General features: G+C 51.9%; 2 protein-coding genes and 1 non-coding gene across 5 annotated transcripts; all 3 read right to left on the reverse strand.

The window, feature by feature from the left end:
* Positions 1–11743: 11743 nt before the first annotated feature.
* Rpl13 (ribosomal protein L13) lies at positions 11744–13992 on the reverse strand. The gene is made up of 6 exons (XM_069987839.1): positions 13915–13992; positions 13618–13727; positions 13388–13529; positions 13017–13190; positions 12367–12423; positions 11744–11945 (listed from the first exon to the last, which is right to left on the reverse strand). Exons 2-6 carry the CDS (start codon positions 13719–13721, stop codon positions 11787–11789), a joined length of 636 nt encoding a protein of 211 aa, XP_069843940.1. The 5' UTR covers positions 13722–13727; positions 13915–13992; the 3' UTR covers positions 11744–11786.
* LOC138803791 (small nucleolar RNA MBII-202) lies at positions 13244–13325 on the reverse strand. Its single transcript, XR_011365043.1, has one exon. It is a non-coding gene; the product is annotated as a small nucleolar RNA MBII-202 (small nucleolar RNA).
* A 3546-nt stretch (positions 13993–17538) lies between the features above and the next one.
* Positions 17539–55464, reverse strand: Spg7 (SPG7 matrix AAA peptidase subunit, paraplegin). Of its 3 annotated transcripts, XM_069987840.1 has the most exons (17): positions 55278–55464; positions 52561–52663; positions 48871–48960; positions 46329–46570; positions 44483–44622; positions 41907–42009; positions 39076–39201; positions 38573–38735; positions 38104–38277; positions 32234–32358; positions 30412–30514; positions 28151–28261; positions 25856–25971; positions 23528–23684; positions 21772–21938; positions 20774–20851; positions 17539–17859 (listed from the first exon to the last, which is right to left on the reverse strand). In XM_069987840.1, the coding sequence occupies exons 1-17, from the start codon at positions 55437–55439 to the stop codon at positions 17680–17682; spliced, it is 2340 nt and encodes a 779-aa protein (XP_069843941.1). In that variant the 5' UTR covers positions 55440–55464; the 3' UTR covers positions 17539–17679. The 3 variants fall into 3 exon arrangements, with proteins under 3 accessions (XP_069843941.1, XP_069843942.1, XP_069843943.1); XM_069987841.1 differs by lacking the exons at positions 30412–30514; positions 32234–32358; XM_069987842.1 differs by lacking the exons at positions 28151–28261; positions 30412–30514; positions 32234–32358.
* Between the last annotated feature and the right edge of the window lie 14259 nt (positions 55465–69723).

Genomic DNA, 69723 nt, shown 5'->3' on the forward strand with positions numbered 1-69723 from the left:
ACAGGGCGCGAGGGGCGGCGGGGGGGACTGGGCGCGAGGGGCGGCGGGGGGGGGGACAGGGCGCGAGGGGCGGCGGGGGGGGACTGGGCGCGAGGGGCGGCGGGGGGGGGACGGCGGGGGGGGGACTGGGCGCGAGGGGCGGCGGGGGGGACGGCGGGGGGGGACTGGGCGCGAGGGGCGGGGGGGGGTCGGCGGGGGGGGGGGGACTGGGCGCGAGGGGCGGCGGGGGGGGACTGGGCGCGAGGGGCGGCGGGGGGGGGACTGGGCGCGAGGGGCGGCGGGGGGGGGACGGCGGGGGGGGGACTGGGCGCGAGGGGCGGCGGGGGGGGGGGGACTGGGCGCGAGGGGCGGCCCCGCGCTCCCCCGGCCGGGGCTCGGACGCGCCCAGACGGTGTCCCCCGGACCCCGGTTCTCGCCCAGGCACGGGGCCCCATCCCCGCGCCCTCCGAGAGCTCCGAGCCCGGTCGTGCGCGCCTGGCGGGGGAGGGCCGCGGCCCCGCCCGGGCTCTGGGCCCGCCTGTGCCCGCCCGGCTCTGAGGGGACCCGGGGCGGATGGGGGAAGCCGGGCTCAGCTTCCGGCCCCCACTTCGAAGACCCTGGGGTCCTGACCCCACCCTGGGCCGGGGGGCTCGGGCCGCAGCGAGCCTTGGGGCGGCGGAGGCCTGGCCCGGCCCCTCCCGCTGGGCCTCCCGCGCAGGGCTCCGGCCAGGGCTTAGACAGCTGTCCCTGGGCCCGGCCTCGGCCAGCCAGACTCTGCCTGAGGTCGCCGGGCTCCCTGCGGGGCTGGCGCAGCTCTGGCCCGGCCGGTCTGAGCCCACTGCTGGGCCGCGGACACACATCGCTGGGCTGCATGGGCCGTGGACACATCGCTGGGCCGCGGACACATCGCTGGGCCGCGGACATATCGCTGGGCTGCATGGGCCGCGGACACATCGCTGGGCCGCGGACACATCGCTGGGCTGTGGACACATCGCTGGGCTGCATGGGCTGTGGACACATCACTGGGCCGCGGACACATCGCTGGGCCGCGGACACATCGCTGGGCCGTGGACACATCGCTGGGCCGCGTGGGCCGCGGACGCGCCGCTGGGCAGGGCTCAGGGGCTGAGCCACACGGCAGCCCCATTCTTCAGGCCAGGAGGGTTATGGGCATCACGCAGTGGGGCCGCTGGCTTGCAGTCATGCAGTTCATCTGAGGGGCTCCACCTGCCTTGGCCCCTGGCGAGGACCAAGCCTCCCCCGGGAGAGGAAGAGAGGAAAGGGAGCGAGGACCAAGGCTTCCCCTGGGAGAGGAAGAGAGGAAAGGGAGCGGGGAGGAGGTGTGGGTGTGAATCTCCCAGCCCAGGAGACACCTCCCTCCCTCAACCCTGACCATAGCTGGCTTCATTAGCAATGAAAGGACCGCACCAGACAAAGCGTGTGAGTCCTGGGCCAACACTGCCAACGCTGCCTCCCGGTCCCCCTTCATTGCCGGGGCCCAGGGCCTCCAGGCCTGAACTCCAGGCAGCCATGAGCTCTTTTCTTTTGTTGTCCCCTCCCCTGGGCAGATGCAGGAAATGAGATTTCTCTCCTTATATATTTTTTGATTGTCATGTAGGAAATAACATGTTAGGCTGAAAGATTAGAAACTTCTGATAAACAAGTAACAGCACCCAGAGCTAAACACTATGAAGGTGAAGATGTAAGCTGGGCGCTGGTGGCTCACACCTGTCATCCTAGCTACTCAGGAGGCTGAGATCTGAGGATCGAGGTTCAAAGTCAGCCCAGGCAGGAAAATCCGTGAAACTCCTATCTCCAATAAACCACTACAAAACCGGAAGTGGCGCTGTGGCTCAAGCAGTAGAATGCTTTCCTTGAGCTGAAGAGCTGAGGGACAGCGCCCAGGCCCAGAGTTCAGGCCCCACAACCGACCAAAAAAAAAAAGAAAGAAAGAAAAAGAAAAAAAAGGTGAAGATGTTTATTTTCTACATTCCATGCTATGCAAGTGTTTTCATTATTTTTATTTTTATTCTAGCAACACTGGGGTTTGAGTTCAGAGCCTGGTGCTGCAAGCATGCTGCTTCTGAGCCATACCTCTGTTTTTTGCTTTGTTGTTCTTCCGATAGCACCTCATTCATGTTTTGCCCCGCACCAGCCTTAAACCTGAATCCTCCTGTGTAGCTGGGATTTACCACCATGCCGTTATTAGTTTAGTGTAAATTTTGTCCTGAGGTTTGAACTCAGGGCCTGCCTGGGTGCTTGTTTTTCAAGGCTACACTCTACCACTTGAGCCACAGCTCTGCTTCTGACTTTTGGTTGTTAATTGGAGATAAGAGTCTCATAGACTTGCTTGCTCCTTGAACTTTCTTGAGCCTTGCTCCTCAGAACTCAGCCTCCTGAGTAGCTAGGATTCCAGGTGTGAGCCACCAGCATCCAGCGTCCTGGCTTTATTTGCTTTTCTTATAACAGATGTCTCTGAGCCTCCTCACACCTGAAGTGACTCACGATGGTTATATGGCTTAAATATGAAATGTGTCCCTAGCTCCTGTGTTGAAGGTCTGGGCTCCAGCTGGAAGTTCTATTTTGGAAGGGCCTGGAAGCCTCGTGGACGAGACTGGCTGGAGGAAGTGGGTCGCTGAGGGCGGCCTTTGAAGGCTGTATGTGGCTGCTGGTTCCTTTCTCACTGCCCACACGCACCAGGAGGTAGAGTGCCCCCCTCCCCTGCCCCTCCCCGCCCTGCCCCGCACTCCCCTCCCCTGCCCCGCCCCACCCCCTGCCCTCCCCTGCCCTGCCCCGCCCTGCCCTGCCCCCTGCCCTCCCTTACCCCCCTCTCCTGCCCCCCCCGCCTTCCCCCTCCCCCCGCCCCACCCTCCCCTGCCCCCCTCCCCTGCCCCACCCTGCCCTCCCCTCCCCCCTGCCCTCCCCTGCCCTGCCCCCCACCTTCCCCCCCACTGCCCTCCCCTGCCCCCCTGCCCTGCCCCGCCCTGCCCCCTGCCCTCCCCTGCCCCCCTGCCCTGCCCCCCCACCTTCCCCCTGCCCCCTGCCCTCCCCTGCCCCCCTGCCCTGCCCCCCCACCTTCCCCCCGCCCTCCCCTGCCCTCCCCTGCCCCCTGCCCTGCCCTGCGCCCCCCTGTCCTCCCCTCCCCTGCCCGGCCCTGCTCCACCCCGCCCTGTCCTGCTCTGCCCCCCCTGCCCCCCTACCCCCCAGCCCCTCACCCCCTCCCCTGCCCCCCCACCTTCCCCCCTCCCCCCTGCCCCACCCTCCCCTGCTCCCCTCCCCTGCCCCGCCCTGCCCTCCCCTGCCCCCTGCCCTGCCCCGTGTCCCCCTGCCCTCCCCTGCCCTGCCCCCCCTGCCCTCCCCTGCCCTGCCCTGCCCCACCCCACGAGTTCCTGCTGCCATCACAGCAAGTAGAGCTGGAGTACCAACTGAAGGCTCTGAGATGGTGAGCCAAAAGACATCTCTGCCCCGTGCTGGTGATGCCAAGAATCAGGTTACAGTGCACTGAGTCTGGAGAGTCAAACGGGCTGTCCGCAGGTCAAGGCTCCTCTGGTCCCCTCATGCCCCTGGCCACGCCCCAGCCTACCACTGTGCCTGGCACACAGTTTCTACTCAATGCATGATTTTTGCTTGTGGTGCTGGAGCTCAAACCCAGGCCTTTCACATACTAGGCAAAGGTTCAGTACTCTACGCATCAGCCGAGCCCACAGGGCTCCGCGGCTTCTGCTCTGGGCTGTGCTTTGTGGTTGCCGTTTGTTTCCTCTCGTTTGCTGACAAACGCTGTGAAAGGCCCCGGGGGACCAGTCCCTCTGTCCCCTAACCCAGGGTAGGCCACTCAGATGCGCCAAGATCACACATTGTAGGAAGGCCCAAGTGGCATCCTTGACTTGAGATCTGCTTTTCTGGCCATTGTACCTCTTTGCACAGAAAACTCCCCTCTGGCCAGCTCCGACCTTCAAGGCCCAAGTCAACCTGCCCTAGTTCCCAAGACCCTCTGTGGGCTCTGGGTCCACAGCCCCTCATCACAGTCCCATTTATCTGGAGTTGTACTCGAAGTTCATCAGGACCTCAGATAGCTTCAAGATGGCTTCCAGCCCAGGGGCGGGGCCAGCCAAGATCAGGAAAACCTGTGAAGGCGTGTGCTGGGGGCGGTGGGCGAGGCTGCTCCCGGACCCCGGTCCGCCTGTGTGCCGGCAGCACAACCCATCCCCCACTCCCTCATACGGGCCATGAGGTCAGCTGGGGACAGGGCCGACTTCCCCGGGCTCCCACGGCTCTTGGAGGGTCTCAGACACTTGGGCCCATGCCTTGGGACCTGTCCTGGAACCTGTGGTCCCCACCCACATTCAGGGGCCACACCCTTCCCCCTGCCCTGCCCTGCTGCCCTCCCAATCACATAGGCCCAGCAGAGATGCACACGGCTCAGTACCACCCTGAGTGTGAGTGCACACGGCTCAGTACCACCGCGAGCGTGAGTGCACACGGCTCAGTGCTCACCCTGAGCGTGAGCGCACACGGCTCAGTACCACCCTGAGCGTGAGCACACACGGCTCAGTACCACCCTGAGCGTGAGCAAACACGGCTCAGTACCACCCCGAGCGTGAGCACACACGGCTCAGTACCACCCTGAGCGTGAGCAAACACGGCTCAGTACCACCCTGAGCGTGAGCGCACACGGCTCAGTGCTCACCCTGAGCGTGAGCGCACACGGCTCAGTACCACCCTGAGCGTGAGCGCACACGGCTCAGTGCTCACCCTGAGCGTGAGCGCACACGGCTCAGTGCTCACCCTGACCGTGAGCGCACACGGCTCAGTACCACCCTGAGCGTGAGCGCACACGGCTCAGTACCACCCTGAGCGTGAGCGCACACGGCTCAGTACCACCCCGAGCGTGAGTGCACACGGCTCAGTACCACCCTGAGTGTGAGCGCACACGGCTCAGTACCACCCTGAGTGTGAGTGCACACGGCTCAGTACTCACCCCAAATGGGTTGGGCAGCGCTGCCCAGACCCTGCCTGTGTCACACACATCCAGCTATTTGTGCTGGGCCCACTCATGTGACAATGTCCACTGCAGGTGCACAGGGCTTGCTAGACTCATTAGTGTACCCAAGGCAACCCATTGGTCCATGCCCAGTCTATTAGCAGCTGCGAGCTGCACACGCCCATCCCCTCCAAAGGGGCACTGACAGCAGACAGCTGGACCGAGGTGGGAAGCCACGGGGTACCTCATGCTGTCTGCTCATCCGCCTAGAGACACACCCCACCTGCACACAAGACCAGGTCTACCAGCACCAGGGTGTGAAGATCTTGTGGAGGGGAAAGTCCTGGTCTGTAGTTCTGTGGAGGGGTTAGTCCTGGTCTGTAGATCTGTGGAGGGGTTAGTCCTGGTCTGTAGATCCGTGGAATGGTTAGTCCTGGTCTGTAGATCTGTGGAGGGGTTAGTCCTGGTCTGTAGATCCTGTGGAGGGTTAGTCCTGGTCTGTAGATCCTGTGAGGGGTTAGTCCTGGTCTGTAGATCTGTGGGGGGTTAGTCCTGGTCTGTAGATCCTGTGAGGGGTTAGTCCTGGTCTGTAGATCTGTGGAGGGGTTAGTCCTGGTCTGTAGATCCTGTGAGGGGTTAGTCCTGGTCTGTAGATCTGTGGAGGGGTTAGTCCTGGTCTGTAGATCTGTGGAGGGGTTAGTCCTGGTCTGTAGATCCGTGGAGGGGTTAGTCCTGGTCTGTAGATCCTGTGAGGGGTTAGTCCTGGTCTGTAGATCCTGTGAGGGGTTAGTCCTGGTCTGTAGATCTGTGGAGGGGTTAGTCCTGGTCTGTAGATCTGTGGGGGGTTAGTCCTGGTCTGTAGATCCTGTGAGGGGTTAGTCCTGGTCTGTAGATCCTGTGAGGGGTCAGTCCTGGTCTGTAGATCCTGTGGAGGGGTTAGTCCTGGTCTGTAGAACCTGGGGAAGATCTGGGGAGATTTTAGTAGGATTTCTGAATCAGGAACAAGTCTGTATACATCTGGCCAGTTTTTTTTTGTTTTTGTTTTTGTTTTTGTGTGTGTGTGTGTGAAAATACTGTACACAAGGGTTACAATTACATGGGCAAGATAATGAGTGCATTTCTTATCAAGCGTTGTTGCCTTCTCCTTTGTTTCCCCTTCCCATCTCCCACCCCCTTCTGCCCCGTCCAGGTGTTTCTTTTCATAACCCAAGTGTAAACCTGGCGTCTCCCTTTGTGGTCTCAGAACACCTGAATGTGACTGGAGACAGGGCTTTCCTGGGGCCTGACGCTCAGGTCTGGAGGAGCCATGCTGGCTGTGACAACTCGCCCAGCTGGGTCCTGGGGGAGTGGAATCCCTCAGCTACCAACGCTCAGTGCCAGGGACTGAGGAAGGGCCGTGTTCAGTACACTGGTCACAGGCTGGAGCAGTGCACACACACGCATACACACACACAGGCACACACAGAGGCACACACGCATACACACACACAGGCACAGATCAAACACACATACACACACACAGAGGCACAGATCAAACACAGGCAGATACACATGGTGCCCTGGGAATACAGAGACCCAAACACACAGACGCCGGCTCCAGGCACATGGACACACCCAAAGCCTCCTCTCCCCTCTCTGGCCACCCTCTCCTGCTGACAGACTGCCCAGGCCTTCCACACCCTGCCTGGCCCTGCCCTGCCCTCCCCTCTGGGGCTCCTCCCTCCCTCCCGCACACAGAGGGGAGTTGGTGCCCCATGTGCCCTGCGTCCCTGGCGCTGTCTGACACCATCTGTCTTGCCGAGGAAAAGATATGGCATAGGAGGTCACACAAGGTCACGCAAGGTCACACAGCATGCATGGGAACCCGGGCCCCAAATGCTTTGATGACCTTTCTTCCCCCACTTAGGCTCTCCCCAGCTGACCACAAGGCACACCGCTGTGCTGGTCCCTCCACCTCCGCGTAGGTGGACAGAGCCGTCCCGGGGCGGGACAGCATCCAGCAGCCTGGACTGCCCTTGGGCCAGAACCCCCGTGCACAGCTCCAGACACATGAGACACAGACTCCAGACCACGGTCCCCATTCTTCCTGTCAGCTCTTTCTGACCAGCAGTGTCCACTGCCCCATGGCTGCTTCTTGGGCCTCCACTGCCCCTTGAAGACCTGCTTGCCAGAGTGCCTGGGCCCCCCTGACCTGGCGTCTCCTCTGGACCCCACGGCCTGCTTCCCTGGCCATGTCCCCAACAGGTGCCATGTGGACGGACGTGGGAATGCGGTGTCCACTGTGGTGTGGACGTGGGAATGCGGTGTGGATGTGGGAATGTGGTGTTCACAGTGGTGTGGATGTGGGAATGTGGTGTGGATGTGGGAATGTGGTGTGGATGTGGGAATGCAGTGTCCACCGTAGTGTGGATGTAGGAATGTGGTGTTCACAGTGGTGTGGATGTGGGAATGTGGTGTTCACAGTGGTGTGGATGTGGGAATGTGGTGTGGACGTGGGAATGTGGTGTGGACGTGGGAATGTGGTGTCCACCGTAGTGTGGATGTGGGAATGTGGTGTTCACAGTGGTGTGGATGTGGGAATGTGGTGTTCACAGTGGTATGGATGTGGGAATGTAATGTCGATGTGGGAATGTGGTATGGATGTGGGAATGTGGTGTGGATGTGGGAATGTGGTGTGGATGTGGGAATGTGGTGTCCACTGTCGTGTGGATGTGGGAATGTGGTATTTACCATGGCTGTGGTATGGACATGGGAATGTGGTGTGGATTCACTGTGGTATGGATGTGGGAATGTGGTGTCCACTATGGTGTGTATGTGGGAATGTGGTATTTACCATGGCTGTGGTGTGGACATGGGAATGTGGTAAGGCCACAGACTCTGTCAAGCACCCTTCTACCACATGCCAAAATGAATGGGGCTCTACCATCTTGGACCTGAACTTCAAAATTGCAGCCAAGGGCTGGGAAGGCAGCTAGTGGCAGAGTGCTCACTTTCATGCATGAAGCCCTGGGTTTGATTCCTCGGTACCACATACACAGCAGTGGTGCTGTGGATCAAGTGGTAGAGTGCTAGCCTTGAGCAAAAGCAGCTCAGGGGCAGTGCCCAGGCCGAGTTCAAACCTCAGGACTGCCAAAAAAAAATTCATCCAGGAGAACCTGTCTTCACTGCGGCCAGGCACTTCCTTCCAGATAAGGACGCTGTCACTGGGCGGCCCAGATGTCTTGGAGGTAACAGCTGGAGTCCAGGCTGAAATGGGCCTCAGAAGGCAGTGGGTCTGAGAGGCCAGGCAGCCCTGGCTGGCAGGGTCTGAGTTGGGCAAGGGCGGCAGGCCCACAGGGTTTCGGAGGGATAGGGATAAGACCCCACCAAGCTTGGTCCACCTGTGCCCTCTGGAGGCGGTGCTGAGCCATTGCCCTCCAAGCTGGTGCTCTGGCTTCTCTGAAGCTAGTTCTGTCCCCAGCAGTGATCTTTCTAGTGTCCCCTCACCCCATGGATGGGCAGAGGCCTCACCCACCGGCAGGACAGGGAAGGGGGAAGCCAGTGAGGGACACAAGGGAGCTCAGATCAAGGGCACCAGAAATGGGACTGCTCTCCAAGCCAAGGCCTTCGTGTGTGGGGAGACTCAGTCTCTGATGGGGACACAACCGTGGGCGCGTTAGCTTCTGTGTGTAACAAACTGGCCAACACACAGCAGCTGACACAGTGGGTGGCTTGAGCTCTGAGACGTGGGGAGGGTCTGCTTCCAGGATCACCTCATAGTCAGTCCTGGGATGGGTCTCCTTTCCCAGGTAAGCCGTAAGAAGAGGAAGGAGAGAGAGAGGAGGGGAAGGAGAGGGGGCAGAGGCAGAAAGGGAGAGGAAGGGGGAGGAGAAAAATAGGAAGGAAAGAGGGAGGGAAAAAGGGGAAAAATGAGAGAGGGAGAGGAAAAAGGACAAAAGAATAAAGAAGAAGAGGGTGGGCTGGGAAGGTGGCTCAGTGGTAGAGCGCTTGCCTTGCATGACTGAGGCCCTGGGTTCGATTCCTCAGCACCACATAAGCAGAAAAAAAAGCCGGAAGTGGCGCTGTGGCTCGTGGTAGAGCACTAGCCTTGAACTGAAGAGCTGAGGGACAGCGCCCAGGCCCAGAGTTCAGGCCCCACGACCGGACCCAAAAGAAAAAAAAAATGGAGGAAGTGGAGAAAGCCCAAGGTCGTAGCAGCCATTGCCTGGCTGCTCTGGTCCACCAGTTGGGAGGGGCTCACAGGGCTGGACATTGGCAGGCTCGGTCACTGGCTGCCAGTGAGGACTGCAGAGTAGGAAGCAGGTGGTGTCGGGCTGTGAGCCCAGGCAGGCCCCAGCTGGCCAACATGCTGGTTTCACTCGCTGGGCTCATCTGGGGCTTTGATGAGGTTCAGATGTGCCCGCCCCCTCCACTGGGCCCTACCTGGCCTTGCCTCTCCCTTCCTGGAAGCACCCCTCTTGGGAATTCTCCAGGGCAGACTGGGCAGGCATGGTTACACTACGCTTCTCCCCCACCGCGGATGAGGCGTAGCCAAGGCCCAGCTGCAAGGGGCCACAGGGGTGTGGGGCATGCCTGCCACCCACGCCCTGTGCCGTGCGCACAACACCTGTCACCAGCTTATTCCCTGAACTGTCAGCCCTGCAGGTCCTCAGAACCATAGGCTGTGCAGTAAGTAGTGCCCTGGCCGTTTCCCTCTTGGCTACTCCCAGGAAGCCCCAGGCCCCACAGCCGCTGGGCCTGCAGAACTGCCTTGTTCACATGAGGGTGTGGGGAGGCCAGGGCCAAGGTCTGGCACAGGTCGTGCCTGGCGTGGGAACTCCATGAGGGCGAGAGCCAAGTGTCCATCTGGAGTTCACAGCTGTGTCTTACAGGAGCGCTGTGTTCACCCAGCTATCCCACTGCTGGTGTGTGCCTATAAAGCCACATGAGGCTGAGCCAGCCCTGAGCGAGCACTGGTGTGTCCTCTGAGTGGGTCATGGGGCCTGAACTCTGGACCTGGGCGCTGTTCCTCAGCTCTTCAGTTCAAGGCTAGTGCTCTACCATTTGAGCCACAGCACCACTTCTGGCTTTTTTTTTTATGTGGTGCTGAGAAATCTTACCCAGGGCTCTGCCACTGAGCCACCTTCCCAGCCCCCCACTTCAGCTTTTTCTATGTGGTGCTGAGGAACTGAACCCTGGGACTCATGCACTCTACCATGGAGCCACCTTCCCAGCTCATCCTGGGGTGCCCTTAAGCCCAAGGTCTTGGCCACCCTGCCCCCTGCAGGGACAACATGGGCATAGCAGATTGGATAACCCGAGCTCTCCTTTTGTTGAAACATCCCACTGGTCACAAAGATCTACACCTGTCAACAATGGACCTTCCAGACAAGCCTGTCTTTAAAAGCTACCTCAGGGATTGAGTCAATGGGCCGAACAGTACAGCTGGGAACATCTTGAAACCATGACCCAGGCCGTCTACCTTGGGGACAGGCACACACCATCACCCCACCGGCCACCTGGATGTGAAGCAGGAACACTTTTAGAATACCTTTCCAATGTTAAGATGCACGGGCATGCCAAGTAATCTAGGATGCCAGTGCAAATGAGGTCCTAAGGCATTTGAGCTAACTGGAAAAATGCTCTGGTTAAAAAGTACTAACTCGGCCGGGCCCTGGTGGCTCACGCCTGTAATCCTAGCTACTCAGGAGGCTGAGATCTGAGGATCATGGTTCAAAGCCAGCCCGGGCAGGAGAGACCATGAGACTCCTATCTCCAATAAAACCACCAGAAAAAACCGGAAGTGGCGCTGTAGCTCAAGTGGTAGAGCGCTCGCCTTGAGCTGAAGAGCTGAGGGACAGTGCCCAGGCCCAGAGTTCAAGCCCCACGGCCGACCAAAAAAAAAAAAAACCCAAAAAACATAAAAAGTACTAACTCGGGCTGGGAAGGTGACTCAGTGGTAGAGCGCTTGCCTTGCATGCCTGAGGCCCTGGGTTCGATTCCTCAGCACCACATAAGCAAAAAGAAAAAAAGCCGGAAGTGGCGCTGTGGCTCAAGTGGTAGAACACTAGCCTTGAGCTGAAGAGCTGAGGGACAGCACCCAGAGTTCAGGCCCCACGACAGGACCCCCCCCCCAAAACAGTACTAACGCACTCACTGGTGGCTCACGCCTGTAATCCTAGCTACTCAGGAGGCTGGATCTTAGGATCATGGTTCAAAGCCAGCTGGGGCAACAAAGTCCCCAAGACCTTATATCCAATTAACTACCAGAAAAGGGCTGTGGTTCAAAGTGGTAGAGTGCTAGCCTTGAGCAAAAGAGCTCAGGGACAGCACCCTGAGCTCAGGCCTTGGGACAAAAGACTAATGGGATGTAGCTCAGTGATAGAGGTAACACTCTGGGTTTTTTTTTGGGGTCCGGTTGTGGGACCTGAACTCTGGGCCTGGGCGCTGTCCCTCAGCTCTTCAGCTCAAGGCTAGCACTCTACCACTTTTTTCATTTTGCATATGTGGTGCTGAGGAATCTTACCCAGGGCCTCATGCATGCAAGGCAAGTGCTCTGCCACTGAGCCACCTTCCCAGCCCCAACACTCTGGTTTTGACCCTCAGCACACCAAGAAAGCAACTGAACTTCAGAGTTGAGCGCCCATATCAATCATCTCAACTCCCCCAAAAGGTGTCAGGGAGCTGCTGACCAGGGACTCATCCAACAGTGCTGAACTATGAACAGGATTACCACTCAGGCTCTGGCAATCACCCACCACCTTACCAAGTCAGGGTCATTCCTCACATCAAAAAGAGACCTAATTTTAATTATCCTGAGGGTTTATTACAATACTCAAACATAGCTTTATTTTTTCTTCTCAACATCTTGTTCTGCAGCTTCCTTGGCTCTTTTAGCTCGGATACCGAAGAGCCGGGCATTGGCACGGGCCATTCGAAGACTGGCAAAAGCCTTGAAGTTCTTCTCCTCCTCTGTGATAGCTCTGGCCTTCTCCTTTTTGTAGACCTGGAAGTCATATTGTGCAATGAGCCCACAACTTTCAAGACTACCTCAAAACTGTGAGGCAGGAGCCATGCTCTGTTCACCTGACAATCCCCCCACATCAAATCTGGTTTCTTGGCTGTAACAATTTTTGTAGGAAGGAAAAACTAAAGAACCACTTGATGGGCAAATCAGAGATCAGCAGCACCAGATCACCAGAGGTGTGGCCTGGGCCTCCAGGCAAACAGGATGGGCATGACTCGAACTTCTTAAGGGCAGCAGTGGGCTCCCCACCCCCAAGTTCGTGATCTCAGAACTACAGGGATCCTAGAAACCTCAACAGCCACCAATTGAGGGTGCCTGACACACTACTCATTCACCACTCAATCTTGTCTATAGCATCAGTACTAGGACCAAGGTCTGAACAAACTAAATGTCCACTTACGTTCCGGATGGGCATCACCGGTCCTGTCAGCTGTGTGGCCAATTTGAGTTCTTCAGCCTGTGTGTGTTAATAAGTCAAATGAGTCCAATTTCACTTGCAAAGGCCCCATGCTTGTTATGCCCAGCACCCGTGGGTCCTGTGCTCCTAAAAGAAACCACTGCCTGTATCTGCTCACATCCCACAGCTGTGAACCGGCTCTGCCCACTCACAAAACCTGCGCGGATGACTGCTCCGTCTGTAGCAAGGTACTACACACCCCATCCTCCACTCTCTACTGCAAGTGCACATAAATGGACACCTCGTCAGTGGGTCCTGCTAGGAAGGCTATTTCTGGATATAAAACATCTGAAGGAAGGGGCACTATGATCAATGACAAAATGCTGGTTCCAGGCCAGACAGTCGGCCACAGGAGGCAGAGAAGCACCACAGAGACCGTTGGAAGCACGAAGGGCTGTTGGTTGATCATTAGCATCTGTCTTCCCACTAAATCACCAATCCCCTGCCCTCTCCACACAATGGCCATGAAATGGACGGAAGGCTGCCGGGCTGCTTTTCTCTGGTCCCCAGGAACACCCACAGGATGCCCTTGCTTCGAAACCTAGATTCTTGGACCGCTCCCACACCGTCGGGCCTGGCAGAAATGCACTCACAGAGCTGTCTCCCTTCTTGGGGGCCGAGGGCTTCCTGGGGAAGAGGAGGAGCTTGGAGCGGTACTCCTTCAGCCGCTGCACGTTGGCCTGCAGGGACTCGGTGGACTTATTCCGCCTCCTCGGATCTACGGAGATGCCAATGGTCCGGGCCACCTTTTTGTGAATGCCGGCCACCTGCCCAGGAAAACCGGATGAAGGCCCGCGCGGCCTCTGCCCAGCGGCGCCCCGTGAAGAGGCTCGGTGTCAGATGGAAAAGGGTTCAAAAGCACTTTCATCAGCGAGGTGCAGCGATTCCGGAGAATGTCATCATTCCACCGAGCGCGAGGGACGACCCCAGAGCCACCCCCGCGGGCCGGCCGGCCGGGACTCACCCGCAGCTCCTCCAGGCTGAAGCCGCGGCCCGCTCGCACCTTGGTGTGGTACCTCACCGTGGGGCACCGGACGATGGGCCGGATGGGGCCGGACGCGGGGCGCGGGGCGATGCGGCGCGCTTTGGCCTGCCGGGCCTTGCGTCTGGGGAAGGAAAGCACGCGCGTCGGCCCCGCGCGCCCGGCCCCGCGCGCCCCCCGCGCGGCCCCGCCGCCCGCCGCCCGCCGCTCACCTGCGGATCTTCCGGGCCGGCTGGTTAAACCAGGTGGCCACGCGCCGCTGCCAGTCCTTGTGGAAGTGGGGCTTCAGGATCATGCCATTCCGGCTGGGCGCCATGGCTGCCTACGGACGCGAAAGGAGGGTGAAGGCCTGCGGCCCGCGCCCCGGCCGCCAGCCCCCCGCCCGACGCCCTCGGAGGCGGCGAGAAGGCCCCTCCGAGGACGCGCGGGCGGCAGCGCCGGGCCGGCGGCGGCGGATGGCGGCGGATGGCGGCGGATGCGGGCCGGCGGCGGCAGGCGCACAAACTCACCTCCCGTGCCGGGGAACAGCCGAGCGGAAAGGAGCTGCGCCGCAAAGCACCACGGGGTCGTAGAGGGCCCGGCCAATCAGAAGCGCCGGAGCATTCTGACCAATCAGAGGAAAGAAGGGAGGAAGTGACGCTCGAGCCGCGCTGACGCCCGCGCGAGTCCGCCCGGGAGCAGACGCGGAGCGGGCGCCCGGGCGCTGGGTGCCCCGCCTGCGGCCCCGGCCGCTCGGGAGGCCGAGGATCGCGGCTGGAAGCCCGGCGCGGGGGCCGCGGGGGGCCTGGCGCCGCCCCGGAGCGCGCTGCGTCTCTCGGGCTTGCCGCCCGGGCTGGCTTTGAACCGCCACCCTCAGAGCTCGGCCTCCTGCGTCGCGGGGGTGGCTCCACGTCCGAAACGCGGGCAGTGGGGCTGTGCCCGGAGAGCGGGGCCCGCCGGGGCCCGCCGGGGCCCAGCGCCGCGTCCGGAGGCCGCTCCGCCGGCGGGGAGCCGGGCACCTTGCCGGCTCGGTGGAGGAGGTGACCCCAGAAACGATACAAAATGCGACATTATTGATTTTGAAGAATAGGGCCGAACTTGAAAGGCAGGATTGAACTGGAAAGGACCCATTTGCCTCCGGCTGCCTCTCCTACTCTAATTAGTTTCGAAAAGGCGGAACACCTGGCCCCGACACCAGGAAACTGCCCGTTGCTTTAGGTCAAATTGTTTCGGGGGTAGTTAGGGTTCTGTTTCAGGAATGTGTGATTTACGCGTTTGCAAAGTAACTGCTAAGTTCTGCTTCTGTGCACCAGCTTGCTTGCAACGGCTCTAAAAGAATGCGTTTTTTGCTTTATAAACCCTGAGCTATTTGAGTTCGAGGCTGCTCACTCCCCCTCGGTCAGGCCTGGCTGGTCAGTCCAATAAACTCCAGCTTTTAAGATAGTGGTCGGCCCCTGTGACTTTGCGCCGGGGGTCAGTCCGCTCCGGTGGACTCTTGTCTTCACCACAGCAGGCTTCCCACCCGGTCCCTCCAGTCCCAGCCTCCTTAGCAGCTAGGATTCATTACCCTGTGAGCCATAGGTACCAGTCAGGCTATTTTTTTTTTTTTTTTTTTTTGCCTGTCCTGGGCTTGAACTCAGGGCCTGGCACTGTCCCTGAACTTCTTTTTGCTCAAGGCTAGCACTCTACCACTTCAGCCACAGCACCACTCCCAGCTTTATCTGTGTATGTGGTGCTGAGGAATCGAACCCAGGGCCTCACACATGTAAGGCAAGCACTCTTTACCTTTTGGGGCTTTAGAAGATGATGTTAGGGCCGGGCGCTGGTGGCTCACGCCTGTAATCCTAGCTACTCAGGAGGCTGAGATCTGAGGATCGAGGTTCAAAGCCAGCCCGGGCAGGAAAGACCATGAGACTCCTATCTCCAATAAACCACCAGAAAACCGGAAGTGGCGCTATAGCTCAAGTGGTAGAGCACTCGCCTTGAGCTGAAGAGCTGAGGGACAGCGCCCAGGCCCAGAGTTCAAGCCCCACGACCGACAAAAAAAAAAAAAAGATGATGTTAAAATATGTATTTAAAGACCATGTGCATGAACCTGGCATGGGTGGCTCACGCCTGTAACCCTAGCTGCTCAGGAGGCTGAGATCTGAGGATCATGGTTCAGAGCCAGCCTGGGCAGGAAAGTCCATGAGACTCTTATCTCTAACCGTCAGAAAACTGGAAGTGGCGCTGTGGCTCAGGTGGCAGAGTGCTCGCCTTGGGCTGGAACTCAGGGACAGCGCCCAGGCCCAGAGTTCAAGCCCCAAGACTAACAAAAAAAAAAGGGGGGGGCTGGGAAGGTGGCTCAGTGGTAGAGCCCTTGCCTTGCATGCAGGAGGCTCTGGGTTCCATTCCTCAGCACCACATAAGCAAAAAGAAAAAAGCCAGAAGTGGTACTGTGGCTCAAGTGGTAGAGCGCTAGCCTTGAGCTGAAGAGCTGAGGGACAGCGCCCAGGCCCAGAGTTCAGGCCCCACGACTGGACCCCCCCCCCAAAAAAAAAAAAGACTATGTGCATGGTTTTGCACTGATGGCTCACACCTATTATCCTACCTACTCAGGAGGCTGAGAAATGAGTTACCTCTAACCAATACAAATCTGACAGTGGAGGGCTGGCTCAAGTGACAGAGCTCCAGCCTCTGAGGCCCTGAGCTTGAGCCCAGGACTGGCACACACTCACCAGAGAGTGCTTGTCTCTAAAGGGGGGTCAGCTAGAAGACGGATCACAGAAGGTCCAATCAGGTCTTACTATGTTCACCCAACTGCCCACGGGACAGAGTCAGTACTAAGCCCGGTTTCTCTGTGAACCCGGCACTGAGCACTCAGGATACTGCCTTAAACCCTTCACCAGCAGAACCTTGTATGAGGTGTGTTATGGCTGGGGAACAAGATTGGCTGTTGCCAAGAACCACAATACTTTTATTTATTCGCTTATTTTTTTTAGATGAAATCTTGTTATAGACCAGGATGGCTTTGAACTCAAAATCCCCAAAGTGGTGGGATTACAAACATGCATCATGATGCCTTTGTGCCCAATACCGTTTCCAACACAAACGAAGCACACGGAGTACCACCAAGGATGATCATAAAGCTAAAACTCTACGTGACTTGTTTCTGTGAGTCCATTGGTGCAATTACTCCTAGGAGGCCAGGCTTCACCTTACTTTACTCAACTGAAGTGCTATATTTTCAACAGTATCACAAGCCGGTGTACTGGCCAAGCATGAGATACTTGGCAAACGACTTCCTAAAAAAGACACGGGTCATCCCAGTGTGTAACACATGTCATGTCCACTTTAGAGCAGTTATATAGACAATATACACCGCCCACCCAACCATACACTAATCTTTGGTAATAAAATTGGGGAACTTAGGCGAGGGCCAGTCCCTTGGAGCTGCTCAGGCACCTGCCCTCCTATTGCCCAGCAGCTAACTTGAGCACAAGTGCTGGCTCCAAAAGAATAGGACCCTTGGCTGGTGAGTGATGGGACCTGTCTCCAAATGCCACTGTGCAGGCAGGAGGGAAGCGCTGTGGGAAAGAGCTATGCACAGGTGAGGGGATGCGACTCACCAGGGACTTGGTCCTTTTGTGGCCTGGGCCCAGACTGCTATGGCAGCAGCTCACAGTACAAACTGAGAATTGTGATCCTGGACAAACCTGCCAGAGTCTGTGTAGTATAAATGTAGGTTCTCTATTACAGAGTAGGTCAACTACCACAATTTTCAGGGCCATCAAAAGGTGGCCCTAAGACAGTAGGACAGACCGGTGAGGACAGAGCAGTAGGTGGCAGTGTTTGAATCCCTAGGGCTCAGTGCCTGGTGACTCCTCGGTGATCCTTGGAAGAGCAAACACGCAGGGAAGAAAGTCGGCTCTGAGGCCCTTTCATCTCAGCCCTGTTAGCATTCTGAGGAGACACAGACCCAAGTTTCAGGCAGGAATCTGCAGCTGCTCAGTTTGAGGTGGGAGGGATCTACACAGCCAGGCATGGATGGGAACATTGTGTAAACCCTGGGAACTCCTATACACACAATCCAACTGTAATCTCCCCACAATAGTAACAAGGTTGACAATCTTCCCCACAGGGGAGACTGATATATAAATGCAAAGTTCAATCACTCAAGTCCCTAAGAACATTTACTAAGTATACATAAGTAACTCAATAAATAGATCTCAAAAGCCCTCTGCAGAAACCATTCCCAGCTGAAAGGAACTAGGAGAACAGCTAGGAAAGCAGTTCCTGGGTCACTGCAAGTGACGTCAGGGAGTTCCAGCTATCTGCGGAGCTGCCTCTTCATCTCCAGAAGTCTCCTTCTCCCTCTGGGCATCAATCCACCTCTGTGGAGCAATCATTTTCTTAGGCCCGTGTGGCGGTGGGCCAATGAGGGCCTCAATATCCTCATAGTTTATCACTTCCTTTTCCAGAAGGGCATTTGCCAGCTAGAAAGAACAAACACAGCAGTGTGAATCTCTGAAACAAAGACAAGAGCCTTTGAGAGCAAAGCATCTGCGATGGAGACGCACTCCACAGAGGTGTCTCTGTATCCTAGAGGACATTTCGGACAAACTGCTTTCCCAGGAAGCAGAAGCATGAAGGCAGCTTGGGCAGTGAAGAATCACTCCCTGTCTCAACTCTGGAAGAGATTTGCCAGCTGCAAGATCACTCATTAATTTCTCTACTTCCTCTAAAAAATTTCACCTACTTTTGGCAAATTAGTTTTCTTCACCAAACAAGGTCTGTGTGTGACTATGGTGAGAGTTAAAACGTGGGGCATGTCTTTGGAGAGGGGTTAAAATGTGGGGGTATGCTGGAGGGTGCAGGGGTAAAACATGGGGGCCCTCAACTGGAGTACAGTAAGAGGGGAGTGTGAGGGGGAGCATGGGAGCTGGGGCTCACAACCACGGTTGGGGGAGAAGTATTTGAAATGTACCCCACAATCCTGTGTCCATACATCTTGCTGGTTAGAGCAAAAACTCTTGCACATTTTTTCCTTGTTTGGTGCTAGGTATGGAACCCAGGGCCTTGAGAATGCTATTTACACACTGCCACTGAGCTACAGTCCAGTCCTGTATTCCACATCAGCTGAACCAAACAGTAACCCCTGAAACAGTGCTTAATCTCTGAGTGTTTACTATGAGAGGCCCACAGTTCCTGCCCTGGCTGCTGGTATGGCAGTAAGGACCGGAACCTATCACCTGTGTGGGTAGTTTAGTCCTGACAGGCAGCTCTGCATATACTCAGGACACCCCTGCCAACAGCCAACACCCCTCCATCCTGGTCCCACGCACCAAGTCTAAGTTCTTAAGCTCAGTGCTAGTCTGCAGTGTGCACCTTGCAGAGAGCCTGGCTTTGCCTGAATGCAGCATCTGATGAGACAGGTGCTCTGGTCTGGAGTTAATACTGAGGATTGAAAACATGATTCCTGACTGACAGACCAGCTGGGGTTTTTGGGGGGGGGGGGGAAACAGGGTCCTGGGGCTTGAACTCAGGACCTGACCACTGTCCTTGAACTTTTGTGCTCAAGGCTAGAGCTCTACCACTTGAGCTACAGCTCCACTTCTGGCCTTTTGGAGGTTAATTGGAAGTAAAAGTCTCAGGTACTTTCCTGCCTGCGTTGGCTTTGTAGACCAGGCTAGATTCAAAGTTGAGATCCTCCAGCCTTAGCCTCCTAAGTGCTGGGGTTGCAGGTGTGCACAACCACACTTGGCTTAGCTGCATCATATTAAGAAAACAAGCAGGTGCTAAGAAACTACACGCTGTTCTGCTGGTCTGTCTGCATGTGGCACGAAGAGCCATTGCTCCTACTGTTCCCTGGGTGTGAATCATCACAACCCAGGAGATAAGATGCCTTCACTTCTGAGGCTGTCCTCTCCAAACCCACCACCTATATCCAAGGTGAGAAAATGCTGAATAATCCAGTACCCCACACAATACCACGCCACCTGCAGGGAGGTCCTCAAGATAGCGAGCCACGAGGCAAGGGGTCAAAGGCCATGTAATGGTGGCAGGTCCTGTGGGAATCTGGACAGAGTAAGGGTACTGGGGAAAGTCTGCGGCCATGTGAGTCCATTGTGGACCTCAGTTAACAATGTGTGTGATGATGTTCTATACTATGTTAGTTCCAGGGGAGATAGGGCATAGGTTGTAAGAGAACAACTCGGTAAATCTAGAACTATTCTAAAGCTTAAAAAGATTTCTGAGGGGCTGGGAAGTTGGCTCAGTGGTAGAGCCCTTGCCTTGCATGCATGAGGCCCTGGGTTCAATTCCTCAGCACCACATAAACAAAAAGAAAAAAGCCGGAAGTGGCGCTGTGGCTCAAGGGGTAGAGCGCTAGCCTTGAACTGAAGAGCTGAGGGACAGCGCCCAGGCCCAGAGTTCAGGCCCCACGACCGGACCCCCCCCCCAAAAAAAAAAAAAAAAAAGATTTCTGAAGCCGGGCGCCAGTGGCTCACGCCTGTAATCCTAGCTACTCAGGAGGCTGAGATCTGAGGATCGTGGTTCAAACCAGCCCTGGTAGGAAACTCCATGAAACTCTTTTTTTTGTCCTTTTTTTTTTTTTTTTTTTTTTTGCTGGTCATGGGGCCTGAACTCTGGGTCTGGGTGCTGTCCCTCAGCTCTTCAGCTCAAGGCTAGCGTTCTACCACTGGAGCCACAGCGCCACTTACAGCTTTTTCTGTTTATGTGGTGCTGAGGAATCGAACCCAGGGCCTCATGCTTGCAAGGCATGCACTCTACCGCTGAGCTACCTTCCCAGCTCCCTCCATGAAACTCTTATCTCCAATAAACCACCAGAAAACTGGAAGTGGCACTGTCGCTCAAATGGTAGAGCACTCGCCTTGAGCTGAAGAGCTGAGGGACAGTGCTCAGGCCCAGAGTTCAAGGCCCCATGACCGACCAAAAAAAAAAAAAAATTTCTGAAAGATTTCCAGGGAGGTAGGTACTAGTGGATCATGCCTGTCATCCTAGCTACTCAGGAGGCTGAGATCTGAGGATTATGGTTCAAAGCCAGCCCGGGCAAGAAAGTTTGTGAGACCAGAAAACCAAAAGTGGCGGGTGGCTGAAAGTGGTAGAGTAGTAGGCTTTGAGCACAATAGCTCAGGGACAGTGCCTACGCCCCGAGTTCAAGCCCCATGACTGAAAAACAAACCATTTCCAGGGAGGAAATATTGATCATAACAATATGTTTACAAAAGGTGGGGGGGCGATCTAATTTGAAGGAACTGGTGTGGCATGCTTCAAATAGAAGGAAATGTATGCCCCAACTGTGCTGGTGGGATTAGGCCTGCCTGTGCCCTCCTAAACCCCACAAGCGGAAATGCCCTGTGGGGGCACTGCACCCCGAGCTGCCCTCACCGCCTGCAACTTGTCCATGTTGTCCAGCAGTACCCTCTCCGTGTGTCTGTAGGCTTTGGCCACCAGCAGCTTTGCTTCCTGTACAGAAAAAGTTAAGACATGTCATGGGAAAGAATGAAGACACTGTTGAGATTCGTCATAGCCAGTCTAGCATGGAAGTACAGGAAGAAAGTTCAGATTAGGAATATGCCTTCCATCTCTCATGATGACTAGCAGACACTCTCCCGTTCACACCTGTCAGGGACTCACAGTAACAACTGGAGGACCCTGTCTGTCCTCTGCTGCATCTGAGGCTGTCACAGAGCATAAGCAGCAAGAGCTGTCCAGGGGCAGGCCTGGACACTGTCCCGGAAGAACCTGCAGCTGCAGGGATCATGCATACTGGTTCTGTTATTCAATGTGTTTGACATTCTTCCAGATTCACAGCTAGAAGGATGAGTCGACTAGGTCCTTCTCCAAGAAAACATATACCACAGGGCTACAATAGAGCCCAGAAGGGAAAGTTTATATCAGGCTGCCACTCAGGCTTTTTTTTTCCTTACCAGTCCTGGGGCTTGAATTCAGGGCCTGGGCACTGTCCTTGGCTGCTTTTGCTCAAGGCCAGCACTCTACCATGTGAGCCACAGTGCCACTTCTGGCTTTTTCTGTGTATGTGGAACTGAAGAATTGAACCCAGGACTTCAATGGATGCTAAGCATGCACTCCACCACTAACCCGCATTTCAGCCCTGTCCCTAAGCTCTTTTTGTTCTACCATTTTGAGCCACAGTGCCACTTCCAATTTTCTGAGTAGTTTATTGGAGATAAGAGTCTCACGGACTTTCCTGCCCAGGCTGGCTTTGAACTGTGATCCTCAAATCTCAAGCCTCCTGTCATCCTGAGTTAGGATGACAGGCGTGAGCCAGTAGGGCTTGGCTTCAGGCTTTCTTTTAAGGGAGCTGAGGTCCTCATATAACAGGCCCAGTACCATTTCCCCCTCAGGCAAGGGGTATGACTCACGTGGTCCATCATCTGTTGCAGGCCCTGGCTGAAGGGGCGTCGTCCAATGCCTGTGAGACCCTCTTGTGCCTCAGGAAAGGAGACAGGCCCAATGGTGGGTGCCATGCCAAACTGCTTCACCATGGAGTAGGCAATGCGGGTGACCTTCCTCAGGTCATCCTGGGCCCCTGGAGCACAGATTTAGGAGAGGGAGAGTCCTCAGCAGCCCATGTACATGGGAATGCTGGGCCTACAGGCCCCATTAGAGCCCACAGGCCCCATTAGAGCCCACAGGCCCCATTAGAGCCCACAGGCCCCATTAGAGCCCACAGGCCCCATTAGAGCCCACGGACTAGCACTTCAGCAGACATTTTTTTTTTCCACATCGGTCATGGGGCTTGAACTTGAACTCTGGGCTTGAGCGCTGTCCCTCAGCTCTTCAGCTCAAGGCGAGCACCCTACCACTTGAGCCACAGCGCCACTTCCAGTTTTCTAGTGGTTTATTGGAGATAAAGAGTCTCATGGACTTTCCTGCCCAGGCTGGCTTTGAACCATGATCCTCAGGTCTCACCCTCCTGAGTAGCCAGGATGGCAGGCATGAGCCACCTGCACCCGGCTCACAGACATTTTATGCCTAAGAATGTCCCTTGTCCCCTGTCACCACTCCTTCAAGGAGAATTTTAACTGCTCAACAGTCAGCTGGCTCATTCAGGGTGGCCTGACCGGCTACTGCACATCCAGCACATCGTCCAGCACAAGGCCAGGTCTGCACAAGCAAACCTGAGGCTTGATATCCCTAGGCACAACCTCTTTGGACTTTCCAGTGGAGTAACAGCTTGTTACAGGAAAGCTGTTTCAATTTTATCTAGTTCTGTGTAGCAATGACTGATAATTAACCAGTTAAATGAATTCACAAGGTGCATATATATAAATTTGTTTTTTTGTCGGTCATGGGGCCTGAACTCTGGGCCTGGGCGCTGTCCCTCAGCTCTTCAGGTCAAGGCTAGCATTCTACCACTTGAGCCTCAGAACCACTTCTGGCTCTTTCTGCTTATGTGGTGCTGCGGAATCAAACCCTGGGCCTCATGCATGCAAGGCAAGCACTCTACCACTGAGCCACCTTCCCAGACCCATATGTAAATTTTTTTTTTTTTTGCTGGTTGTGGGGCCTGAACTCTGGGACTAGGTGCTGTCCCTCAGCTCTTCAGCTCAAGGTGAGCACTCTACTACTTGAGCCATTCTACTACTTGAGCCATAGCGACACTTCCGGCATTTTCTGCTTATGTGGTGCTACGGAATCGAACCCAGGGCCTCATGCGTGCGAGGCAAGCACTCTACCACTGAGCCAACTTCCCAGCCCCCATATGTAAATTTTTGTATGCTGAGTTCATGCCTGCTTAGCAAGTGTGAGGTCAAGGCCAAACTGCAGTACCTCTTCAAATGTGTGTGTGTGTGTGTACTTACTTAGTGTCAGGTAGTTCATGTGTACAATATCAGCTACTTGGGATGTGGAAGTAGGAGGATCATGAGTCTGAGACTAGCCTAGGCAGAGTTATGGAGACCTTGTGTCAAAACCAGCATATAAACAGAGGAATCTCTAGACAGACAGACAGACAGACAGACCCCCCCCCCGCCCCCGCCCCCCCCCCCCCCCCACTGAAACGGCACCTGCACTGCAAAGCTCTCCCACCAGCCTCTTTCCATCACACCATCAGAGCTAAGGGGATGGGAGTAAAGGCACTCTGACAACTCCAGACCCCGGGAGCAGGCTCCTCACCAGAAGTGACCTTGCTGAAGGAGATGGCCTCAGCTGCCCGGCCACCCAGGGCCATGCACATGCGCTGGAACAGCTGCTCCTTGGTGAAGAGGTGCTGGTCCCGAGGGAGCATCTGGGCAAAGCCCAGGGCAGAGTTTGTCCGAGGTGCTATTGAGACCTGCAGAAGGTCAAGGTCATGACGTCAGCAAGGAGTGGGAGTTTTCGTTTTAATCGTTGTTACAGTTACATAAGTCAGGTACAGAGTGCCTTGCTTGCCGGTGGCTCACACCTGTACTCCTAGCTAATCAGAAGACTGAGACCTGAGGACTGTGGCTCGAAGCCAGCCCAGGCAGGAAAGGCCATGAGACTTCTTTATTCAATAAACTACTCAGAAAAAGCTGGAAGTGGCACTGTGTCTCAAGTGGTAGAGCGCTAGCCTTGAGCACAGAGAGGTTCAGGAACAGCACCCAGGCCCAGAGTTCAAGCCCCAGGACTGAGAGGGATGGGGGGGGGGGAGAAAGACATTCTTTTTTTTTTTGGACAATGTTACCCCTTGAGCGTGAAGTCTTTCAGGGAAGGATGGACCACATAAAACAGATGTGCTATCAAGGGCTCAATGCAGTCACCAGTCAAATCTGCACCTCCTCACTCGTAGAATTATAACAGCAAAGACAGACGCTCATGGGTTTCTGGGGTGTGCACGGGGAGAGAGGAGGCTTCTGGGGCATGCACCAGAGGTTTCTGGGGGAACACACCAGTAGTTTCTAGAAGCTAAGCACCAGGGGTTTCTGAGGGTACACACCAGGGATTTCTGGGGGTGCACACCAGGGGCTTCTAGTGGGTACAGCCACCACTGCACAGAGACCACATCACTGTCACCTCCACATAGAGAGATCAACACCACTGCACAGAGACCACACCACTGTCACCTCCACATAGAGAGATCAACACCACTGCACAGAGACCACACCACTGTCACCTCCACATAGAGATCAACACCACTGCACAGAGACCACACCACTGTCACCTCCACATAGAGAGATCAACACCACTGCACAGAGACCACACCGCTGTCACCTCCACAGAGATCAACACCACTGCACAGAGACCACACCGCTGTCACCTCCACATAGAGAGATCAACACCACTGCACAGAGACCACACCACTGTCACCTCCACAGAGATCAACACCACTGCAAAGAGACCACACCGCTGTCACCTCCACAGAGATCAACACCACTGCACAGAGACCACACTGCTGTCACCTCCACAGAGACCAACACCACTGCACAGAGACCACACCACTGTCATCTCCACATACAGAGATCAACACCACTGCACAGAGACCACACCGCTGTCACCTCCACATAGAGAGATCAACACCACTGCACAGAGACCACACCGCTGTCACCTCCACAGAGATCAACACCACTGCACAGAGACCACACCGCTGTCACCTCCACATAGAGAGATCAACACCACTGCACAGAGACCACACCGCTGTCACCTCCACATAGAGATCAACACCACTGCACAGAGACCACACTGCTGTCACCTCCACATAGAGAGATCAACACCACTGCACAGAGACCACACTGTTGTCACCTCCACAGAGACCAACACCACTGCACAGAGACCACACCGCTGTCACCTCCACATAGAGAGGTCAACACCACTGCACAGAGACCACACCACTGTCACCTCCACAGAGAGATCAACACCACTGTACAGAGACCACACCACTGTCACCTCCACAGAGATCAACACCACTGCACAGAGACCACACTGCTGTCACCTCCACAGAGACCAACACCACTGTACAGAGGCTGCAGGCTGCCTGGTCTCATTTCTACAGCTTCTGAGGACTGTGGAGCAGTATGGACTGCAAACCAAACCACCTTCTCAGCATAACTGAGGCCTCCCAAAGGAGGCCACACCCTGGGCTGTAGTATGTACCCCGAGTTCTATAGCCCTGGCTTCCTCAACGCCCACTCAAGGTCTTTAATCAAGATCCACATTCTCTGGACACAATGAATTAACGTAGCATTTGGGGTGACTGGGAGCTTTCATGTTGTCTCTCCAGCAGAGCAAGTTTTCAGCACCAATTTTCCGCTCACACCAGCCAGTCATTCAGATGCATTCAGACACAACGAGCACACCTTTGCTGTGTGGCCTGGGGCACAGCGGTGGCCTCAAGCACACAAAGTCTCTGGTCCTGCTAGTCGCTGGAGCAGTGGTTGGGATGTACTCCGGTCTGAAGCCCCGTTCCCATCCAGTCTGGGGCTGGGTGCAGCAGTTGCAGGCTTTTCTCTCAGGAGCACAGAATTTCCCAAGCCAGCTCACACCCACCTTCATCACTGCCTCCGTGTGCTCCAGCAGCCAGCCCACCAGGGCATGGCCGGACTCGTGGAAGGCCACCACCTTCTGCTCCTCCTTGGAGAGGATCTTGCTCTTTTTGGCAGTCCCTGAAAAAGGCACAGCGGAGTTAAGGCACAGCGCACGCTGCGCACTTGTCAGGGCTTTCTCTCGCCCACGGGGGCGGCAGCCCTGCCCAACTCTCACGCACAGCTGTCTCTCCTGCCGCCCAGTCAAGGGAACTCTGAATGTCTCCAATAATGCAGCCGACAGTCTCCTCCCTTCTCCCTGCATCAACCTCTTCTGCAGGACCATTTATCCCAATTTTTCCACACCTCCAAGTTCCCATTTACACACCTTGACTAATGCCCGGGCTCAGGGTATTTAGAACACCCCTGACTGTGGTCTCCTATCCTACTCCTGTGAGCCTGTGAACTTATTCAAGACAGATGTAACAGCAGCTCAGTCACGGACGCAGGAGTGTGTGAGTGTGAAGGCACGGGGCTGGACGGAACACAAGCGTGTGAGTGTGAAGGCACGGGGCTGGACGGAACACAAGCGTGTGAGTGTGAAGGCACGGGGCTGGACGGAACACAAGCGTGAGTGTGAGTGTGAAGGCACGGGGCTGGACGGAACACAAGCGTGAGTGTGAGTGTGAAGGCACGGGGCTGGATGGAACACAAGCGTGAGTGTGAGTGTGAAGGCACGGGGCTGGACGGAACACAAGTGTGAGTGTGAGTGTGAAGGCACGGGGCTGGACGGAACACAAGCGTGAGTGTGAGTGTGAAGGCACGGGGCTGGACGGAACACAAGCGTGAGTGTGAGTGTGAAGGCACGGGGCTGCATGGAACACAAGCGTGAGTGTGAGTGTGAAGGCACGGGGCTGGACGGAACACAAGCGTGAGTGTGAGTGTGAAGGCACGGGGCTGGACGGAACACAAGCGTGAGTGTGAGTGTGAAGGCACGGGGCTGGACGGAACACAAGCGTGAGTGTGAGTGTGAAGGCACGGGGCTGGACGGAACACAAGCGTGAGTGTGAAGGCACGGGGCTGGACGGAACACAAGCGTGGGCACTCCTGTGCAGACCACCTGGGTGCCACTGCAGGGCAGGGCAGGGCAGCCTTCGCAGTGCGCACACAGAAGGTGGTGCCCTCCAGTGCTCCTTTTCAGGGGCCGGTCATTCCCAGCGTCTCTCACGTTGCTGCTGGTACTGTAGTACTACGTAAGCCCAAGCGACTTACACAAAACTCTCTTAGAAGGACACAAGGCAGATTGGCCTTTTGTCTGCTGGGAGAAATCAGGCTCTGTTCTAGGTAAGATGCAGCCCCTCCTGCTCCTCCTCCAGGACCTCAGGGAGGCCAGGGTGCAGGCGTGAACTCAGGCTGAGAGGACAAGTATATAAGGAAGGCCCGAGCTCTGACCATGTGACCAGGAGGGCTCCTTTGTGACAGGGACCTCAGCTGGTCTCAACACTAGCTATGAGAAGGTGCACTGGTACTCCCGGTCAGTGCCAACACTGCTGCCTGGAGTTATAGAAGTATCCAGAACTCTGGGCCGGGCGCTGGTGGCTCACGCCTGTAATCCTAGCTACTCAGGAGGCTGAGATCTGAGGATCACGGTTCAAAGCCAGCCCGGGCAGGAGAGACTGTGAGACTCCTATCTCCAATAAACCACCAGAAAACCAGAAGTGGCGCTGTAGCTCAAGTGGTAGAGCGCTCGCCTTGAGCTGAAGAGCTGAGGGACAGCGCCCAGGCCCAGAGTTCAAAGCCCACGACCAACAACAAAAAAAGAAGTATCCAGAACTCACCTGCTCTCCTCAGACCCCACTTTGAAAAGCCAAAGTTAAGCAATGCTTCAAGGCAGCCCCCCATCATCCTACTACAAAACTGGGCTACTCCATTAGTGAGCAAGCACAGCCTTGAGTCTTGGCTGAGATGGAAGGCAGTAGCAGACTCACTCCTCTCCTAGCCGAGAGCACTACAGACACATAGTAGGCCTAGACCCTGGCCCTGGCCCAAGGCCTTACCTACCCCAGACACAGTATAAGCTGGGCTTCATCTGGTCTGTGGCCAGCTCTCAGCCACGTGAGGGCTGATGGACTCACACACCTGGGTCTGCAGGTGTTTTTTTATTTGTTTTCAGACTCTTGGCTACTACTTACAAAATAAGAAGACCAAGACTAGACCTGATTCTATCTACCCCACCTCTCACTCTGTTTTGTGTGGCTGGCCTTCCCCTGTGTATTCCTGCTGAGAGACTAGGCCATAACAAGGGGCATGGTCTCCGCACCGGCAATGACGCGCTCCACAGCGTACTCAAAGTTGAACGTGTGCACGGATGTGTGCCCCTCCCGCGCAGCGTGCAGCGCAGCCTCATTGCAGATGTTGGCGATGTCTGCGCCTGTAATCACAGACAGGGAGAGGTAGGCATCTGCCCTTCCTTACTGGTGCTTCAGAAGGAAAGAAGGAGGCTCACTTTTTTTTTCTTACAAGGGACAGGTTTATTATGAAGATGGAAAATACCACATACAAAGTACAATCCTCTAACATCCTGAAACACACACACACACACACACACACACACACACACACACACACACACACACACACACACACACACACACACACACACACACACACACACACACACACACACACTGTACATAAACTTATATTACCCATATAAAAACACAACATTTTGGGAGGTTGGGGGAAAAGAGAGAGAAGAATGAGGGAGTAACAAGTTAGACAAGAAATGTAGGACTGGGAAGGTGGCTCAGTGGTAGAGTGCTTGCCTTGCAAGCCTGAGGCCCTAGATTTGATTCCTCAGTACCACATACACAGAAAAAGCCCGAAGTGGTGCTATGGCTCAAGTGGTAGAGTGCCAAAGAAGCTCAGGGACAGTGCCCAGGCCCTGAGGTTCAAGCGCTAGGGCCTGCAAAAAACAAAATAAAATAAATAGCTGGGTGCCAGTGGCTGTAATCCTAGTTACTCAGGAGGCTGAGATCTGAGAATGACTGTTCAAAGCCAGCCTGGGCAGGAAAATCCATGAAACTCTTATCTCCAATAAACCAGCAGAAAACCGGAAGTAGGGCTGTGGCTCATGTGGTAGAGCGCTTGCCTTGAGCTGAAGAGCTGAGGGACAGCGCCCAGGTGCAGAGTTCAAGCCCCATGACCGACAAAAAATAAATAAATAAAAAATAAAAATAAAAATAAATAAAGTAAATATTCCAATCCTACATTAAGTGCTGGTGGATAAGAAGACAGTAAAAGAAGCCAAAGCAGGTCTGGCTTCCAGTTGTAGCCCCAAAACTGGTTTGGAGGCAGTAACTCGCTATTCTTTGCTTACTTAATTCCCTAAATAATTTAAAGGTGTCTCATGTTGTCAACTCTCAAAAACAGAGCAAAGAAATAATTTGACATTACAGCACTATTCTCTAGCCACATGCACACATATATTTCAACTGAGTTTAGTCAAGTAATATTGACCATAAACTTAACTCTGCACCTGACATCTCTGGGGAGTACCCTAGCAGAATGTTTCCCTTCTTATGCTCATCTTTTGTGTCATATGCTTAATTGATTTTCCTTCCCAAAATGTAAAACTGTGTTCATGAGCAAGTACACAATTGAGTCATAGTAAGGATCTGCATAAGGCTCAAGTCTGAAATAGGAGGGAAATCTTACCACTCAGAACATTAGAGCAAAAATTCTAAAAGGACTGGGAAGGTGGCTCAGTGGTAGAGTGCTTGCCTTGCATGCATGAGGCCGTGGGTTCGATTCCTCAGCACCACATAAGCAGAAAAAAGCAAGAAGTGGAAGTGGTGCTGTAGCTCAAGAGGTAGAGCGCTAGCCTTGAGCTGAAGAGCTGAGGGACAGCACCCAGGCCCAGAGGCCCCAAGACTGACCAAAAAAAACAAAAAACAACAACAAAAAAAACTAAACTAAAACTAAAGGATAACCAACATGGAAGAAATTTTTTTTTAAATCTATATAAATGCTTAAAGTGAGAATCATATATCTGGACTCCAGTAGCTCATATTTACAATCCTAGACATTTGGGAGGCTGAAATCTGGAGGATGGTGGTTCAAGGACAGCTCAGACAGAAAAGCCCAAGAAATACTATCTTCAAAATAACCAGCAAAAGCCAGGCTGAAGACGTGACCCAAGTGACAGAGCACCAGTTGTGTACCTTAAGTTCCAACCCCTGCCTCTCACATAGGGCACAGGATGCCCAGTCTAAGCCAGAAGGTCTCATGGGACACTGCACATAAGCACGGGCCCAGTGCTCTGCACACTGCTCCTGCTGCGAATGGCACGCTGGGCATATGGACCTCACCACTCCATCCCCGGAGTAACGCAGGGCACAGAACTGCTGTTCAGATCCCTAGGACTGGACTCTGCTGCCTGTTCTCTCCATGAGCATCTCATCCTTCTCACCCGATACTACTCGAGAGAAGGAGCAGAGCTCCTGGTGGGAGGCCAAGACCCAAGGGTGCAGCTGCAATCAGCGGCCTCATGAGCACGCTGTCTGCTGATCCGAGACCTACCACTGAATCCCGGGGTCAGCTCTGCTAGCCGCTGGGAGTAAAAGCTGCTGGTCTGGGTCAGCTTCAGGCCTTTCAGGTGCTGCTCGAAAATCTCTCGCCTCTCCTGCCACAGACAGGGAAACACAGGTTGGGTTCACTCCCAGCAAACACGGCTCACACAAACAACTGGCTTTTGTTTGTTTTGGTGCTAGTACTGGTGTTTGATCTCAGGGATTGGATGCTTTCCTTTAGTTTTTTCACTCAAGGCTGGTGCTGTACCACTACAGCCACAGCTCCACTTCCAGATTTTTCACGCAAAATTAATTGATGGTAAAAGTCTCTGGCCTTTCCTACCCAGTCTGGCTTCAAACTGGATCCTCAGATCTCAGCCTCCTGCATAGATAAGATTATAGGCATGAGCCACAGGTGCCCAGCATTACAGGCAGTTTTGGGTTTGTTTTGTTGTTTTGTTTTTGGTGCCAGTGGGCACTCTCCCTCAGCTTAAAAATTTTTTTTTGTTATCATAGGTGATATACATGGGCTGGGAAGGTGGCTCAGTGGTAGAGCGCTTGCCTTGCATGCATGAGGCCCTGGGTTCGATTCCTCAGCACCACATAAGCAGAAAAGGCTGGAAGTAGCGCTACGGCTCAAGTGGTAGAGCACTAGCCTTGAACTGAAGAGATGAGGGACAGTGCCCAGGCCCAGACTTCAGGCCCTATGACCGACAAACAAACAAATAAAGATAACATACAGAGGAATTAATTATATACACTAGATAAAGAGTACATTTCTTTTTGGACAGTGTCACTCCTTCCTTTAATTAATTAATTAATTAATTAATTTTATTTTATTTTTGCCAATCCTGGGGCTCGAACTCAGGGTCTGAGTGCTATCTGTGAGCCTCTCTGTGCTCAAGGCTAGTGCTCTACCACTTAGGCCACAGCACCAAGTCTGGCTTTTCCTGTTTATGTGGTACTGAGGAACTGAACCCAGGGCTTCATGCATGCAAGGCAAGCACTTTACCACTAAAGCCACCTTCCCAGCCTCCCCGCCTCCTGCTCCCCCCCCCAAATCTCCCAGCAGCTCACACATATAATCCAGCTACCGGACAGTTAAGGACTAAGAGTTCAAGACTAGCAAGAAGTTAGTGAGATTCAATCTTAATCAAGCCAAGTATGCCCATAATCCAGCATGTGGGAGAAGACAGAGGATCACATTCTGAGGTTGGCCTGGGCAATGCTGAAGACCACCATGTGAAAAGGGTTGATCGTCTGTCTGTGGATGTGCAAGTGCAATGCCCTGGATTCAAATTCTAGCAACACACACACACACACACACACACACACACACACACACACACACACACACACACACACACACACACACACACACACACACACACACACACACACACACACACACACACACACACACACACACACACCAAAAAAAGTCAGGTGCCACTGGCTCACACCTATTAACCTAGCTACTCAGGAAGCTGAGATCTGAGGTTTACAGTTCAAAGCCAGCCTGGGCAGGTAAGTCCATGAGACTACTATTTCCAATTAATTTCCAAAAGTGAAGCTGTGGCTGTAGCAGTAGAACACTAGCCATGAGCAAAAACAAGAAACAAAAGACACTCAGGAAAACACCCAGGCCCTGAGTTCAAGCCCCAGGATCAGCACAAAAACAAATAAAACCCACAAGCAAACAAAACCAAACATTAATTAGATGGTACCCAGAGGGGTCATGTCCTGTTTCTAGCTGAGGAGGTTAGTGCTTGGTGCACACCAAACCCAGGTCTGGAAGAAGCAACACTTGACACAATTTTTGAGATTCTGACCTGCAGTGTAGGGAGATCAATGAAAACGTGTCGGTCAAGCCGGCCAGGCCTCATCAGAGCACTGTCCAAAACATCAGCTCGATTTGTAGATGCCAGGACGATGACGTGGTCTGTGGTGCCCATTCCTGAGGGGACAGAACACAGTGCCTCAGCGGGAGGGGATCGCTTCTCAGGACAAAGCAGGGGATGAAGAGGAGCCTTGGCCCCCTCCTGTACACAGGGGTAGGGCACTGATGATTAATAGCCAAAGCCACATGAAAAATGAGAACCTGCCTGTCCAAAAACAGCCTCTACATCCCTGGCTGTCCACTGAGGCAGAGCTGTCCCTAGGGCTGCAGTGATGTCCATGGTAGAGCCCAGGAATCCTGTCACAGGTTGGGGGGGAGAGGGAGAAGGGTGCGGGTCCCCTTCTACCTCAGGGCTCTTGCTGTGCCATCTGAACACTCACTGTCTTTTTCCCACCCCCACCTCCAGTACTGGGGCTGGAACTCAGGTTCTTAAGTGTGTTAAGCAGGTTGAGCCACACCCCCAGCCCTTTATGCTTTGGTTATTTTTGAGATTGCATCTCCCATTTATGCCCAGACCAGTCTGGACCACAGACTGGTTTGCTTCCTATATACAGTGGGGATGAGAGGTACATACCACCATGCCAAACTTTTTGGTGAGGAAATGGACTCTTGCAAACTTTTTACACAGCAGATGCTGTCTCTAAGTAATCAGCTATAAGTATAGCTCAGTGGTAGAACACGGGTTTTAAGCACAAAAGTTCAGGGACAGTGCCCAGGTCCTGAATTCAAGCTGCAAGGCTGGCTCAAAAAAATGACCCTGAGTCTTGTTGTGTATGAATTTAGCTGGCTCTAGTGAAAAAGCTCACTGCACAACAGTGCGTACTAGAACCTAGCAGACGACAGGTCCTAGGAAGACCTTTGAGTGTAACGCGGACGCAGACACAGTGGCCTTTTCCTGATTGTAAAGAAACACATTCAGAAGCTAGATGTAGGTGGCTCATAGCTGTATAATCCTAGTTATTCAGGAAGCTGAGATCTGAGGACTGAGGTTTGAAGACAGCCCAGGCAGACAAATCCAAGAGAGTCATCTCCAATTAACCACAAAAAAGCTGGAAGTAGAGTTGTGGCTCAAGTGGTGAAGTACCAACTGCCTTCAGCAAAGACCGAAGGTCCTAAGTTCAAGCTCCAGTACTGGTGCACATGCAAATACGTGCACATGCATGTATGTATGCGCGCACACACACACACACACGCGCACGCACACACACACACACACACACACACACACACACACACACACACACAACACTTATGGTTCAAAATTCTGGGTTTGCTTTAAAGAACCCCCTGGGGAAGGGAAGGCAGCAGAGGTACAGACAGATACGGAAGGAGCAGGGAGACAGTCAGGGCTCTAACTCCTCTCTGTACTTGAAGATGTTTGAAAAGTCCTCTAACACAAAGCTAAATGAGCCCAAGCGCTGTGACCTAAGATATCTCACAGATGATGAGTTGTAAAGTGAGTACAGTACAGGTCTGGGAAGGTGGCTTATTGGTGGAGTGCTTGTCTAGCATGCATGATGCCCTGGGTCCGATTCCTCAGTACCACATTCACAGAAAAAGCCAGAAGTGGTGCTGTGGCTCAAGTGGTAAGAGTGTTAGCCTTGAGCAAAATGAAGCTCAGGGACAGTGCCCAGGCCCTGAGTTCAAGGCCCAGGACTGGCAAAAGAAAAAAGAGAAAGAGTAACTCCTGTACAATTTTTGAACAAAACATGAACACGAAACTCTTGGAGTTTCATGTTAATTTCTACATCCTAGCAGATGTTCTCAATCAACACCAGCTGATTTCAGGGCCTTGAGCTTGCTAGGCTGGTACGACCATCACTGGAACCACACCTCCATTTCTTCTATTGGCTGGTTATTTTGGAGATGTAGTCTAGCAAACTTTCTGCAGAGCCTAAAACCATGGCCTTCCAGATCTCAGCCTCCTGAGTAGCTGGGAACATAGGTGTGAGCCACTGGCACTTGGCTTAAATGTAAACTTTTTAGGAATCACAGTGGGCAGAAGGCATGGCTGAGGTGGTAGAGCCTAGCAAATGTAATACCGCCAAAAACAAACAGAAAGAATCAGCAGGCCCAGGGTTTGATCTCCAGCACTGTAAGAAAGAGCCAAACACTGCTTGGTGGCTCAGGCCTACAACCTAGCTGCTACTCAGATGGCTGAGGTCTGAGGACTGCAGTCTGAAGCCAGCCTGGGCAGACAAACTGGAGACTCTTATCACCAATTGATCAACAAAAATCTAAAAGTGACTGTGGCTCAAGTGGCTGAGCACTAGCCTTGAGAACAGGTAGGGCTGGCACAGGCTGCTCAGGCTCCACTTGGCACTACCATACAGGCTACCTGGCTATGCAAGATGCGCAGGGCAAACATCCAGTGCAGGCTATCTATTACCTTCTTTAATTTTTGTCCCGGTCCTGGGGCTTGAGCGCAGGGCCTACGCACTGTTCCTGAATGTATCTGCTCAAGGCCACAGCGCCACTTCTGGCTTTTTTGATAGTTACCAGAGAAAAGAATTTCATGGACATTTCTGCCCAGGCTGGCTCCAAACCACGATCCTCAGATCTCAGCCTCCCAGCAGCTAGGATGATAGACATGAGCCACTGTGCCCAGCTCCAGACAGCATGGTTTGTATTTGGCTCTGAGTCATCAAGGCTCATCTGATAGGGCTCTTCTGCTGTGAGGAGGAACCTTACAGAAAAGCCTGCAAGACCTGATTTTGAGTGTGTGTGTGTGTGTGTGTGTGTGTGTGTGCGCGCGTGCCCAGGGCATGCCATGCAGTGTTCCACTTCTGAGGCCGCACTGTCCTGTGCTACAGCCCTGTTGAGGTTTGCTAGCGACTCCCGTCTGGGATCAGGAGCTCACATGCCCTATTAGCTCCCCCACACATGCCGAAGCCCTCTATACCTGTGAACCTGCAATCCAAGTGACAGTGCCGTGAACTGGTGGGAAGCCAGCGCTCTGCCGTGGATCCCCTGCAGTTTGAGAGTCCCACAGACACCACAGCATCTGGGAGGAGGCTCTCATGACTGGGGTTTCTATTTCCCTTGATGAGTTTCCCATGACAGATAGCCCAGCATCTGCCAAGTTCCCTCTCCACTTCAATGAGCCAAAACTGCTCCTTCCGGAAAGACAACAAAGACTCTCCTCAGATCATCTGAAGGCCGAGTGTGCACAGCTGTGGGGCACAAAGGGCCTTCTTGGTGCTGGCCCAGCTCTATGCGAGGCCATCAGTGGCAGGGTCCCAGGAAAGAGCCAATGTTGGAGCACAGGCAGCTATTTTCACGGTCGTACGGAGAGGTCTGGCTCAGAGGAGAACATCAGTGAAAAAATATTTACAAGAGTGGAAGACCAGGTAAGCAGATACAGGGTCTGCTTGGTCTCAACAAGTCCAACGCCATGTGAAGTAAGTTCACTTGTTTTACGGTTCCCTTCTAGCTTCATTGTTAGAAATGAATTTAATCCTTTATTTAAATAAAACTTGCTTTCAGGAAGAAAAAGAAAAAAGTTTCACTTGAGTTTTCCTTCTTTCATGTGTGAATATGCACGTGTGTATGTGTATGCCAGTCCTGGAGCTTGAACTCAGGGCCTGGACACGATCCCTGAGCTTTTTTTGCTTAAGATGAGCACTCTATTACTTCAGCTACAGTGCCACTTCTTGCTTTTTGATAGTTAATTGAACATAAGAGTCTCATGGACTTTCCTGGCTTTGAACTGTGATCCTCAGATCTCAACCTCCTGAATAGCTGGGATTACAGGCATGAGCCACTGACATCCAGATCACTTGAGTTTCTTTGACGATCACCTAGAAAGACCCTCATCAACTTACAGAAGGTCACAGAACCACAGGATGAAGATTTATGGCAAGTACAAGGCCCTGAGTTCAGTCCTCAGCTCTGTAAAAACAAAAACAAAAAAAAGCTAAAGACAAAAACAAGAAAGCAAAACAACCCGGGGCCTTTGTGATGCCACGGCATCTCAAGTCCGCATAGCCCTGTGTGTGGAAGCCGAGGTCCAAACGTCCAGTCAGCACCCCAAAGCTGTCCATGCTCTGAGCCTGGCACTATGCCAGGTCCCCAGCTAACAAGAAGGCTCTGAAACACATGCATTCCATAGCCTGACTGGTCACAAATGCTACCTCCCTCAACCTATTGTGGCTAGAACTCAACCTATCTTCTAAGATTCTTCATGAGCCCAAAGTTAGATACTTGTCCAGGAGCAACCACAAAAGCCAGTCAGACTGGGCACTGCAGCCCACACCTGTAATCCTAACTATTCAGGAGGCTGAGATCTGAAGATCAACATTCAGACCCAGCCTGGGCAGAAAAGTCTTTCTCCAACTAACCACTAAAAACCCAGGAGTGGAGGTGTGGCTCAAGTGGTAGAGCGACATCCTTAACCAAAAAGGCTAAGTAAAGGTGCAAACTCTGAGTCTGAGCCCCAGTACCATCACACAAAAGACTAGTTAAAGCCACTGACACATGCCATCTGCTGACATGACAGCCTGCAGAGCACATAGACCACGATGTGGGAGAAGACCCCAGCGCTCTCCCTGAACGAGGAGGACCACTCTGGTCAGGTGGAAGCACAGCAGAGCTAAGCCTGACGTGGGGCAGCAGGAACGCCGGGTCTCTGGGCCTGCCTGAAAGGCACCCTTGAAATGCCCCTACTGCTGTGGAGAGTGTGTCAGAAAGTGAACCACCTCACCCACGTCTCCAAAGATATTTAGTACTGACACTTGGCCTTCTTGAGCACTTGCTGTCAGTGTGCAAGGTGAGCGTTTAGATGGCAGCTGACCATGCTGCGGCCCTGAGGAAAGTGCTCACAGGACACTACACAGGAGACACAAAGCAGGAGGGACTGAGGCGGAACTAGACGCAAACCTTTTCATCACATCTCAACAATGCAAGCCTGGGGCCGGTGGCTCACACCTGTCATCCCAGCTACTCAGGAAGCTAAGATCTGAGGATTGCGGCTCAAAGCCAGCCTGGTCAGGGAAGCCCCTGAGACTCATGGGGCTTGAACTCTGGGCCTGGGTGCTGTCCCTCAGTGCTTCAGCTCAAGGCTAGCACTCTACCACTTGAGCCACAGTGCCACTTCTGGCCTTTTCTGTTTATATGGTGCTGAGGAATTGAACCCAGGGCCTCATGCATGTGAGGCAAGCACTCTACCACTGAGCCGCCTTCCCAGCCCCTGTCCCTGGATTCTTTTCTCAAGGCGAGCACTCTACCACTTGAGCCACAAGGCTCCACTTCTAGCTTTTTCTGATTAATTGGAGATACGAGTCTCACAAACTTTTTCTGCCCTGTGCTGGATTTGAATCACAATCCTCAGATCTCAGCCTCCTGAGTAGTTGGGATCATAGTCTTAAGTCACAAACACCTGGGTTGGTTTTGTACCAGTCCTGGGGCTTGAACTCAGGTTATGCCTGGGCACTGTCCATGAGCTTTTTTGCTCAAGGCTAGTGCTCTATCACTTGAGCCACAGTTCCACTTCCAGCTTTTTGGTGGTTCACTGGAGATAAGAATCTCATGGACATTCCTGCCTGGTCTGGCTTCAAACTGCAATCTAAAGCTCTTAAGCCTCCTGAGTTGCTTGGCTTGCAAGCATGCACCACCAGTGCCTACCAAGAGCTGTGTTTTTGGAGGCAGTGAGGTGCTGACTTGTTTGTTCATGGGGAGGTTGGGGATGACAGGATGACACACTGGTGACTGGGCAAAGTGAACCTCTCTGCACTGTAACAGAAGGCAGGGCTGCCACCTTGGCCCAGAACAGCGTGATGGGAGGGGAGAGCACTCGGCACTGACCATCCATCTCCACCAGGAGCTGGTTGAGGGTCTGCTCCTCCTCAGTGTTGGAGAAACCAGAAACGGAAGTGGAGCGCTTCTTGCCCACTGCGTCGATCTCATCGATGTACACGATGCAGGGAGCCCGTGCCCGGGCTTCCTTGAAGAGGCTGCGCACACGGGCGGCACCCAGGCCTGAGGGGCACAGAGAGCATTAGAAGGCCAGCAGTGGAGAGCTTGAAGTCATACTCTGGCCAGAACCAGGCAAAGCCATCCACCAAGAATAGCTAACCCTAACACAGGCCACACCCCGCAGGAGTGGCCAGGGGCTTTCTGGTCTAGCAGGCCACAGGTGAAAAGCAATGACCACTCACAGCATCCTTTAACTTGTGCTGCATTTGTCCTTCAGTTCTACCCGAGGAAGGAAGGGTATGTGGACGCACCACCGACCCATGGGCCAATGTGACCACAGCCCCAAATCCACACCTACCTCCAATGACCTCCACAAACTCAGGACCAGCCATTGCCAAGAAGGGCACTTGGGCCTCCGTAGCCACCGCCTTGGCTAGCAATGTCTTCCCACAGCCGGGGGGCCCAAGCAACAGGGCCCCCTTTGGAACCTTGGCACCAAGCTGAAGGAAGCGCTCCGGACTCTACACAGCAACAGACACAGTCCACTCACCATGCAGTCCCTCAGAGGGCACCAAGTGCCTCATGCAAGGCAGCCACAGTCCCAGTGGGTCTCCAGGGACCAAGAGACCACAGTGCCTGACAGCAGAGCCAACGGTGCACCCTTATGACCTTTCTGCTCTGCTCAACAACCCTGTGTGGGCTGATACTACTAGTGCAATAGGCACAGGCACTAGCTTGGTGCCCCCACTAATGGGGGGGGGGCGGTGTCCCTTACAACATAACAAATCTGAAGAACTCCAGCCCAGGCCATCTGTTTACCCCCGGTTTCATTTTGGTAACTTAATTCTGTCTGGTTCTTACCTTTAGATAATCCACAAACTCTCGAACTTCCAGTTTGGCTTCGTGCATTCCTGCCACATCTTTGAAGCTGACTCCTTTCCCTGTTTTCCCATCCACAATTGTGAAACGAGCCATTTTAAGCTGATTCTGTGCAGGAAGAGTTAGGGGAAGGGAGCTCTGTATCCTTAGCAAGCTGAGCTGACGTCATGTCCTTCCTGCCTCCTCACCAGCAGCCCACCCCCATCAAAGATGGGTTCACAGGTCACTCTTCAGACACAGGATGAAAGACCTTGGCTTTTACTGCTAATTAGTGGTAAAGTACTTGTCTAGCATTCATGAAGCACTGTGTTCTATCTTTAGGAACATGAAATAAAACAAAAAATACCAATCCAACATCAACAAATACCTCTCCCATACAACTAGGTAACTTAGCACCTTTTCATCAACTATCCTTTCCTATGTAATTCCCCCATGTCCTGTGTCATTTCTTTCTTTGATTATAAAATCAATATAGTAAGAGTATTGCAAACTGCTGATAGAAATGTTAACTATAAATTTCTGAGAGGGATAGGGCAGGATAGAAAAAGCTCTTAAGCTGGAGCTGGTGGCTCACACCTGTAGTCCTAGCTACTCAGGAGGCTAAGATCTGAGGATCATGGTTCAAAGCCAGCCTGGGCAGGAAAGTCTGTGAGACTCTTATCTCCAGTAAACCACCAGAAAATCGGAAGTGGTGCTATGGCTCAAAGTAGTAGAGGATTTGCCTTGAGCTGAAGAACTGAGTGCCCAGACCCAGAGTGAAAGCCCCACAACAAACAAACAAACAAACAAAAACTCTTCATAAGGTGCATGTCCTTCCAACAAATCTTACTTTTAGGAAGTCCCAAAAGTAAATAATAAGGCAGGCATCCAACATATACAAACACTTAAGAGGGCTGGGAAGGTGGCTTAGTGGTAGAGTGCTTGCCTTGCATGCATGAGGCCCTGGGTTCAATTCCTCAGCACCACATTAGCAGAAAAAGCTGGAAGTGGTGCTGTGGCTCAAGTGGTAGAGTGCCAGCCTTGAGCTGAAGAGCTGAGGGACAGCGCCCAGGCCCAGAGTTCAAGCCCCATGACTGGTTAAAAAAACAAAAACAAAAACAAAAAAAACTTAAGAACTAGTTGAATAAATTGTAATTGACAATTGGGAGGTGGTGATTCACACCTTAATCCTAGCTATTTAGGATTCTGAGTTCTCAGGATGGTAGTCTGGAGGAGGAGGTCAGAGATAGACAAACCAGTGGCTCTTATTGAAAATTAATCAGTAAAAAGCCAGAAGTGGCAATGAAGGCATAGCTCAAGGGTGCTAGGCCTAAATGAAAAGGATAATGGCAACACTGAAGGCCTGAGTTCAAGCCCTAGTACTGGCAAAAAAAAAAAAGGGGGGGGGGTAGGGAGGGTGGAAAAGTGTGGACTGGGCAATAGCACAGTGATAGACCATGTACTGGTCCGGGATATGATCCCTAGCACCAGAAACAATTGAAGACGGGGTTGAGACTGTCTCACATGTGTGAGGTCCTAGATTCCATCCCTGCACGGAAAGAGATAATGAACAAACATGCACCACACACTAGCTATGGACACACTCAGTGGAAGCAACAAGGAGCCGTTCCCAAACAGAGCAGGAGCTGCTCTGGGAGGTGCCCACTTCACAGCCCAACCCAGAGGGATGACAAGTCTGCAGAGGTGCACTTCTTTCTTCATTTTTTTGGGGGTCGGTTGTCGGGCGCTATCCCTCAGCTCTTCAGCTCAAGACTAGCGCTCTACCACTTGAGCCATAGCACCACTTCCAGCTTTTTACTTTTTGCTTATATGGTGCTGAAGAATCGAACCCAGGGCCTCAGGCATGTGAGGCACCACTGAGCCACCTTCACAGCCTCGAGAGGTGCACATTTCAAGAAATGGCCCTGGGGCTGGGAATGTGGCTCAGTGGTAGAGTGCTTACCCGACATACATGAAGCCCTGGGTCTGATTCCTCAGTACCACATACACAGAAAAAGCTGGAAGTGGTGCTGTGGGTCTAGTGATAGAGTGATAGAGCAAAGGAAACTCAGGGACAGTGCCAGGCCCTGAGTTTAAGCACCAGGACTGGAATAGGAAGGAAGGAAGGAAGGGAGGGAGGGAGGGAGGGAGGGAGGGAGGGAGGGAGGGAGGGAGGGAGGGAGGGAGGCAGGCAGGCAGGCAGAGAGAGAGAGGGAAAGAAAGAAGAAATGCCCCAACACAGGAAGAAAGTTCTAGTGTGCTTTTTTTTTTTTTTTTTTTTTTTTGGTTGTGGGGCTTGAACTCTGGGCCTGGGTGTTGTCCCTCAACTCTTCAGCTCAGGGTATGCACTCTACCACTTGAGCCACAGTGCCACTTCTGGTTTTCTGGTGGTTTATTGGAGATAAGGGTCTCATGGACTTTGCTGCCCAGGCTGGCTCTGAACTGCGATCCTCAGATCTCAGCTTCCTGAGTAGCTAGGATTACAGGCATGAGCCACCAGTGCCCAGCTTCTGGTGTGTTTTGAATGTCTTTTAAAGATATCTTTAACATTTCTCAGCTTCCAAGCTAGTAGAAACCAAAGGAGGGGACAGAGGAAGAGGAACCATTTCTAGTTGACAAGATGCCATGGAATAAACTTTCCCAATAGCTAATTCACTGGAAGAAGGGTGCTGGGTTCATATGGGTACTCCACACCTTCCACATGACTGAGGGTTCCTGCTGGCCTTTGCAACAGTTCATTTTCCCCAACAGTACTCATCCTATTGGACTCAGCAGGCACAGACAAAAACACTCAAGAGATATACATCCAGCAGGATCAGATTTGTACAACTTACGAAAGCACTGAATCCGCCTTCCCTTCCGGTCATCCCAGTCAGACGGAAAATGTACCACAGGATGGCCAGGCCCACGGCCGTCATCCCCAGGGCGTAGATGGCACTGGGTGAGGAAAGAGATGGTGAAGGGCTGACATCAGCACCAGACCAGCTCACAAACGCATCTCAAACCCATCCCCACGTCTGAGACAGACGTGAAAAGCAAACAGCTGTACAATCATGTTTTCTCTGTTTCACCTTTACCAGTTTCCCTCCTTTGTAGAAGTGTCCCAAGTGTTAAGACCCAAGTGTGCAAAGGCTGGAGACATTTGGCTAACACAGCTCTATCACTGCCCGACAAAAGCAGTTGTTAGGCTAGGAATGTGACTTAGAGGTAGAGTGTTTGCCTAGTGTGCATGAAGCCCTGGGTGTGATTCCTTAGTTCCACATACACAGAACAAGCCAGAAGTGGCACTGTGGCTCAAGTGGTAGAGCACTATCCTTGAGCAAAAGCAGCTCAGGGACAGAGCCCAGACTCTGAGTTCAAGCCCAGGACTGGCACAAAAAAACAAAAACAAACAAAACAAAAAAAAATGCAGTTGTTGGGGCTGGGAAGGTGGCTCAGTGATAGAGCGCTTGCCTTGCATGCATGAGGCCCTGGGTTCGATTCCTCAGCACCCCATAAGCAGAAAAAGCTGGAAGTAGCACTATGGCTCAAGTGGTAGAGCACTAACTTTGAGCTGAAGAGCTGAGGGACAGCGCCCAGGCCCAGCGTTCAGGCCCCAGGACTGACCCAAAAAAAAAAAAAAAAAAAAAAAGCAGTTGTTATACAATGTATAAAATTTGGTTTCAACTATGAAGGCAAAACCGACCATAGTGTACTAAGAACTTCCTGGGTACTTATGTCCTTATAAGTGTTAGGATTCAGCCTTCTATGTGAAGAGGAAGATGGCTGCCCTGGCCTGCCATTCCTCCCTGCCACCTGCCTGTTCTGCAGTAAAGAACCTGGAGCTTAGCCTTAGCAGGTGTTGGGACTGCATAACATTTTCAAAGGAGCACATGCTAGCCATCGGTACTTTGCATCTCAAGTTATGAGACTCTTATCTCCAATAAACCACCAGAAAACCAGAAGTGGCACTGTGGCTTAAGTGGTAGAGTGCTCGCCTTGAGCCTGAGGGACAGCACGCGGGCCCAGAGTTCAAGCCCTGTGGAAAAAAAAAAACAAAACAAACTCTCTTTACAAATTGGCTTTGGTCACAGGTGGTCCCAGCAACTCAGCCAAATGATGTGTCATCATTTTGGAACCTGTCAGACCCATGGTCCTATTTATCCCACAATGCCTACATGTGTCTCTGCTGCTGGCAACCCTGAAATAATTTCTAATTACCATTCCCATTTCTCTCATGCATGCGAGGCAAGCACTCCACCACTGAGCCACCTTCCCAGCCCCTAGTCTTAGGTTTTGAACTCAGGCTGGACTCAAATTGTGATCCTCCTGGTTTGTTTCTCAAGTATCAGCATGAGCCACTGTGTCTAGCGTGCGTGCGCACGTGTGTGTGTGTGTGTGTGTGTGTGTTCCTAAGGCTTGAATTCAGGGCTAGGCAATGTCCCTGACCTTTGTGCTCAAGGCTAGTGCTCTGGCACTTTGAGCCACAGCTCTACTTTTGGCGTTTTGGTGTTTAACTGGGATAAGAATCTCACAAACTTTCCTGACCAGGCTGGCTGGTCCTGACTGTGATCATCAGATATCAGTCTCCTAAATAGGATTAAAAGTGTATTATTATTACTATTTTTTTGACAGTCCTGGGTTTGAACTCAGGGCCTGGTCGCTGTCCCTGAGCTTCTTTTGCTCAAGGCTAGCACTCTACCACTTGAGCCACAATGCCATTTCTGGCTTTTTCTGTTTATGTGGTACTGAGAAATCAAACCCACGGCTTCATGAATGCTAAGCAAGCACTCTATCATTAAGCTACATTCCCAGCTCATGGCCTTTTTTTTTAAAGACAGGATCTCATGGTACTCACTAGATACTAAGTTGAAAATGAACTATACAACTTGTCAATGGGGATGGGAGGGAAAAACAGGGAACGAAATGTACTCTTTGCTTGCCTTATATACTTGTAACCCTTCTGTACATCACCTTTATAATAATCATTTTAAAAAAAGAAAAAAAAAAGAGAGGATCTCTCTATGTACTAGGCTGGCTTTTGTGTGTTTATGTGTGTGCGTGCCAATAGTGGGGCTTAAAGTCAGGGCCTGAATGGTGTGTTTTAGCTTTATGGCTCAAAGCTACTATCACTTGAGCCACAGCTCCACTTTGGGCTTTCTACTGGTTAACTGGAAATAAGAGTCTCAGAAACTTTATTTCTTGCCTGAGCTGGCTTTGAACTGAGATTCTCAGTTCTCAGCCCGCTCAGGTGTGAGCCACCAGCACCAGGCTCTAGGCTGGCTTTAAACTTGAGACCTTCTGACTTCTGCCTCCAGAGTTCTGAGAGATTACAAATGTGTAGCATCACACCTGACCTAGTTAGGAACTTTTGTTTTCCACATGAAAGCTCAGCTGGGCTTAGTTTGAAGCTACATGATGACAGACATACTTTCCAAAGAACCCTGTGCGCTTATATGAAACAGGTATCCTGTCCTTGCTCTCGATCTTCAGTTCATCTTCAACTGCTCGAAGCTTCTCTTCAAATTTGTCAATGTTTGCAACTTGCATTCGATACATCAATGCCAGCCGCTGGGGACAGAGCAGAAATGAGTATGAGTGGTAAGGGCAGTGCTCAGGGCTGGCTGTAGACCTTACAGACGTCAAAGCACCAAACATTATGCTAAGCAGTGTTTTCATGCAGAAAACATTTCTGTGCCTAAAAAGTGCTAATTTTTGCAAGCATAATATGTTTTCTGATAAATGTGGCTTATTAAGAGGAAAAACATTACTTAGGACCTGGGCACTGTCCCTGAGCTTTTTGTCCCTCAGGCTAGTGCTCTACCACTTGAGTGGCTTTTTGATGGTTAACTAGAGATAAGTGATTCATGAGCTTTCCTGCCCAGGCTGTAATTCTCAAATCTCAGCTTCCTGAGCAGCTAGGATTTCAGATGTAACCCACTGGCACCCAGCTAAAATTAATTAATTTTTATTTTTTGTTGATATTTGGGCTTGTACTACTCTCATTTTTTTTTTTTTCCCTGAAGGCTGGCACTCTACCAATTGAGCCAAAATTCCACTTCTACTAAGCGAAACATTTTAAAGAAAATTGAGAGGGTTATTGCATCTTTAAAATATTTTTATCTTAATTACTTAGATAAGTACTTAATTACTTAAAATAGTACAAAGGGGTTTCAATTCAACCTATCAACTTGTGTGCACTATGCATCTCAAGGGTGATTCTCTCTCTCTCTCTCTGTATATATACACACACACATATGGGGGGAGAGAAAGTGAGCAGATAGAGGTGTTCTCAGATGAAGAAGCTGACTCTCCACAGCCCCGCCTGCACACACACGGACCGGCCGCAGTCACCCTAGGGACGACCATCTCACGCTCAGTGCCCATTCCTCCCCGTGAGTCACATCTTGCTCCCCTCCCTGACATGTCTCTCCTCCTGCATTGGTCCCCCCAGACTCCTCAGGGTTAGGCACAGAAAACGGAGGTGAGAAGACTCTTCTTCCTTCTCTGGGAAGCTCAGTCCTCCACAAACCAGCGTCTCTTCCCACTCCACACAGTGTGAGCTTGCCTGTGGGGCAAGCACTTCGTATGTTTCTTCTTTCCCTAGTCAACCATCCAGGACTGCGTCTCCAACTGCTCATGGTAACTCCCCGCCACTCATGTGACCTGTGTCAGAGCCTTCTCCCCTCATTCCCTGCCAGCAATCCCCATCCAGACTCACCTAGAAGAACTCAAGAGTAGCTGGTGGTTTCAGCCCCTAGTTTGGGCCAATATGTTACTTACTCCCAAATCTTTCTGCAAACACCGAAAGAGGTAGCTGTGGAATTCTCTAACACCTACCTGGGACTTAGACACCAGCACTCTCTCCCCTGTCAAGCTCTTCTCTCTCACTGCCTTCTTTAAGCTGAATCTTAGCAAGTACTGCCCCAAAGTCTGCAATGAGCCCTGACTGCTATCTCTAGACACACATCTTATTTAAAGACAACCAGGTAAGCAGGTGGGAATGTGGCTAGTAGTAGAGTCCTTGCCTAGCATGCCTGAAGCCCTGGGTTCAACTCTTCACTCTCATATACACAGAAAAAGCTGAAAGTGGTGCTGTGGCTCAAGTGCTAGCCTTGAGCAAAAAGAGGCTCAAGGACAGTGCCCAGACTGAGTTCAAGCACCTCGATTGGCAAAAACAAACAAACAAACAAAAACAACAGGACAACCAGCTAAGCTGGGAATGGAGGGAATGAATGATAAACGAGGAACCAAGTTTATGGTGTCCCCTTACTCACAGGCCGCCCAAACACAACAGCTCCAGGGTATAGGTAGACCTCCACAACGTCGCTTTCAGGGACCACCTGCACACGCTGTACCTCGCCTTTGGCCAACATCTCGGTGACAAAGTCATTCCAGGAGATGCTGCCTCCACTGGTGCTGAGCGAGTTCAGCAGGCTCATGACCACTGCGATGATGAACAAGGTACGCAGCCGCTCACGGTACATTTGGTCTTCCCGCTCCTTCCGTCTCTTCTCCTCTGAACAAGAGCACAGGAGAACCAGGCAAATAGAGTAAGGGCCAGCGATATTCCAACAGTGATTTCTTTAGGAATGCTCAGCTAAGAGAGGGTCTAGCATCCTACACAAGCCTGCATTTCTGCCAGTCACCAATTCCCTGAGACGATGGTACCCATGAGCTGTCTGAGGTCACCAGTTCTTCATGCACTGAGGTCTCCTCATCAAGAACAAGAAACCAGTTTCAAAGTCAATGAATTCCTAGGAGACCTTCCACTGTGAAGGGAAGACTGAAAAACCCTGTGTACATACACATGGTTAAATACCATTGAAATGTCTGTAGCACACGCTTGTTAGTTATACAGAAGAACCTGTTATGACCTGCCTTAAGAAACACCACCTTCTGCCAGGCCAGGTGCCAGTGGCTCACACCTATAATCCCAGCTACTCAAGAGGCTGAGATCTGAGGATCACTGTTCAATTCCAGCCCAGGCAGGAAAGTCTTAAGACCCTTATCTTCAATTAACCACCAAAAAAGAACTGGAAGTGAAGCTGTAACTCAAATGGTAGAATACCAGCCTTCAGCAAAAAAGCAAAGGCATAGGATGCTGATTTAGCTCAGTAGAAGAATACTTGCTTGGCAAGTGCAAGGCCCTGCATTTGGTCCTCAGCTCTTAAAAAAAAAAAAAAAGTTAAGGGACGGTACCCAGACCTTGAGTTCAAGCCTCACTTTTTTTTTTTTTCCTGCTTATGTGGTGCTGAGGAATCGAACCCAGGGCCTCATGCATTCAAGGCAAGAGCTCTACCACTGAGCCACCTTCCCAGCCGGAGTTCAAGCCTCACTACAAGCACAAACCAAACAAACAAACAAAAAAACCAACAAAGTCAAATCTTCTGAACAGGGTTAAAGCAACAGTTGTTTTGAAAATATGCAGACACACTACACGTTACTATGTCCAGCTGTATTAAATTAGTCTGACACTTAGACCTTATATTCACAAAAGTACACAAAGGCTACAATTTATTTCAGTAAGGAAATTTACCTTCTGAGTAGCTGATTATTAGGAAAATATCCACTTCAAACCATCAATCTTGTTTTCTAAAGTGTCAACAGTCAGCAAAATTGGAAGCTACATGAACCTTCTGGAAACACTTTCCAATCACTAAACCCTACTGATCCAACATGAGACTCCATCATCACGATGAACTCCTTTCTCAGCTGCTTTTTGTGATTATCCTATCTAATTTCCCATACAGAGATATGGACATATCAGACACTGAAATCCCTGTTTCTAGCTTGAAGGCTACATTGGGCCTGCTGTAGTTTACAAACAAGGAAAAATATTCAGGTGCCAATGGAGTGACTCAGTGGTGGAGCGCCTGTTTAGCAAGTACAAGAATCTGAGCTCTAACTCACCTAGCACTTGAGTCAAGCTCTTTTTGGTAGTTAATTGGAGAGAAAGAATCTCACAGACTTACCTACCCAGGCTGGCTCTGAACTGTAATCCTCAGATCTCAGCTTCCTGAGTAGTTAGGATTACAGGCATGAGACACTAGTGCCAAAGTCTAGTTTTGCTTTTTAAATTTAACTTAATCCACTAGAATTTATTTTATTTTTAGAATTAACTGAGATAATATATGCAAATCATAGCTTATTGCTGAGCCCACACTAAGCATTTGTAAGGGTTAACAATTTCCAAACAGCTAATAGCAAAAACAGCTTTCATCATAGAGAGCTCAGAAACACCCCCAATTCAATTCAAACTCACAGTTTAATTTCCTTTCACAATGTTGAATGAGTCCTAATTCTGGAGTAGATGTGAAACCTAAGCTATGCAGGACATTCTTAGATTCTTGTACCCGAGGGAGTGAACTCGTGAACTAGGACAGGGTAGATGAGCTGGTACAGGCTGACTGATGGTTCTTCCTTGCCATTCTCCTCTAGGAATTGCTTCCTATGCCCAGGGGCAGTGGCAGCAATCACCAATGTGTATGAGGCTGGGTTCGGCTGAGGTGTTCGGGTCCTCACCCCAGGAGCTCTGGGTTCATCTGAGATTCACCCTTTGCTTGCAGACACAGAAAGGCTGCCTGTCTTCAGGTATTTCTCAATGCTTCTCACAGGCACATATGTCAACCAAAGCAGCTCAGGAAAAATCGCGAAGGACCCAATAATTACGTAAGAGACAAAAGTGGGAGAGAATGTGCATAAGGACAGCAAGTGCAGGTGGCTGGACTTCCATCTTAGGACTATCCTCACTTTGCTAAGAGCACAAAAGTAAGGTCAGCAGGGTAGGCATTGTTTGAGAACAGCAGACAGGGTTACCTTCATCATCTTCAGGTACTTTCCCTTTGGTTTTATCACTGTCTTTATTCTTTTGCTTCACTCTTGAAGTGTTAAAATAGTAAGTGCTACCTGTAATAATAAACAGGGAAGAACATGACAACGAACATTTGCAACTACAGGGAAAACACGTGGAAGAACAATATATTCCCAAATAACATAATCACAACAGAAACCACCTACAGCCTGTGTCCTAAGAGCTGTAAGTTCAAGAGAATAAAGCATGTCTTCCATTGTTCCTACTACTGACGCCATGAATTATAGATAGTGAACTATTCTTATTATTGTTAATTATTCAAGTTATAAAGTGAAATATCTTTGCTATTTAAGTTGGCTAAGTAGGAAGATGTTGTGTATGCCTATAGTTCTAGCATTGGGGATGCTGAGTGCACTCAAGAGGCATGAGGAGGGGCTGGGAAGGTGGCTCAGTGGTAGAGTGCTTGCCTTGCATGCCTGAGGCCCTAGGTTCGATTCCTCAGCACCACATAAGCAAAAAGAAAAAAGCCGGAAGTGGCACTGTGGCTCAAGTGGTAGAGCGCTAGCCTTGAGCTGAAGAGCCGAGGAACAGCGCCCAGGCCCAGAGTTCAGGCCCCACGACCGGACCCAAAAAAAAAAAAAAAAAAAAAAAGAGGCATGAGGACTGTGAGTTCCAGTCTAGCCTGAGCTACATAGTAAGACCTTGCATCAACAATATCAACACCAAAAGTAGGGCTGGGGACTCACACTTGTAACAATCCTAGCTACTCAGGAGGCTAAAAATCTGAGGATCTCAGTTTGATGTCAGCCTAGGTGGACAAATCTGAGACTTATCCCCAATCAACCACCAAAAGTGAAGGTGAGGTTCTAGTAGTAATGTACAAGCTTTGAGCAAGTGAGAACACAAGATCCTGAGTTCAAGTCCCAGTACCAGCACACACACACAAAATTTTGGCCAGGTGCTGGTGTCTCAAGCTTATAATCCTAGCTACTCAGGGAGGCTGAGATGTGAGAATATAGTTTGAAGCTAGCCTGGGCAGAAAAGTCTGTGAGATCCAATTAACCACTAAAAATCCAGAAGTAAAGCTGTGGCTCAAGTAGTAGAGTGTTAACCTTGAGTGAAAAAGCTACAGGACAGCACCCAGGCCCTGAGTTCAAACTGGAGTACTGGGAAGGAAAAAAAAGTAAAATAGATTAAAAATTAGGGGCCAGGCACTGGTGTCTCATGCCTGTTATCCTAGCTACTTAGGAGGCTTAGATCTGAGGATCGAGGTTCAAAGCCAGCCTGGGCAGGAAAGGCCATGAGACTCTTATCTCCAATAAACCACCAGAAAACCAGAAGTGGCAGTGTGGCTCAAGTGGTAGAGCGATCGCCTTGGGATGAAGAGCTGAGGGACAGCGCCCAGGCCCAGAGTTCAGGCCCCATGACGCCCCCCCCCCCAAAAAAAACAATTAAGTAGGGTACCGGTGGCTCATGCCTGTAATCCTAGCTACTCAAGAGGCTGAGATTTGAGGATTAAAGTTCAAACAAAGCCAGTTTGTGTAAACAAATCAGGAGACACTTAAATCCAACTAACCAGCAAAAGCCAGAAGTGACTCAAGAGGTAAAAAGCTAGTAGTAAGCATTGAGAATGAGCAGCTCTGAGTTCAAGCCCTAGCACCAGCATGCTCACGTGCACGCATATGCATGTACAATTGACTATTGTGAGTGAACAAAAATTAAAGGATGTGGCCAAGTGGGAGAGTATATCACATACAAACAAAAATATTTGTTAGGAAGTAGAGCTGTGGCTCAAGGTGTTAGATCGCTTGCCCTGAGCAAAAAGAGCTCAGAGACAGTGCCCAGGCCAAGTTCAAGCCCCACGACTGACCAATAAAAAAAACCCAACTGTTGTAGGCATAAAGTTGACTTAAGCTCATTTAAACAAACAAGTAAAACAAAAGGCTTTAGCACATGTGGCAACAGCAGCAACACAGGCACCATTACTCAGGACAGACTGGCTTAACACGTTACATAAATCTTGCTCAAAGTCTCAAGGGGGATGGGTTGTCTCACAACTGAGACCTAAACTGTAACTTTCTTCAGGAAGACATTAATAGACTCACCAAGAAAACTGCCTTGACTGCCACCTGATCCCAGCAACAGTTATGGGAGAGCTGAAGGACATGCATCTGGTCTCAGAGCCACTGGACATAGTAGATTGAAACACAACTTGAGCAAAGGAGGCAGGCCATCAGCAAGCCAAGTGTCCTCCCTGACCCTGGTGTGCACCAGCTACTTCATGTAAATCAAGAGTTCAAATATTCCATTTTCCCTGCGCCAGTTGGGCAAAAGCAGGGTAAATTTAAGAGACACAACCTTAAAGGCCCTCTAAAGTAGATCAAGAGAGGCTGGGGAATGTCACAGCATGCCATTCAATATTGCAGCTGTAATGATATGCAAATGTGTGTAGATTATTTGTAAAATCTTTATCAAGAAACCTTGTTATTGGTATTTAACTGCAACTAAAAAAAAAAAAGAAAAGGGAGTTCAAAGCAAATAAGTGGCCAGGCACAGTGTCTGGGTTAGTTTGAGACCAGCTGGGCAAATGCTGGTGTGAGCTCCATCTCTACCAACACCAGAGGCATGGCGGCAGGTGCCATTCTTCCCATGTGAAGGAGGCTGAGATGGGAAGGGCCACTGTGTAGACCTACTAGGTGTAAATCCGAAACCCTACCTCAAACATAAGAAATCAAAAGGGGTGGGCATGTGGCTTAAGTGACCAAGTACCTGCCCAGTAAGCACCAAGACCCTAAATTCAAACCAACTGTATTGCCAAAAGAAGAAGAAGAAACCAAAAGCAAAATAAGCAAAAATAAATAATTCAGAACTTGGAAAAACTTCCTCTGTGTAACTTCTTATCAGATTATCCTGTAGAGTCCAAGGCTCACAGTAAGAAGCAGACAAAGGTCCTTCTAAGATTATTGTCAGATTTCTGGTCAAGCTATCCTAATTCAGCCACATCTCACTTGACAAGGATATGTAGTCAGATTTCATCACGTGAATATCAGAGCTTTTACACAAACCTAGATGGTAAAGCCTACTGGATGCCCAGGGGATATATACAGTCTGATGTTCCTAGGCTATTATACTGAAGACTTCAGGCCCTGAGCTCCTCACCTCCTGCATAAATCAAGGAGGTAACTGGCATACCTGGACGCAATCAACTCCTCTTCCTCCTAGGTCACATCCTAGGCTCCCCCCTCCCCCGCCCCCCGTTTTCTTTTGGTCAGTTGTGGGTCTTGAACTGTGGGCCTGAGGACTGTCCCTCAGCTCTTTAGCCGAAGGCTAGTGCTCTACCACTTGAGCCACAGTGCCACTTACATAGAGGTAGAGACTAATGGACTTTTCTAACCGGGCTGGCTTTGAACCTAGGATTACAGGTGTGAGCCACCGGCCTGTTTTTGTTTTTTGAGACAAGGTTTCAGTATACAGCCCAAGCTACATCAAATGTGTGAGGCTCCGCCTCACCGCCCTGAGACCTGGGGTTACAAGTGTACACCCACACACCCAGCTTCCATTACCACCTTACAAGGACTAGTCACAGTCCCGTCTGCAGTCTATCAGTGTAGGAGATGTCCTTACACAGTGCACGGGTCAATGTTCACAAACGCCATGACTTCTCCCATGCCACCTGTGTTTCAGCAGTTACACACCTATGAGTTTCCAGAGTCTGATTGGGTTTTGAACTAGATGCTGTTTCAATAGTAATCCGCTGATGCCTTCAAAAGTAGGGGTTAGAGTTCGCAATTGTAAGCTCTGAAAAAAAAAAAAAAAACAGAATAGATGCGGTCATACGAAGACCATAGTACATGAATGCAACACAGAATATCTCAATTGTAGTGATTACATTGTCCTAAAATGAGAATTGCCTGTGTGTCATTTCAAAGTTCTTTTTTTTTTTTTTGGTAAGTTGTGGGGCTTGAACTCTGGGCCTGGGTGCTGTACCTGTACTCTTCAGCTCAAGGCAAGCGCTCCACCCCTAGAGCCACAGCACCACTTCGTTTTCTGGTGGTTCATTGGCGATAAGCGTCTCACAGACTTTCCTGCTTGGGCTGGCTTTGAACTGAGATCCTCAGATCTCAGCCTCCTGGGCTAGTTAGGATTACAGGCCTGAGCCATCAGAGCTTCCAAGTTTTAAGAGAATAGCAAAATGTCCAAAGCTACCGAGAAAGTCAAACACATCAAAGTACTGGCAATGCCACTATTTTCTGGCCCAATGCCCTCAAGGGCCCACAGTAAGAATCCACATTTGTGCTTTATCATTGGTGAACAACTCCACTTCTAGGTACTAAAGGCTCGAACAGCTTACATTCCAGTGTCCTCTTTTCCAGGTGAACATGTTCCCACTTGAAAGGGTTTTTGTGGTGTTGAGTAAGTGTCCGCTATATACCCAGGCTGGCCTGAAACGCATCATCTCCTGCCTCAGCTGGCAGACCACTTGGATTACAACGGTGTTACCACACCCAGTGTCTACGGGGTGTGTGTATGTGTGTGTGCTGGTCCTGGGGCTTGAACCCAGGACCTCGAGCTCTTGTTTGGAACTGAATTTGTAAGGAGGGACACTTGCAAAGTAGCTACCCAGGAGTTCGGCTTTCTGACAGCCCACTTGGAATCACAGCTGTGTCTGGGAGGCACTGGAACGCATCTGGAGAAGCTGCCCTCAGAGCCATCGAAGAGTGGCCCGAGGCCCTGGGAGACCACAGGGTGTCCATGTCAGGAGGGTGGAGGGTGGAGGTCGCCACGCTGCCCCCTACAGGCCCACCCGGGTCCTCCTGGGGCAGGAGGAAGGGGGAGCCGAGTATGGAGGGGAGGGGGCGGAGGCCGAGCTCGGGCAGGGAGAGGGGGATGGCCAAGACCAAGGGGGGGACAGAGCGGGGGAAGGGGTAGAGGGGCGAGGACCAAGTGGGGATACAGCGGGGAGGGGGTGGTGGCCGAGGGAGTAGAGTGGGGAGGGGGAGGGGCCGAGGGGGGTAGAGGGGGAGGGAGAGGGGCCGAGGGGGGTAGAGCGGGGAGGGGGAGGGGCCGAGGGGGGTAGAGCGGGGAGGGGGAGGGGCCGAGGGGGGTAGAGCGGGGAGGGGGAGGGGCCGAGGGGGGTAGAGCGGGGAGGGGGAGGGGCCGAGGGGGGTGGAGCAGGGAGGGGGAGGGGCCGAGGGGGGTAGAGCGGGGAGGGGGAGGGGCCGAGGGGGGTAGAGCGGGGAGGGGGAGGGGCCGAGGGGGGTAGAGCGGGGAGGGGGAGGGGCCGAGGGGGGTAGAGCGGGGAGGGGGAGGGGCCGAGGGGGGTGGAGCGGGGAGGGGGAGGGGCCGAGGGGGGTAGAGTGGGGAGGGGGAGGGGCCGAGGGGGGTAGAGCGGGGAGGGGCCGAGGGGGGTAGAGCGGGGAGGGGGAGGGGCCGAGGGGGGTAGAGCGGGGAGGGGGAGGGGCCGAGGGGGGTAGAGCGGGGAGGGGGAGGGGGGTAGAGCGGGGAGGGGGAGGGGCCGAGGGGGGTAGAGCGGGGAGGGGGAGGGGGGTAGAGCGGGGAGGGGGAGGGGCCGAGGGGGGTAGAGCGGGGAGGGGCCGAGGGGGTAGAGCGGGGAGGGGGAGGGGCCGAGGGGGGTAGAGCGGGGAGGGGGAGGGGCCGAGGGGGGTAGAGCGGGGAGGGGGAGGGGCCGAGGGGGGTAGAGCGGGGAGGGGGAGGGGCCGAGGGGGGTAGAGCGGGGAGGGGGAGGGGGGTAGAGCGGGGAGGGGGAGGGGCCGAGGGGGGTAGAGCGGGGAGGGGGAGGGGGGTAGAGCGGGGAGGGGGAGGGGCCGAGGGGGGTAGAGCGGGGAGGGGCCGAGGGGGTAGAGCGGGGAGGGGGAGGGGCCGAGGGGGGTAGAGCGGGGAGGGGGAGGGGCCGAGGGGGGTGGAGCGGGGAGGGGGAGGGGCCGAGGGGGGTAGAGTGGGGAGGGGGAGGGGCCGAGGGGGGTAGAGCGGGGAGGGGCCGAGGGGGGTAGAGCGGGGAGGGGGAGGGGCCGAGGGGGGTAGAGCGGGGAGGGGGAGGGGCCGAGGGGGGTAGAGCGGGGAGGGGGAGGGGGGTAGAGCGGGGAGGGGGAGGGGCCGAGGGGGGTAGAGCGGGGAGGGGGAGGGGGGTAGAGCGGGGAGGGGGAGGGGCCGAGGGGGGTAGAGCGGGGAGGGGCCGAGGGGGTAGAGCGGGGAGGGGGAGGGGCCGAGGGGGGTAGAGCGGGGAGGGGGAGGGGCCGAGGGGGGTAGAGCGGGGAGGGGGAGGGGCCGAGGGGGGTAGAGCGGGGAGGGGGAGGGGCCGAGGGGGGTAGAGCGGGGAGGGGCCGAGCCGGAGGTGGGGAGGCCGGCGCGTCCCCGCGACCACCGCCGGGCCCGGAGGCCGCTCGCGGGTTACCTGCAGGGCCCGTCTCCCGGCCTCCGAGAGAAGCGCCGGAGTCCTACAGACCACAGACGGCCGTCGGCTCCCAGCCCCGGCGGGGAAGCCTGGGCTCCACCGCCGGGGACCTGAACCCGGGCTCTGGCGGAGGGCGCGTAGCAGCAGCAAGGCGGCCGCCATGCTGCCGGGAGCCGCGCCTGCGCGCTGGAGGCTCGGCGGCGCCCCGGGGGCGCGCTCCTCCTCGCACGCCTGCGCACTAGGCGCGGGGCGGGTGCTCGGGCGCATGCGCAGACCGCGCGGGCCGCGCCGGAGCCCGCCCCGGTTGCCCCGGGTTCTTCCCGGCTCTTCGTCCGGGGACGTCTTTTGAGGCCTGAGAAGTGACTAAGTGGTAGCTCTGGTTTCCACATTCACCCCTTGAGGCTGACTCGCTCCTCTGGTGGGCCATGTGGGGCCGAGCTGCGCCCTCGTGGCACTGCTGACGGCAGGGGCGGGCTCCCGTCCCCGGCGCCCGAGGCGGCCCGGGAGCGCGCGGGCACGGCCGCCCGCGGGCGGAGCCCGAGCTTCCGGTTTCGGGAGGAAGTAAGCAAATGGAGCGCCGGCGGGCGGGCAGGCCGCGCCGGCCCGGGGTCCCGCGGCCCGCACTCCGCAGGCCGGCTGCCGGAAGGGAAGCTCCGCGGCCGCCCGGGTCTCCAGTTCACACCGACAAACGAGCGTTTCCGAGCGCCGGCCCGCGCTGGCTCCGGGCCAGACGCGGCGTGGCAGTCACAGCTCCGGGAAGTAAGTGCTTTGACGTCCGCCTCACAGACGGGGAAAGCGGGGCTCGGCAGAATGGAAGACGCCTGCCGGGACCCTCGTGAAGGAGGCCGGCGCGGCTGCCCGTCGGACGCGCCTGTCGGCTCGGTCCTCACCTGCGAAGGGCTGTGTCCTGCCCGTTTCCACATGTTCTGTTCATTTCAAGCAGCTCTGGAGGCCCAGGACTTCCACCGATTTTCACTGTACATGTTTTTGTTTTTGGTCGGTTGTGGGGCTTGAACTCAGCTCTTCAGCTCAAGGCGAGCGCTCTACCACTTGAGCTACAGCGCCACTTCCGGTTTTCTGGTGGTTTATTGGAGATAGGAGTCTCACGGTCTCTCCTGCTCGGGCTGGCTTTGAACCGCGATCCTCAGGTCTCAGCCTCCCGAGTAGCTAGGATGACAGGCGTGAGCCACCGGTGCTGAGCCGTATAGATTTTTTTTTCCTGTTGTTTTTACCGTTCTTAATCTTCCTTCACGACCAAACCATCTTTCCTGTTTGTCTTTTTCAATTATTTTATTTTCCTGATTAAAAGATCAAATGGTTCAGGGCACCAGTAACTCACGCCTGTCTTCCTAGCAACTCACGAGGGTGAGATCTGAGGATTACGGTTCAAAGCCAGCCCGAGCAGGAAAGTCTGTGAGACTTATCTCCAACGAACCACCAGAAAGCCGCAAGTGGCGCTGTGGCTCAAGTGGTAGAGCGCTCGCCTTGAGCTGAAGAGCTGAGGGACAGCGCCCAGGCCCGGAGTTCAAGCCCCACAACCAACCAAAAAAAAAAAAGATCAAATGGTCATAAAAGAGTCTTGTCCTGCCCCTTTCTATGTTCTGGGTCACTGTGTTTGGCCCTCATTGTCCTTTGATATGACTGTAACTGAACTTCTGAAATGGTTCCTTCCTTTAGTTCTCTTTCCTTCTTTTTTATTGCCAGTCCTGTGGCTTGAACTCAGGGTCTGAGGGCTGTACCTAAGTTTTTTTTGCTCAAGGCTAGTGCTCTGTCACTTGAGCCACAGCTCCACTTTCAGCTTTTTGGTGGTTAACAGGAGATAAGAATCTCATGAGTTTTTCTGTTTGGATTGTAAGCCTCAGATCTCACTCCCCTGAGTTAGCCACCCACCACCACTGGCAGACAGCCTGAGAGCCTCCCTTGCATTCCATCAGTGCTTTTGGAGGACATCTCTGATAGAAAGAGACCAAACTCCCTGACCCTTCCTTTGCTGCTGAAAGTTGGAGACTATCTAACACATTTGAATGTTTGGTGAGAGAAAAGCTGCAATCCTTGTTTGAAATAAAGTTATTGCTGTCTAGCTTCTATCTGGCAATGGATACAGAAGCAGTCTGAGGTGATGTCAGAAGTGCATCCTGGGGCTAAGAATGTGGCTGAGTGGTAGAGTGCTTGCCTAGCATGCATGAAGCTCTGCGTTGATTCCTCAGTACCACATACACAGAAAAAGCTGGAAGTGAAGCTGTGTTTCAAGTGGTAAAAGTGCTAGCCTTGAGCAAAAGCTCAGGGACAGTGCTCAGGCCCTGAGTTCAAGCCCCAGGACTGGCCAAAACAAAAAAGTACAACCTCTGGGGGAAGAAAGCTGGGTTCTTTCCCTTGCAGCTGTGACCTGGAGCAAATTATTAACTTCTCCAAGCCTCAATTTTCTCATCTGTTAAAATTGGGATAATAATTACCGCAAAGCTAGGTAATACTAGTGTTAGCTTTCCCACAGGGTTGTTGTAAAGATAAAATGCAGTAAATGTATGTGAAAGCAACTTGTGAACCAGAAAGGCATTTATCTCTAAGAATTATTGTTATTACTAGGATGTCATAAGCAAGAAATGCCTGGGAAAGACTATGCACTAATTTTTATTCCACCTTTGCTTTGCAGGCTAGGTCTGGTCCTGGGCCCTGCAGAGGTGAACAGCGTCTTCATCTGTTCTACAACCGGAGTGGCATCAGGCAGAGGCTCACGTTACTTCAGGCAGTGGGGATTTCCTTTGAGGATTCCAGTGCTCCACAACCTCAGGCCAAGAGATGGCTCCTCAGAACTTCCTTTCTTAGTCACTGCTTCAGAGCAGTCCCCTAACTACCTACATGTGACAGCTTTACTTTCTTCTCGGGCTCTTCCTTTACCTGTCTTTATTCTTTCTGTGCTTTGTCACTTCTGTTTACCCCTTTATACTGCCTCTTACCTTAGCTTACTGAGATCCATGTACACTAGGACATTTTAGCCTGGCCTCCCTCTACTGCTTAATTCTTTAACCTTGGTGAGGCAGTGTCTTGGTGACTTCCAGGACAGTTTCTGGACTGCTACCCATACCGTGGCAGCAGTCATAGGTCAGTAGGTAGGCTCATCAAGAATATCTGAGGGCTGCATTTAGAACCTGGGCCATGAGTGAGGGAAAAGACAAGAGAGCAAATCTATTCCCACTCCTAGCCCTTCAACTCTATTCCTTTTGTGTGGTGCCAGGCATCATGCTCTTGCTAGGCTTTGTCACTCATGGTTAGTGCTGAACCATGTGAGCCACACCTAAAGTCCAACATTTGCTGCTTAATTGGACATAGTTTAAAGAGTCTCTTGGCCTTCTTTGCCTGGACTGCTTTTGAGCCTTGATCTTCCAGGTCTCAGTCTTCTGAGTAGCTAGCATTATGGGTATGAGTTCCTGGCTCTGGCATTTGTTCCACACTGATAGAGACGACTACTAGGCCCTCCTCCTTACTCTTATGGATTTCTGGGGGACTTCAAACAAGCTGCTTTTGAACCCTCCATTGTCTTACCTGTAAGACAAGAGTAAGCCTTTAATATTCTGAAAGCAAGATGGACTTCCCTTTGTGTATAAGGTCCAGGAGCTGGTGGCTCACACCTGTAATCCTAGCTACTCAGGGGGCTGAGATCTGAGGAATGTAGTTTGAAGCCAGCCTAGGCAGGAATGTTCACGAGACTCATCTCCAATTAACCACCAAAAAGCTTGAAGTAGAGCTGGGGCTGAGGTGTGGGGAATGTGAGTTGGATATAGAGAGCCTTTGGGCTGGGAAGGTGGCTCAGTGGTAGAGTGCTTGCCTTGCATGCCTGAGGCCCTGGGTTCGATTCCTCAGCACCACATAAACAAAAAGAAAAAAAGCCAGAAGTGGTGCTGTGGCTCAAGTGGAAGAGCGCTAGCCTTGAGCTGAAGAACTGAGGGACAGAGCCCAGGCCTAGAGTTCAGGCCCCACGACTGGCCCCCCCCCCCAAAAAAAAAAAAAAAAAAAAAAGAAAGAAAAAATGGGGCTGGGGAATGTGGCTTAGTGGTAGATGCTTATTTAGCATGCATGAAGCCCTGGGTTTGATATCTTAGTACTACATAAACAGAAAAGGCTGGAAATGGCGCTGTAACTCAAGTAGTAGAGTGCTGGCCTTGAGCAAAAGAAACTCAGGGACAATGCCCAGACCCTGAGTTCAAGCCCCTGGACTTGGAGGGGCGGGGGGAGGGAGTAGGAGGGAGAGGGAGAGGAAGGGAGGAGGGAAGGAGACAAGCAGGTGGTGGCTCACATCTGTAATCCTAGCTACTCAGGAGGCTAAAATCTGAGGAGAGGATTATGGTTTGAAACCAGTTTGGATCAAAGTCTGAGACTTTTTTTTTTTTGTCAATTGTCCCTGAGTTCTTTTTGCTCAAAGCTAGCACTTTGAGCAACAGTGTCACTTCCAGTTTACTGGTAATTACTTGGAGATAAGAGTTTCATGGACTTTCCTGCCCAGACTAACTTTGCACTGCGCCTGAGATCTCAGCCTTCTTTTTTTTTCTGTTGGTCATGGGTCTTGAACTCTGGGCCTGAGCTCTGTCCTGGGCCAGTGCTCTACCACTTAAACCACAGTGTCGCTTCTGATTTTCTGGTGGTTAATTGGAGATAAGAGACTCACAGATGTTCCTGGCCAGGCTGGCTTTAAACTGTGATCCTCAGATCTCAGCCTCCTGAGTAGCTAGGATTACAAGTGTGAGTACCAGCACCTGGCTTTCCTCGGCATTTTTTTTTTTTTTTGGTCATGGGTCCTGAACTCTGGGCCTGGGTGCTGACCCTCAGCTCTTCAGCTCAAGGATAGGACTCTACCACTTGAGCCACAGGGCCACTTCCGGCTTTTTCTACTTATGTGGTGCTGAGGAATTAAACCCAGGGCCCCCTGCATGCAAGGCAAGCACTCTACCACCGAGCCACCTTCCCTGCCCCTCCTTGGAATTATTTGGAGAAGAGATTGCCTGCTGGGCCTTGGGGCTCACACCTGTAATCCTACCTACGCACTCAGGAGGCTGCGATCTGAGGACTGCAGTTCAAAGCCAGCCTGTAGGCAGTAAAGCCTATGAGACTTATCATCAATTAACCATCAGAAAACTGGAAATGGTGCTGTGGCTCATAGTGGTAGAGCATTAGCCTTGAGCTGAAGAGCTCAGGGACAGCGCCTAAGCCCAGAGTTCAAGCTGCACCAAAAAAAAGAGAAGGGAGGGGTTGCCTTTCAGCTAGTAGAATTGGAAGTGTGGAAGTGAGGACTATAGACTTGCTGTCAGCATCTTTCCCACCCATGAGGACTGTCTGTGGGAGAGCCATGTCCCAGAGCAGGACAAAGGCAGAAGATGGTCTCCACAGGCAAGCCCACTTGCTGGAAGAAGCACATTGCCCTTTGTTTCCTTGTCATGAGCCAACCTAGTTTTTTATCATGCAAGTTTAATTTGGCTGTTTATATATAAACTGGAATTTGCCTTTCCACATCTATTAGTTACTGGAAAGTCAGCACTGGCTGGAGGCCTGAGAGGACTCTGGGTCCTGACTTTGGGTCAACTCTAGCTCTGATGTCTGATGGGCAGTCTTCTCTTCAAAGTAGCTGGCCTTTTATCTCTGGTTTCAGAAGTGCTTGATAGAAAAATAGCAAGGTATTTAGTGTTTTTTTTGTTTGTTGTTTGTCGGTCGTGGGGCTTGAAGTCTAGGCTTAAGCACTGTCCCTCAAGCTCTTCAGCTCAAGGTGAGCGCTCTACCACTTGAGCCACAGCATCACCACTTCCGGTTTTTTAGTGGTTTATTGGAGATGAGTCTCTCGGACTTTGCTGTCAGGGCTGGCTTTGAACTGTGATCCTCAGATCTCAATCTCCTGAGTAGCTAGGATGACAGGCGTGAGCCACTAGCACCCAGCTTTTAGTGTTTGTTTTTTTTCAAGGGTTTGTGGATCGTTTTTGTTCAGCAGGTCCCTCTGTGGCTTGTGTTTGGGATTTGGCCATTGACTAGGTTGGCTATTATAGCTCACAGAACTGCTTCCGATGCCTAAGCGATGAACATTGTCCTCCTGGAAAGTGGAGATATGTGCCCTTGGGCCTGTAGTTAAGGTCACTAGTGTCTTGTCCTGGAATCTTGTATTCCAGGTCACTCTTAAGTTTCCAGCGTGTCAGGGGCAGACCTGCTGCTATAAGATTCCTATGAGCCGCACTGAACTTTGGACAGCCAAAGTCTCCCGGAGGGACTCCTGACCAGTGAGTGTGCCACACCCTTGCTTTTTTTCTGCCAGCAGGCTAGGAGGATTTATTTATTTATTTGGTCGGTTGTGGGGCTTGAACTGGGCCTGGGCGCTGTCCCTCAGCTCTTCAGTTCAAGGCAAGCGCTCTACCACTTGAGCTACAGCGCCACTTCCGGTTTTCTGGTGGTTTATTGGAGATAGGAGTCTCACGGTCTCTCCTGCCCGGGCTGGCTTTGAACCGCGATCCTCAGATCTCAGCCTCCTGAGTAGCTAGGATTACAGGCGTGAGCCACCATTGCCCGGCTCTAGGAGGATTTATTTTGTCCCCTAGGTCCATTGTGAATTTCCAGTGCTCTGTCCCAAGAGACCACTTCCTCTTTTCAGTAAGTTGAACAAAAGGAGACTTCTTGCTGGGTGCCAGTCGCTCACACCTGTAATCCTAGCTACTCTGGAGGCTGAGATCTGAGGATCACCTTTTGAAGCCAGCCCAGGCAGGAAAGTCTGTGAGACTTGTCTCCAATTAATCACTAGAAAACCAAAAGTGGTGTTATGGCTCAAATTGGTAGAGCGCTAGAGTGTGAGGAAAAGCTCAGGGACAGTACTCTAGTCGAGTTCAAACCCTCCACAAACCAAAAAAGAAAAGGGGGGGGGGCCTGGGAAGGTGGCTCAGTGGTAGAGTGCTTGCCTTGCATGCATGAGGCCCTGGGTTTGATTCCTCATCACCACAGCAAAAAAAGCTGGAAGTGACACTATGGCTCAAGTGGTAGAGCGCTAGCCTTGAGCTAGGAGCTGAAAGACAGTGCCGACAAAAAAAAAAAAGACTTCTACTGGCCCCATTGAGACCAGAGCCAGGTGTGAAAGTGATGAGGAGTGAGGGTCTGGAGGGTTGGAAGCAAAATTTGGGAGGCTTGATCAGAAGCCCCAAGGCAGCTGCAGAGAATGAAGGAGCCAAGGAAAGGTTTTTCTGTAGGATAATGTGGTACTGCCTTTAAGAGATATTTAATGAGTGGCCAAACTCTATTCGACATTATTCTACATTCCAGGAGCAAGAGAACAAAAGGGCAGTGCCCAGCCTCATATGTTTTCTTTTTTTTTATTTTAATTTTTTATTGTAAAGATACTACACAGAGGGTTACAGTTACATGAGCAAGGTAATTAGTACACTTCCTCTTGAGTATTGTTCCCCCCTCCATTGTTTTCCCCCTACCAACCCTTCCCTCCCTACCTTCCCCAGGTTCTTTTTTTTTTTAATTGTGATTAAGTGATTACATAATTTCCCAAATTTCACAGTATTGTGGAATAATGATGCTCATTTAAAGTCACAAGTTCATTCTAACTTTCCTGGAGCAAATTGTCTATCACAGTCTATCATATGTTCTCTTAAAGGAGATACAAAAGCTAGATGCTGGTGGCCCACTCTTAGCTACTCAAGAGGCTGAGATCTGAGGGTCATGAGTAAAGCCAGCCTCTGCAGGAAAAATTTGTGACATCTCCAATTAACCACACACAAAAAAAGTACTGAGCAAAGCTCCTGGTACTTAGAGAATGGTAAGTGACCCTGAAGATAAAAGACAAAAGCAGCCATGGGAGACTTCAAAGATATTTAAAAAAAAAAATGAAGCTGGAGGTGCAGTTTAGTGGTAAAGCACATATTCAGCATGTGTGAGGTCCTGAGTTCAAAATGATGTAAATATATATAAAATTTACATGTATGTGTGCATGCTCATTCTGGGGCTTGAACTCGGAACTTAGTCCTTTAGTTTTTTCTGCTCAATCATTTGAGCCATAGCTCCACTTCCTGCTGTTAGGTGGTTAACTGTAGAGTCTTAGGGACTTTCCTGTCTGGGCTGGCTTCCAACATCAATCCTCAGATCTCAGTCTTCTATGTAGCTAGGATTACAGGTGGAGCCACCTGTGCCTAGCCAAAACTTACTATTTTAAGAGAGGACTTAGATGCCTCCCTAAATTGAGGTGTAGGGGTGAAGGGTGAGGGACAGGAGAAGATGCAGCAATGCAACAATGTTCTGGTGGCCTAGGAGAGGTACACAGGAAGCAGCATGGAGACCTGGTGGGGGGTGGGTGGGATGGGGGGTGCTGTGGAGAGGTACACAGGAAGCAGCCTGGAGGGGTGGGGTGGGGAGGTTTGCTGTGGAGAGGTACACGGGGAGCATGCACACATGGAGTGGGGGAAGGAAAGTGTGGGGGGGAGGTGTGGAGAGGTACACAGAAAGCAGCATGGGGGGGAAGAGGTGGGGGGGAGGTGCACAGGAAGCGTGGAGACAGGCTTGAGGGGTGCTGTGGAGGTACACAGGAAAGCATGGAGACAAGTGGAGGAAGGGGATGCTGTGGGGCAGCTGGTGTAGGGCTTTGTCACCAAATCATGCTCCTGCCTTTGTCCATAAGGTGGAGAGCTGGAGACCTGCAGGAAGCTTTGAGTCAAATATTGAGATGTTTTTGATTTTTGGTGCTGGGGATGGAGTTAGCATTTCAGCTCAAGGCAAGCACTCTATCACTTGAGCCACAGTGCCACTTCCAGATTTCTGGTAGTTTATTGGAGATAAGAGTCTCAGGGAAGCCAGGTGCTGGTGGCTCGTGCCTGTAATCCTAGCTACCCAGGAGGCTGAGATCTGAGGATCAGGGCTCAAAGCTACCCTGGCAGAAAGTCCGTGAGACTCTTATCTCCAATAAACCAATAGAAAACCGGATCTGGTGCTCAAGTGGTAGACAGCTTACCTTGTGCTGAAGAGCTGAAGGACAACAGGCCGAGTTCAAGCCCCACAACCAACAACAAAAAAGTCTCACGGACTTTCCTGCCCAGGCTGGCTTTGAACCGTGATTCTCAGATCTCAGCCTCTTGAGTAGCTAGGATTACAGGCATAAGCCACTGGCACCTGGCTCAGAGTTGTTTTTATTTATATTTCCTTTACAGCTAGGGATGATGAACATTTTCTCATGTTTCTTTTCCATTTTTACCTCCTCTTCTGAGAAGTCTCTCTTTAGCTCCCTTGCCCATTTAGTGATTGGTTTGTTAGATTTGGGAGGCATTAGTTTCTTGAGCTCCCTATGTATAGTGTATAGTAGACTTTTGTCTGATACATTGCTGGTAAATATCTTTTCCCAATTGGTTGGCTGTCTTCCTACTTTGGTAGCTGTTTTTAGCAGCACAGAAACTTATTTTAAGGTAGTCCCATTGTCAAGTCTCTTTCCAATCTGTTGTGCCCCTGGGACTCTGTTCAGAAAGTTCCTGTCTGTGACTATAAGTTCTAGTGTCATTATTGTTTTTTTTTTTTTTTTTTTTTTGTCGGTCATAGAGCTTGAACTCTGGGCCTGGTGCCATCTTCAGCTCTTCAGCTCACGGCATGTGCTCTACCACTTGAGCCACAGCACCACTTCTGGCTTATTCTGTTTATGTGATGCTGAAGAATTGAACCCAGGGCCTCATGCATGCAAGGCAAGCACTCTAACACTAAGCACCTTCTCAGCCCGTTATTGGCTTCTTTAAGACTATCAATAACTCAAGATCATCCTGCCTCCACCTCCCAAAGGCAGGTGTGTACCAACACATTGGGCCCAAATTATATTTTCCTTGTGGCAGTACCAGGATTTGAACTCAGGACCTCACACTTTCCCTCAGCTTTCTTGCCTTGTAGCTGGCAAGCTACAACTTGAACCACAGCCTCTAGTCTGGTATTTTGTTGGCTAATTGGAGATGAAATCTCAGAGGGTTTTCTTCTAGGCTGGTTTCAAACCATAATCCTCCAAGTCTCAGACACCTGAGAAGTTAAGTTTACAGGTGTGAGGCACCGGTGCTTGGCTCAAGGTTTGTTTTTAAGCATCATTTTGGTGTTTTGTGAGTCGGCTTGAGAGAAGTCAAAGGTGGATCACGGAGATCGGGGAGGCTGTTCCCACAGAGCACTGGGGGAAATGTACCCTACACTGCAGTGGGTTGTCTACCTGCTCCAGAAGACTGGCCTGTTTGTTTTGGTGTTTCCTTTACCTTCCCTCCCCTCCCCCATCTGTAATCCCAGGAAACAATACCAGCTGAGTACACTTTTGGGCCAGCTACTTGTGTGATGTGGGTGAGCACCCAGAGGAGGCTCCCAGACAAGTAGATGAGGCTGGGTGTTGGCCAGCCGGGCTAGTGTTGAAGAGGAACAAGTTGTATCAGCTTTAGGCACCACTTCCTGTTCATTGTAACACAAGGACATTTGACAGAGGAACAGGTGGTTACTTCCACAAAGAAACTGACTCATGACCCACTTAGCACTCCCCTTTTGTCCTATGGATCACTGGACTAACCTTTATGCACAGGGCCCTGCCTATATTCTGGTTCCTTGGAGTCCAAAGCCACTCTAGATGGAGGAGCAGCAGAGCTGGTCAGATCAAATGTGAGTAAATTTGGAGATAGGATACTTGGACTTTCTATGTGCTTCACAAGAAGAATGCATTCTGGATTTTACCATATCCATCCCTGCAATGCTTTGTTTTGAGGTGCTTATGATGGACCCTGGGCTCTACGCTCGGCCAGTGCTCTACCATCAGCCCACACCTCCTAGCTCCCCTGCTGTTTTATGCTAGGCCAGTGCTCTACCATCAGCCCACACCTCCCAGCCCCCCTGCTATTTTATGCTTTAACTTGGCCCATCAGTCTTGTTACTGCGCCTTAGAGCAATTCTATATGAGGTTAGTTTCAAAAACAGCAGACAAAATACAAGTCCTATGCATAACTGGAGTTTGTCCTTGCTGGTAAAGTGGGGACTGAAGAGATCAGTCGTTCCCCTGGAGCAGGAGACTGGCACATGGAAGTATGGTAACTGCCCAAGGTTATTGAAAGATGTGACAGCAACCTAGTAGCCTGGCTATACTTAACTCCTGTGAAATTTATGCTTTTATTTCCTAAGTACCTTTTAGAGTTACAAAGTCAAACTGTATCTCAGTGACAAATTGCTAATTCATATAATACCAAGCACTTATCTGTCACTGGTATTCAATTTGTAAAAGGAGTTTATATGCATAAAAATATCACTTCTTGGGCTAGGAAGTTGGCTCAGTGGTAGAGCGCTTGCTTTGCATGCCTGAGGCCCTGGGTTTGATTCCTCAGCACCACATAAAAAAGCCGGACGTGGCGCTGTGGCTCAAGTGGTAGACCGCTAGCCTTGAGCTGAAGAGCTGAGGGACAGCGCTCAGGCCCAGAGTTCAGGCCCCACAACCGGACCCCCCCCCAAAAAAAAATCACCTCTTGGACAGGGAAAGTGGACTAGTGGTAGAGTGCTTGCCTAGCATGCATGATGCCCTGGGTTCAATTCCTCAGTACCATATACACAGAAAAAGCCAGAAGTGAGGCTGTGGCTCAGGGATAGAGTGTTAGCCTTGAGCAAAAAGCAGCTCAGGGACAGCACCCAGGCCATGAATTCAAGTCCCAGGACTGGCAAAAAACAAAAAACAATGGTTCAAGCCCACAACTGACCCTCCGTGCCCCCTCGCCTCCCCCCCCCAAAAAATGTCACCTCTTCAGCCAGGGACTAGAGAAGAAAGTGGGAAAGCAGATTGGTTATTAGCTATCAGGCTGCCAGTGAAGAGACATCTCCTGTCTCCCTGCAGTCTGCGTCTCCTGGCAGTGTGCATGTGAGCTCCTGGGTTCTTCTCTCCCTCCCCAAGGTTCTGTTCCTGCTGCCCACAGTGTGAGCGACATGTAGAACAAGACAGCTCCAGGGATGTTTTCCTGTTCATAGGTCAGCTAAGGCCTGGCTATGGTCCATCTCGGTCTATTCTCAAGGCCATTTCCCCTTCAGCCTCTCTGAGCTCTCACTAACCACTTCCCTTTCTACACACTTCAGGGGCCAAATGTAGTGTGACTCAATAATATCCAATCAAGACACAGGAGCTATATAACATGCCCCCAAGTTTGCCCCACAGACATCCCCTTATTCATGTGCTGGGTATCTGCTCTGCCATGAGGCAAGGCCTCAGAACAGGTCTCTGAGATCACAGTAAACATTGACAGATAACTATTAAATAAAATGTGGGGTGATATCTGGAGCAATGATTTAGTTAGTTCCTCAGTTTTAGTTTCTAGTAGTCATTTTTATTTCTGGCTTTCTATATGCCTTGTAGCTATCTTTTTTACAGTTAACACGACTACATGTGCCAGATGCTACTCTAATCATGTAGGATGTGGCGATCTCTCTAAGAACCCTAGGCAGGCGCCAATATAAACCATTGTAGATGGGGACCATGACTTGCTGAAAGTGAGTGCCTTGCCCAGGTCACCATTAGTGGGGTAGAATCCAGCAGGCTGATTCCAGACTGCTTGTTCTTAACCACCATGTATGTTCTTTTCACTGGGAGTGTCTGTGTGACCATCTTCAGGAGGACACAGTGCAAGCCCAAATCCGATTCAGCAGTCATGACCTTATTAGCTAAGTACTAAACAGATTATGCATGGTTGGTGCATAATTTCCCTTTGAGCGGATGAATTCCCAGTCGCATAAGTCTACATGTAGGATGGAACGTTGTGGTTGCAAAACACTGTAAGTGTACTTAACACCATTAATTTTTACAATTAAAATAGTTAAGGTAGTACATTTTAAGTCACTTATTTTTTGGAGTGCTAGGTGCTGAGAATTAACCTAGGAACTTGAAGATACCACTGAGCTCTATCCTGAGTCCTTGTTAGGTATATTTTGTTACAGTGAAAACTGGGAAATAGCTGGACACCTGTGGCTCATACCTGTAGGCCTAGCTCCTCAGGAGGCTGAGGCCTGAGGTTCAGTTTGAAGCCAGCCCAGGCAGTTAACCACAAAAGAGGCCAGTAGTGGAGCCATGACTCAAGCCTTGAGCCAAAAATGATCAGGACAGTGCCCAGGCCCTGAACACACACACACACACACACGCACGCACGCACACACACGCGCGCACGCACACACACGCGTGCACGCACGCACGCACACACGCGCGCACATGCACACACACGGCAAACAGTAAAACGGCAGGCAGCAGGATAACTTCACACACACACACACCACACACACACGGCAAACAGTAAAACGGCAGGCAGCAGGATAACTTCACACACACACACACACACACACACACACACACACACACACACACGGCAAACAGTAAAACGGCAGGCAGCAGGATAACTTAAGCTAAGCCTGGACAACAAGCAAGACAGTCTCAAGAATAACAATTAGGTTGGGTAACAGTGGCTCACAGGTAGAATCCTAGCTCCCAGGAGGGTGGGAGTTGAAGATGGTAGTTTGCAGCCATCCCAGGTAGGAAACTCCATGAAACTCATATCCAATTCACCATCAAAAATGCAGAAAGAAGTGGCTTAGTGGTAAAGTGCCAGACTTGAGCTAAAGTGTAAAGGCCCTGAATTCAAGCCCCAGTACCATCACAAAATAAGTGGGCCAAATCAAAAGTGTGAGGCCCTGAGTCACTGTTCAGTATCAGAATAACAAAAATCCCAAATATGTGTGGGAAAATCCCCGTAAGACAGAATACAGAAAATGTACAGGAACATAGACTCACGGTTCTTTTATTATCTTTAAATAATCATACAAGGGGTTTCAATTTGCCTCTTGATTAGTCATCTCTTCATTGTTCTCCTGTATCTCATCTCTATCCCATTTTATTTTGTTGTTGGTCGTGGGGCCTGAACTCTGGGCCTGGGCGCTGTCCCTCAGCTCTTCAGCTCAAGACTAGTGCTCTACCACTTTTAGCCAGAGCGCCATTTCTGGCTTTTTCTGCTTCTGTGGTGCTGAGGAATCAAACCCAGGGCCTCATGCATGCAAGGCAAGCGCTCTACCACTGAGCCACCTTCTCATCCCTATCCCATGTTATTTAGAGCACTAAAGTTAGGGGCCCCAGGACTGTCTTGTTTCATTCCAAGCTCCTCCCCACTGTGGTTTGGGAAGGCAATATGTCACAGTGCAGTGGGAACTGGGGAGTAAAACACGTAATAATTTGTTGTGAAATGTGCATAGGTTCCTGATTCTAATACTGGTGCTGACCACAGATCCTGGGCCAGGCTTGCCTGGTCTAGACCTAGACCTAGCTATTAGCTCTTACAACAAGGTCACAGAGGAGACCGGAGGAAAGGTGCCCAAACATGGCTTGCTCTATCCACTTTGCTACTTGAGTGAAAGAGAAAGCAGATCAGAAGTACAGAACCCAGGCAGCCTCCCTTTAAGCAATGACCTC

The sequence above is a fragment of the Dipodomys merriami genome, unplaced genomic scaffold, assembly GCF_024711535.1.
Source record: "Dipodomys merriami isolate MVZ:Mamm:240054 unplaced genomic scaffold, mDipMer1.0.p SCAF_348, whole genome shotgun sequence".
NCBI lineage: Eukaryota > Metazoa > Chordata > Mammalia > Rodentia > Heteromyidae > Dipodomys > Dipodomys merriami.

What these genes read in the sequence shown, in the direction of transcription:
- Rpl13 (XM_069987839.1), bottom strand. Translation starts at nt 13,721, where the DNA reads ATGGCGCCCAGCCGGAATGGCATGATCCTGAAGCCCCACTTCCACAAG. An exon ending in CCAAGAAGGGAGACAGCTCT is followed by an intron (nt 12,424 to 13,016) that starts GTGAGTGCATTT and finishes TAACACACACAG; the next exon opens with GCTGAAGAACTCAAATTGGC. An exon ending in CGGTGATGCCCATCCGGAAC is followed by an intron (nt 11,946 to 12,366) that starts GTAAGTGGACAT and finishes TATGACTTCCAG; the next exon opens with GTCTACAAAAAGGAGAAGGC.
- Spg7 (XM_069987840.1), bottom strand. Translation starts at nt 55,439, where the DNA reads ATGGCGGCCGCCTTGCTGCTGCTACGCGCCCTCCGCCAGAGCCCGGGT. An exon ending in AGTACCTGAAGATGATGAAG is followed by an intron (nt 46,571 to 48,870) that starts GTAACCCTGTCT and finishes GCTCTTGTTCAG; the next exon opens with AGGAGAAGAGACGGAAGGAG. An exon ending in ACATGGACAAGTTGCAGGCG is followed by an intron (nt 17,860 to 20,773) that starts GTGAGGGCAGCT and finishes TGTTCTTTCTAG; the next exon opens with CTGGCAAATGCCCTTCTGGA.